The sequence below is a fragment of the Haplochromis burtoni genome, unplaced genomic scaffold (assembly GCF_018398535.1).
Source record: "Haplochromis burtoni strain Fernald_Lab_line unplaced genomic scaffold, NCSU_Asbu1 Contig_144, whole genome shotgun sequence".
Taxonomy (NCBI): domain Eukaryota; kingdom Metazoa; phylum Chordata; class Actinopteri; order Cichliformes; family Cichlidae; genus Haplochromis; species Haplochromis burtoni.
Genome location: NW_024582505.1, coordinates 360,867 through 427,438, shown reverse-complemented (window position 1 = coordinate 427,438; position 66,572 = coordinate 360,867). Strand labels below are relative to the sequence as shown.

Genomic DNA, 66,572 nt, shown 5'->3' with positions numbered 1-66,572 from the left:
TGTGTGTGTGTGTGTGTGTGTGTGTGTGTGTGTGTGTGTGTGTGTGTGTTTGCGTCTAAAGCATGTGAGTCAGTGTCCATCTCTCCATGGCAGCATTCCAGTAAAACTGAGCCAGTGAGGGGTCTCTGTCTCACATCCCTCTTCAATCAAACACAAACACACACGTCCGGCCAGCCTGGCCCACGCTATCTTCCCCTGCCTCCCTGTGCCAGATGCACACACCCTGTGCTCTCCCTCCTCTTTCTCCTCTGCTTGCTTTTCCTCCTTCTCCTCCCCTCCAGTTCAGCACCCCTGTGCATCACATTGTCTCCCGGCTCTTCATCTTTCCCCACTTCCTGTGTCCTGCTCCTTGTGCCCCTTACACCCCCTCCTCCTTCCTACCCCGCTTCTCTCTCTCTCCTCGCGACGTGACTTTTTGCACAGACAGTGGGGCCGCTGCCAGTAAACTAGGGCAGAACTGGCTGAAGATGTGCACTCACTTGGTGTGGTGTCCATGAGCACTGAGACATAGTGAATACATCCAGACACCTCAACACAGACATAGATATGTGGTTAGCACCAAATTATATTTGGCACCTTCACTTCTGCCTTTTCAAGGACAGATGGATGATGCAAAGGTAAACATTTCTTGAAGAGACTTTGCACTCATTTACTTGTATGCAATTACTTTTTCATTACTTTAGATTAGCCATGGTTGCTTTAGCAGATTTGCAAAGATAAGACAAAAAAAACTAGCAGCTCCTCAAAGCTGGCAGCTGGTTTGCTGACCTTAGAATAAGACTAGAATGTGAAAGTTTACAACTGACCGTGTTTTGTTTTGCGTGCAAAGCTGAAATATAAAAATTTAATCATCAGGTCAAGAAGTGGCTCACACTTGATCCAGCTTGAAAAATGTTGTAGTTTGTAATGTAGTTTGTAAAATGTTGTTTTCAGTATGGATTAAGCCAACAAAACATATCCTGTTAATCATTGAGGGCACAGGTTTTTTTTAAAACCTTTAAATGTGTTGAGGTGGGTGTTTCCCCCAGTTTCCAGTCTCTTTATTCTAAGCTCAGCAAACCAGCTGCCAGCTGTACAGCCTCAGATACTGCACAGACCCACAAATGACTTCCTCATCTAACTGTCGGCAAGAGCGCAAATATGCATTTTTCTCAAAAAAAAAAGAAAGAAAGAAAAAGAGTGAAAAAAAGTTTTTTAAAAATGTAGATGATTTAACAGATGGAACAAGACCTCCCTCAGTAATTTGATAAGAATGAAAACTTTGTGAATTGCAATGACCAGAACTCAGACCAGCTAAAATCCTATGGGAGCTCAACAACACACCAAATTAAGCAATATTGTTTAGAAGAAATGTGTTTATTCCCATCTGTAGAGCTCCAGAGGCTTGTATAGTCTGTAAATATTCTTTTGGCTCACGGGCCAACCTTGCTTTATCACTTTATGTTTGTTTTTTTTAATGCATGACTAATTTAAATCAATAGAGCCTCACTGGACAACAACAACATGTTTTGAGTATTTACTATAACTCCTATATTTAGGTGTCTTACAAGAAATGCAGTTATTTTTAATTCTATTCGGTGACTTTTTTTTCCACTTTAAACCACCAACAACTGATAGGAGCATTGTGCTCATGACTCAGCTGACAAACACTTTTTTATGTGATCATGGGAATGAAAGAAAATTCAGATTGCCCTGAAGAGAGCAACAGGGAGAACGAGGCGGGGAGACGAGCTGCAGCTGGTACAGGAAGTGAGGAGGATGATGCCAGTGGAGGGCATGAGAGCAGTCCACAGAGCAGTCTCACTGGAGACCTCTTAGTCCACACACACTCACTATGTGAATAAAGAAAGTCTGGTTGCCCAGACATGTTGTTGTGTGTTTGCAAGTGTTATCGGGAGATTGAGGATGGAGAAACAAGACGTCGAGCCATCCCTCCCTCTGTGTTTATACTCAGTCTAAACAGCAGACCAGCCACTGAGGCTAATGGGGTTCTAATCTACAGCTGGATGACACACACATGTCATCCTCTGCATTTCTCAGACAGACGAGTAACCCCTCCGTGCCACATGTGCATTTACACATACTCTCACTCTTACCTTAATGTACTTTTTATACATTTTACTGGATGCAATGACCCCAGCGTGGAGAAGTGATATGTTTTTCTGGTCTGCTTTTTTTAAATAAGTTATTTACATTCCATTCATTTGGCAGATGCTTTTTCCAGAGTAACTTACATTTTTCACCCACACAGAAAACAATTTGGGGTTTGTGTCTTCCTTGAGGCTATTACCAACATATGGGCAGGAAGAGCAAAAGATTAAACCAGCAAAGTTGCAATTAATAGCAAGCCCAACTGAGCTCCTTCGAGAGCTGCAGTATTCCCCTTAGACCTTTTTGTTAACTGGAAATCAGTGTGACACTTGGAGATAAGATGTTCACACATAGATGAGCAGATACACACAGAGCCAAACTGAAATAACACTTCTGCTATCTTCTCACCTTTCTGCCATCTACGCCCATTTACTCAAGCGCGCGCACACACACACACCGCACACACACATACACAAAGTGAAAGTGATGAGGCACTTGATAATTTATTACCCTTGTCAAACTGAATGGAATAGTAATGGACTGCTTTTAAGTGTGTAACTCCATGCTGAGAAGGTAATGGACACTCTGTTCTTAACAGGTCAGTGAATTTCTCTGTTCTGTGACACAAGGAAATACTCACACACTCACACACACAAACACACACTCACACACACAAACACACACATGCTGGGCCCCAGAGCGTGTCACCATACACAATAGCGTCATAGTTCCAGAAACAGATCCGGTATTCTCACCTTCACACTTTGTGTGATACACAGAGCACATCTTACTGCCAACGCTTTCACATTTAAGTAATTCTCAATAAATCAAAGGTCAAAGCCTGTACAGGCAAACACGTAGAGCCTATATGTGCCTCTTACAGCAACACTCACGCTTTCTAGTTCACCTTGAACTGCAGTTGTTTGCATGCCAGCTCATTAGTTTGTTAAATTTGTTTCCCTTCAGGCCTGCATTATAAAGGCTCTTTCTGCCTTTTCCACTAATAGATAAGGATCTCATTATTGCCTTCAGTGTTTGGGTTGCCTTTATTTATATGCATGTATATGTGTATCACCCAGCCAGGCTGGCCGTCAGCCTCTCTCCCCCAAGGCCAGACAACTTTGTCCTGGCTTGTCTACCCGATGGACCGCTCTGTGCTAGATGTGCAAAATTTATGATGTAAAGTTCCTGTTTAGTTTAATGTGTGTGCTTCTCGCTGTAGCTTCCAGCATCTGTGAATGACTAATGCATGAGCCTCTTGTACCAGTTTATATTTTCAGTGGGCTGGTATGAAACACAAAGTTTCAGAAACACTGATCTCATTCTCAAGATCCGCTAATAGATGATATGAGGTCCAGATGCACAAATTTTATGTATGGTTTAAACATCTTTTTGTGTGTGTGTGTGTGTGTGTAGTTTGTGCTCGCTGCATGTATGTACAGCAGCACAGAGCAATGCATTGTGAGCTGAAAGAAACAGGATGGGTGGATTTGTCAAGGCAGGTGCCCACATGTTAGTCAATCTGCAGGCAGGAAATTGCACTGGCATAGACACACAAATACACACATTGCCCACAATATACACCCAATTTGTCACCCAGGCCCCCACGGCAGCTAAAGCAATACTTCCTTCTTGTACTTCTCTTGACCTTGCACTGCTTCGAACACTGTCTTCAGTTCTCTAGAAAATTGATTTCATCTTGTGATGTAAACACCTTAGAAAGAGACCAAGTTTTTAACTACTGCCACCGTAGAAGTGACAGTAGGGACAGAGTGACGACACTTCAAATTTCCCTTTATTTCCTAAGATTATGATTATTATCATGATTCAACTTTAAAAATCTGGCCTTTTAAACACAGCAAATACTTATTTACTTTTAATAAAGAAAGTTTAAAAGCATTCTCTTTGCTGTCACAGCACAGCAATAAAGATCAAAAGGATAGTAACTGACTAGCTGGTCAGCTTAATGGAGCATTTAGCAACTGAAGAGCCAGATATTTCTATCAGGGCTAAAAAGGCAATAGGAACTATAGTAGTCATTTTTTTATTCTTTGGCTTAGAATGAGTTCTTTTATTTGTGTTGTTTTACTCAGCTTTCCTCATTTTTATTGTTTTCTGCTATGTTTTTATCTTTTGTGATTATTTTAGACATACGTCACTTTGGTCAAGAGCTGTTGTTTCTAAATGTGCTACATAAATAAATTGGACTCAACTAAATGTGCAAGCAGATAACACCAAGTTGTGTGACAAATTTTTAAAAGAAAATGGACATCAAGTGTCTCACTAAGGCATCAGGTCACATCCTGTCACCAGAACACCTTCAGTGCACTTTAGCGTTTTGCAGGAACAAACGTTGTTCTTCCAAAACACATTGCCTCATTTGGTGTTTTGATGACGGTGCTGGAGATTGCTGTAACACAATGGTTCACATGTTGAAAGATTTCAGGATTTCATCATAGGATGAAGAGGTCAACTAGAACAATTTTGCACTTTGACACTTCTCTCTCAGCTGGGTTCAAAATGCCCTCCGCAGTTAAACAAATCCCTCAGATGACCAACACAGTCAAGAGTTGTCCTTGGCACTGTTTTTCTAGTCACAACAGTAGTGGTCAAAGTTTTTCCTTTAATTTGTCACCCATCCATACTATCATAACAAGCTCACGTTAACAACTTCCTATGTACTTTTTGTGTTACCCTGTCCTGAGACTGAATTGCCATCCTGAATTATGTTTTGTCGACAGCAGACAGACACAGTTATCAGCTGGCTATCATTAACAATATGTCCCTGAGGTTTATTGGTTATAGTGTGAGTACTGGAAGTATTACTAGTAACACCGATAGCATCAGAGATGCTAAATTGGTTTTTAGGGATGGTGGTTCAAAAGACCAATGGCCACAGTTAAATTTTTTCAAAACAAACTTTGAAACTTTGAAACAACACGCGCTAACATGCATTTCATCCGAGCATCCCACTAGTCTACAGTGCGGTTTGGTGTAACCTAAAACATATTATTGTTCTTGGGAAATCATAGCAGAGTTTTATGAGTGTTTGTCTTCACACGATTCATCGTCTACCACAGCAGGTGAACTATGGGTATCGGGGCAAACTAATAATTCTGACACATTACTCTGTATGCATACTTGGCCATTCAGCTCAGCTGCATTATATCTTGGTGCTTTTCAGCTTGTCAAAAGCAGAACCAGCCATAACAGCAGAGTATCACCAGGGAGTAGGGTTGGGAAACAAATTCACAGAAAGGAGGAGAGGGAGAAAGTGTACCATATGTGGGTGAGAAACATGTTCTCATGCAGGCTGTTTTTCTTTTGTTTCAGCTGCACAGCCCCACCTTAAATGAGGACAGGGAGCAGGGGAGCGCACTGGACAGAGAGGGAGCGGGGAGAGGTAGATGGGAATTCATTGAAGAATTGGGCATAATGTGCTCTGGGCAGTCCCCGACCCAGCTGTTTTCCATTCAGTGGGAGTCTTAAGCGGTGAAATGTAGCAAGGGTGGGATAGACGGACAAAGAAAGAAGTGAAAAAGAGGATGAGGAGGAGAGAGACAATAAAATACGATGTGAGACACTTCATATCAAGGTCATGATGGGGGCTATTTAAGTGATCTGTTTGTCTCCTTTTTTTCCTTTTTCCCGATGTTGTCGTATTTTTCTCACAAACCTAATTGGAGCATATTTCAGAGTTCGGATCTTGAGTTTGAAATTCCTAGCCCTTGAACGAACGGTTTTCTTTTTTATGTAATATGGGAAAACAATGTACTGCCTTACAATTCCTTCATCCACTTCATGTAATAATGAGAAAGGCAGCAGCGCAAAAAGAGACCGGGGGAGCATTTGTTTTAGTTATTACAGCAGACTAAAGCTTCCTAAGTCAGACGTGTATATATGGTGATAATAAATGCCACTTCAGCAGCGGTTTAAAAGTTATAAGCTACTGCAAAAGTACAATTACCAACACAAACACAGCATTCCCAGTGATAAACTAAAAGCATCAACTAACCACAATAAAATTATAAAATGCGAAGCAGTTAAATAGCCTTTTTAACCTGAGAGTGAATTCAAAAACTGTGGACACATTTCTGAGGTCAAGTAAGAGTCAGACATAACTATTGTGCAAACCTTTGTAACTAAACATGTAAAGAACATACTAAACAAAAGCTCAAGCTCCGCTCCTGATAAACATTAAGCACTGTTTTCATACCATCCTACTCAAGCACATAAATGTCTCACTTGTTTACTCTGCCATTCATATTTGAAGCCCTCTGCATATAGAAGTCACGGGGAGTTACTGGCAGGACTTTCATAATCAGTATCTGGCCATCCTGTTCTGAGTAAAACAAATATCATAGGTCTTTAAAAAAATTCTATTCTACACTTATAGAAAGGGCATCGTATATACACGATAAATAAATATTTAAACCCATTTGCTAGTTCTCTGGTTTGTTTCAAGTTTGCCAGAATCACTTTACAGTTAATAGGTACTTTATATTGCTGGTACATTCTTTATTTGAACACACATAAAAAAAAATCAGAGAAAGATGTCAATCTTAAACTCATTACTTATTATATGGACAACAACCAACTGAACTATCTTGCTTTGGTTTGATTGCTGGCTCCACTGAGGTGTGACTGACAAAAGAGAATGCCTGTCTGATTGTGGGCTCAAAGGACAGGAGCTATTGAATGAAAATTTAATTTGAAAGAGGAAAAAAGCAGATGTCAGTGAAGCAAGAAATAATCCTATCTCATTTCAGTTTTTTGGTTTCTGAGTGATTGCATATTGCTATAAAAGCGGGACTGAAACTTTTGTTGACCTTTTGACAGCTCCAGAGCAAACTTTAGATGCAAAAATGTGTCATAATGTTGGAAACCGTATTAGGAGTCCCCAAGCAAATTCCTGGAATTTAAGAGAAGCTGCAGAAGTGTATGCACCTAATTTAAACATAAGTCATTTCTCTGTAATGGTATAGATACTTACTCTCTGGAGCACAACTACAGTTATGATTAAGTCCCTTAATGTGCCCACAGCAGACAGTCCCTGACTGTTTAAATGACTCAGCAGTCAATACCTTTGCCCTTCTCATGTCTCACCTACTGAAGAATGTTTGTGAGAAGGTTACGCAAACTTCCACTGGAAACCTACTGATCATCCACCTTATCTATTTATGTTTTTCCACAATTATCCCAGATCAGGGTGAAAAAGGTCTAGCACTTCTTCCAGTGTACATTTCCCCCCCAAGGAGGGCAAACATCCATAACATTTCCATCACTTAGACGACACAGAAGGACTGACAATCTCTCACATTTTTTATTAACGTCTGCGAAAGTTTCATTGACTATGTTTTGTGGGAGTAAACCAAAGCAAACTTAAGGAGAAGGTGTAAACTCTACACAGACTAGCGTAGAGTTTACAGCCCCTGAGCTTCTGGTAGTTTCTCTGACAGTGGGCACTGAAAGCTCAAAGGGATGGTGGGGTTTCCAGAGCCTGGCACCCAGTTTCTGTCACCCACTGAGGGAAACCAAACACCACAGACCTTTGCCATTTAATATGCAGTGTCTCCGAATGGAAGAGTGGCAAGAGACCAGAGTGGCTGTAGGCCCCCTGCCATGAATATCCTGGTTTCTCAGAGTGAGCAGTGGGTACCAACTGCCCTTCAACTTTAGACCTAGTGCACCTATCTTCTTTCTCATGGACACATATAGCTTTCTGACTATGTGTGTCCACACAGAGGAATTTTTGCCAACATAACTATGTTTCAATTTTAGGCTGAAAGCACAAACTCTATCATTGCTTTGAATGAGGCTATCACACTTATTTATCAAGCACGCTAGCACAGGGCCAGACTGAACCAAGCTCAAATTCTGCCGTTCCTCATTATCACAGCTGCTTCATTAGCCAACGTGCATGCAAACACTGCTAAATATATACTATTCATTAAAATAAGTTTTAGAATTATTCTGCATAAAGGTATAACCTGCTATACATACATTTTTGGCCACAGATAGGTTTTTGAAAAGTCCTAATTTATCACACAGGTTGAACTTCCTGGAAAATATTTCCTGTCTTACTAGTATCTAAGGCAACAAGCCATCACACCGTGTAGTTTTTTGTTTTGTTTTTTTGTATGCAGGGTTGTTCTATTTACACAATTACACTCGAATAAAGCGGTTTAGATAATCTGGTTAAACTGCCGGCAGTCTTTATGACCTGTCTTTTGTTCTGAAAGTTTGTGCCTCATACGACCTACATGTAACAGGGCCATTTGATGACACATCTAAATAATTCACTGAGGAGTTTCAATGCATATTAACAGCTAATAGTTGGGAAATGTCTGGGGAGGGGGAAGCTGTTAAGTTAGACATTCTGTTAATATTTTTGCTAAACGTGGATACAATGACCGTAACTGATTAAACAGTACGTGGATTGTAATGTGAGGGGATTACCATGAGAGAAAAATGTTCCTGTTCCACGTTTGTGTAGCAGAATTGTGCGAGACTTGTGATAAATGTCATGCTGTTCCTTTTGTTTTCACCCACTGTTCAAGCAGCATAGAGCGGATGATGTCTGTCATTACACCTGGTGAATATGATCTCTCAGGAAGCACCTCCAGCTCATGAATGTTGATTTAATGCACCTGAGAGAAGAAATGCTAATTTGTTTAATGTCAAGAAGTAATTTGTGGCAAGTTGCTTGAATTATATAAAACATCTGGAAGGCACTATGATTTCTTATGTGCTGGTGATAATAAGGTGATTTTTCACACAGTGGAAAAGGATGTGTGTGTGTGTGTGTGTGTGTGTGTGTGTGTGTGTGTGTGTGTGTGTGTGTGTGTGTGTGTGTGCCTGCCTGGCTGGCTTTGCTCCTGCTGACAGAGTAATGGATCTGTTCATTGTTGCATGTGGACTGTGTGTGATGTATGAGATTCATTTGAAATTCTCTGTCTTAAATGAGGCACTCACATGTCTCCATGTGGGAGAATACAGACCTGAAGGCCAGCGTGTTGTAGGAAAATGAACAGAAGTCGTTCATTTTTGCGGTCATCATTGCTGTGAAATGTTCTCCGCTGTGGTCTTATGTCCCATTCTTTCTTTTAATGTAAAACTCATTTCATGCAAAATAAATTTTCCAAAAACACAAATCATTGCAGTGGTCTACAACAAGTTTTGTTATGAGAGATTTTGCACTGCAGTAATCAAGGGTAATTAAATTAATAAAAATATAAATGTAATCATTTACTGGACTATTTGATTTGGATGTGCAAATTAATTAAATTACTTGACAAACGTCCGTGTAAATCCGTTATGCAATTCATTTTATTGCCAAGTTGATTTCGAGTATAGTAACAAACAAACAAGAAAAGACATTTTTCACATTGGCTTTTAAAAAAAATAAAAGCCTTATCAACATTTTATCGAGACACCATAATCAAATAAAATGATAAAAACCCACAATAAGAATTTACACAAAAGAAATTACCTATAAAACTTTTGACATGCAATAAATACATTCATTTCACTAAAGCAAAGTAAGATCAATATAGACACTGAAATATGCAGAATGCACAAAGAGAAAATACTGTTTTGGTTTAAGTGTATTGCTTTTACTTGTCATTTTGGTATAAAAGGTAAAACCATGTAACAAAAACACCGGACGCTGCTGATGCTTCTGGCACGCCTGGTTCATGCCTGCTGAAATATGATCCTGTCGTCTACTAAAAAAAAAAAAAAAAAAAAAAAATCTAATTTCCATTGTAAATTTGTGATGCATGTATTCTGCCATGCATTTTTCCATTTATTCACAGCTACAATTGTCTACGTGGCAGCCTGTGTTCCTGCATAACATATTTGTCCCTGAACCACAGTCGGGCACAACCACCTCAAAATGTCAAAGTGGTCTTCATTAGATCATAATCCATCATTTCTACACTTCTCCTTACCGATTTTCCAAAACCAAAATAGATGCTTGTGCCTTTGTGTACGTAAGTGTGTGTGAGGACCCTGAGGCTCTGTAACATTTTGGCACAGGTTTCAGCGTGTGACGGGTGAAAGCCGTCAGTGGAATCGCCTTTCTTTAAAAATGGGTTTTTCTACAAGAAGCGACACTCCAAACGGAGCAGAGCAAGCTAATTAAATCTGACCTAATCTGGAGCAGCAGTCTGCCATCCAGCTGTGTGTTTATGTGTGCGTGAGCAGGAGTGTGTTAGAGAGATATACAATCGAATATTCTCCCCCGGCTGACTTTCACTGCACCAAATTCCTGCTTGTTTTGTCCTAGCTCTCTGTTTGTCTTCAGATTTAAACTTCTGGAGCAGAAGTTGTGCACTGTAAACTAAGCAATTAAAGCCAAGGTCCACTCAGTGGACTTTGTATGTGTTCAAGGTAGAGAGAGAAAAAGAGATCCAAACAAAACAGATGCAGGAGGATATGGACAGACAGAAGCCCCTTCACTATTTCGCTACAAAGAGCCTACTGTAGGTCATGTGCTGATTTGGTGATAATTGCTAGGCCTGGAAAGAGGGTGTCATTTCTGATGTCACACTGACATGAACGTTAAAATTAAAAACCTGAAATTGACCTGCAGTGATAAAAAAAAGAAAAAAGAAAAATAAACATGTCCTCATAAGATTAAATTGGAAGCGGGTGGAAAAAGAGTGGTGAGCAGACACACACAACGCTGCCAGCTTTCCTTTGTTATTTACTGAAGGTTAAGACTATCAAGCACAAGCTATTTTTCTCTCTGTTTCTGCTTCTTTTCCTCTCAACCCTCTCTCTGTTTGTTCTCTCCATCTCAGCGCATGACTTGGCTGGTGCAGCTGAGGCCCGACTCAATTGTGCAATTTCATACATGTTTACTTTACTGGCATCTTTCTGAGCATATTTTCCCTGAACATTTCCTCTCACATTATTCTGCATTTCCTCTACAACAATAAGATGTCTTTAATCTCTCCTTTGTAAGCCATTCCTTGGCTTGAAGATCACAATACAATAATGATGTCAAATACAGGGTTTTTTTGGGTCCGTCATCTGTTGTATTTTAACACATGCCACAAAGTTCATTTTGGAAATTGATCAGGGCTTAAAGAAAAAGAAAGTAGCTCTTCACATAAACATTTAGACAACTGTCTTCTTCAGCATGAAAAACAGCTGGAAGTAAGTGGATCATGGGAGAGGAGGGGAGGCAGCGGGTGCTGTGGGTCAGCGGTTTGTGTTAAGTGTAAGAAGAGAGAAGGCACAGAGAGAGGTGAAGAGGGAAGCTGTGCTTTGAGGGTACGAGGGCGGTGAACGAGTGTGGCCGAGCTCTGCACTGGAGGGAGGAAGAAAAGGAAGCAAAGTGCCAGAGGAAAGGCAATTGTGGGACTTCTAGGGGATCATAAGAGCAATAAAAAATCACAATACAATGATTTTTCCAGAAAAGTGCAGTTCAGAGAAATAAATCTAAAGCAGCTGCTTGTAATAAAGAGCCTCGAAAGTGTCAGATATCTCCCTTGTACTTCACCCTGCTACACTGTGGGAAAGGCATTCAGACATGTAGATGGGCAGGTGCATTAAGTAGCCACATCAGAAACCTCCCCATGCTACAGTCGTACAATTTATTGCAGGATAACTTCATACTTTTTATACCAAAGGCACGTTTGAACTGACTGACTTCAGAGTCAGTTTTCCCATTCAAAGGACAAGCTTAGGCTTGAATATCAATATCTGACTCTAGCTTATATTTAAACATAAGTGCTCATAAATAGAAAAATATGTACTGTACACAGGACGATAGTAACTTGTGCTCACGTTCTCACGATTACCCACACTGATAATGACTTTCCTAACAAGGTAAAGATGGTTACAAGCTAAGCTCACCGATGCAAACCTCAACGTTTGTTGCTGAGTTTAGTTTTGTGCATCTGCGATGTCTATCGAAAGCTTCAGTCTTTTTTGGCACACCTTGCAAAATATAATAAATGTCAAACAGTGGTATGATTTCAGACTGTGATGCCGACAAGCGGCACAGAGGTGACCTTGGCCTCCTGCGACTGGAAGAAAGCTTAAAGGCATGCTTTGCATTTTTTAACGTTAAAGCCAAATCCTTTTTTGGTCCACGAGATGCTACTGCAGATCATCCAGAGCCCTTTTAACTTCTATAATGTTAGTGTTACAAAAAGTTACAGGACTGGGATGGTTGCCATAAAAAAAGAAAGAAATTAAAAAAGGGGAAATGACATGACAAGTAAAGTACAAAAACAACCCACACCTAATTTTTTGTGGCTTTTGTTAGTGCATTCATTTATATTTGCATTCACTCATTTGATTCTAAAAATTCATTTAACTAATAAACTCTTTAGATGCCTAATTATGTTACGCTCCAAACATCTTCATCAAAACCACTGTGGTGGCAATAAGAGTTTTGCTGGGCTTACTTGTCATATAAATAACATTAACAAAGGCAAAGGGCATAAAACCCATGGGGTGGGTGGCTACATCAGTAAATTGAAACAAGGCTCTTCTAATTAGACTAAGTGAAACAACCACAGAGCAAAGGAAACACTGCCAAGTTTTTCAATTAGGCTCTACAATACACTCACTGGGGTCTTCCTATTATTTAGTCTTGCCTCAAATTTAAAAAAAAATGTTCAAAATATGGATATATAGCAAATAGAGGGGAAATTTATTTTAAAAAACCACGAGGATGCCAAAAGTATTGAGTCCACAATATCCTCAAATTCTAACAAAGCATCTAAATGTCTCACCATGCAGCCCTTGAAAGCCTTCAATGCAACATCACCGTGATACTGAGCAGGGATTTATTCCCAAAAAGCAACAAGGGGAAGGAAAAGAGAAGATACAGACTACTTGTTTTCTGAATGGAGAGTTTCAGAAGTGTGGACAGGCTTTCATATTAGGACAATGGCTCGCATCCACCCTGCTGTGCTCTCCCTGCTCCTCTCCCTCCCCGTTCTCCGTCTTTCTATCTGCTTCTGAGTAGAAACACACGGCACATCCTGCTCAGCACAACACACCAGCCAAAAGTTCACTTCCTGCTCCTCAGCTCTTCTCCTTCACACCAACCCTATTCCCAGGACATGCATTACCAGGCCTTCATGCGCTTAAATAGCACAGGGACACACAAACAGACAAGCAACTGCTTCCCCTTTCTAAAGACGTGAAACGCTCCCCTCCAGTAACATTCGCACATAAATGAAATTAAGCAGATTTCAAACAGTGCGCTTCCTACAGAAATGCTCGGGCATTATCTTGGTCTTCCCTCTTATACAGATTTGGTGTGACAGTGGAAGCGGTATGTTATTTTAACTAGTGAAGGGGAGTGTGGAAATTCTCACGACTGCCTCTGCCTGTTTTTTAGGTTTTGAACACATACACACACGTTTGTAGATGAAGCCTCTACTGGTTTTATTTTTATTTTTTCTGCTATGTTCTTTTCCTTTTTTTCTTTTTTTGCAGAGCACCAAACAAAACAAGCTGGCTTCCTGTGTGCTTGTGTGCATGAGCGACCTCCGTCTGACTCTTGTCAAAAGTTCACTAACCTCTGAGGAAAAGGGGGCCAAACAATACGAGGCTAGCTTTCATAGTCAACCAGCAAAGCCACTGCGTGTCTGTTTAAGGAAGTACAGATGATGCATCATGTCTTTCACAGAGAGAGCAAGAGAGGGAGAGAGACACAGAGAGAGAGGGAGATATTTCACAACACAAAGCTTGTCAGCTCAACTTTACTGTAATATATTGATCTCGCTGCCTTCATACTTACTAAACTGTGGTTCAGATATCGACAAGCACTTAAGGTACAAGCATAAATGGCTTTGCCTTATGTTACAACAATGGAACTGGTCAGACATAAATGTCATTGAAGAAGACAAAATAGAAAAAATGTATACCACGTACTATAACAAAAATGTTAATACCACCTTATCTCTCCACAACAAAACTGTAACAACAAATGGATAAACAAAGAATTAACCACAGGTTTAACACAGGACAACGGTCCTGTTAATAAAAAAAAAATACTAAGGTGAGTGTGGGTGAGTGTGTGCATGTATGTGTGTTGATACTGTTGATCTATAGTTTACAAAAGATTAGCATCCCCACGCTGGGTTCAGTCCTGAGGTAAGCACCAATTTCACGTGCGCTGCTTTCAGTTCAAATTAAAATGAAGAAAAGTGACAAGAAACAACATGTTTGATATGATCATATGCTACAGAAAATAAGCCCTTAAATTATCGTTACATTTAAAAAGAAAAAGGAAAAGTAAGTAAGGCACACTGTATGATTTTTTTTTTTAGCCTTTATGATTCACTACGTCTATCACAGTGTATTTATGGCTTTAATCTTCACATTCACCCTCTGAGGTTGGCATCGGCACTATAGTGGTCAAACATTTCTAATCTGAATTGAGGACTAGTAAAAGTGGACAAAGACCCAAAAAAAGAAGAAAAAAAATGCAACTTCTTTTTTTTTTTTGGAATAAAGATTTACAAACAAAAATGTGCCTTCAACCCACAATCTTTAAGTGCTCTTTTGTTTTCAGGCTGCTCAGCCAACACACAAATCAGTCATTCATTGTTTCCGCATTTAATACCAGCAGGGCCGAGAGGCAAGGCCAGGACACATTTGCTAGGCTGGGATCTAATGTTAATAAGTGGATCAGAGGGGTACAATGGCAGGCATGAAATGGGACATCACGCCAGCGAGCAGTGTGAATTGTCCAGGAGAAAGTGAGATTTCACAGGGATTACTGAAGCACAGCAGCTGGGAGTGCTACTCACCCGCTGGCTTCCAAGGAAGACCCACAAACCCCTTCTTATGTTCATATCACTGACAGATTAGCAGCTTGCTGTGTGTGAAGGGGGAGCGTATATGCATCCGGTGTTTGGAGTGCTTCTAAGGCAAAGGGCTGAGTAGAGCACTCACTTTGGCCTGTCAACAGTAGCGGGGCTCCCAGACAACAGACTACAGGGGAGGGAGGTCAAATGAGAGGCCGGACGGTGGAACAGAGAAGCATCCAACAAAGCCTCTGACTACTGCTGCTCCACGATTAATCATCAGACCGCAATGAATGGTTTAACTGCTGATGACAGTAAATGACAGATTTCTGTGTCATTAAGCCCATCCTTACCCCTGCCTCTATGCTCAACTGTATCCATAATTGTAATAATTGCACAATGTCAGCGGCAACACCCATGCTTCATGTACACCATAAGATGAAGCTCCACTGGCCGTGAACGGGGATTAGTGTGTCATCAGTTGGGTATGTGCAATCATGTCCCAGTTATGAGATCACAGGGCTGTGCTTGCTGCATCTCAATAACAACTGAGCGCAAAGGGGTGGTTGTCGAACTGCACAGGAAGTTTCGGCTCATAAGTGGTTGAAAGCTGGGCATAAGGTGGATTCAACTGCTGTCATATAGTACAAGCCCTTTATCCACACAAATATGCAGAGTGGTGTTACTTTAAAATAAATGGTGATTGGGGAATATATTGCCCTGGTGACTATCAAAATGCTCTTATCATTCAGTCATTTCCCAAGATGGTGAGAAGCTGGAGAGCGAGATACATAAATTGTCCAGTACCCCAAAAACAGGAAATTAAAAAATGAAATAATAGAAAAAAAACAGACGAAATGTACTCCCATTCCTTTAAAGTCCAGGTGAGTGGCCTTATTCATATTATAAAAGTTCTGGACAAACCCTGAAATTTGTCCTTATGTGCTTTTTCTTTCTTTCTTTCTTTTTTTTTTTTTTTACAAAGTTGAATAGTACACAGGTTTAGGGTCAGGGATAGTTTTTGTTTTCTTTGGATTCCACCATAATAAAAAATAAATAAAACAATTTTCATTTTGGTTTTCAATTTTTCACTTTGGCTCAATGGCTGTAATCATAGAAAAAAAAGTTTCTTTGCATACACTGTACATAAATACTGTACTTTTTTTTTTTAAAAGTGAGTGTCCCTTGGTCACGTAATAGCACAAAACTCCTTTATGAAGGAGGTCTTTAGGATACATTAGATGCATAGAAAGGCACTTACAGTCTACACATTTTGGTGTGCATTAGCAGACCAATTGTTTATGGCCTGAGTCTGAGGTGCAGAGATATTGAGTTGAGGTGAATGGAATAAGGATACTGCAAATTGTGTGTGCACACAGACTTATCGGTGATATCACATGTCTTAACTTGGTGAGTAGCGGTCGATGGTTCGGGCGTCAGAGAGGGCCTGTGGGGGCAGTGATTGGCCCAGGATGTCCATCTTGTCGTGGGTGAGGCCCAGGTGTTCAGAGGCCAGTTTGGAGAGTGGATACAGGCTCTCCATGACCTTTGCATCAGCCACCAGTTGCTGCTGCGCTTGGATGAGAAGCTCACTAGCCTTCTCTTGTTTGAGTCCAAGATGCTCTGCTGTGTATTTACTCAGAGGATAAATGCCCTCTGCAAAGTCCAGCTTCAGTTTCCCATCTGTGGTCAGGCTCCCTGCAGTCCCTCCACTGCTGTGCATCTTCATGTGGCTGATGAGATTGCGCTGCTGAGCGAACTTTCCCCCACACACCTGACATTCATAGGGCTTCTCACCAGAGTGAATGCGCATGTGTTCAGTGAGGCGGTACTGCCGGGTGAAGCGCATGCCACAGGAGTCACAGGCAAAAGGTTTGAGGCCGAGGTGGCTACGCATGTGGCGGGTCATGGTACCGCGCTGTGTAAATTTCTTGCCACAAATACTGCAGGGGTAAGGCCGTGTCAGCCAGTGGGTCTTCTCATGTTGGCGCAAAGTGGCTGGATCTTTGTAAGACTTGTCACAGGTGGAACAGCGGTAGGGTCGAATCATCTCCCCGATGCTCGCTGGATTCAGCTGGCTCGACTTGGTCTCCAGGTGTGACAAACTGTTCAGAGTATTGCTGCTGTTGAGGCTTCCATAACCGTTTGTGTTACTGCTCATGTTTTTGCTGCTGCTGTTATTGCCGTTTCCTATGTCCCCGCCTGAGTTGCCGTACAGCTCCTCTTCCGTGTGTGTCTCCACATGTGCATTGAGCTGCTCTGAGCTTGGGAAGCCTTTGTCACAGGGAATGCACACATACAGATTGTCCCCGAAGCTCTCCGGCTCGTACGGCATGTGGAACCTCCCCATTGGTCCAGTCGGGGATGGGCGACCCTCACTGCTGCCTGTCTCTTCTGTGCCTGACCCGCTCTTGTCATCTGCTCCTTCACTCTCCTCCCCAGTCTTGTGATGGTTATGATGCTGATCTCCATTTTCACCCCCTTCCTCTTCATCTTCATCCTCATCTTCATCTTCAGCTGTGTATGACAGCGGTTCGTGTTTTACCCAGCGGTAGATGTTGCCCATTTCTCTGCCTGCCTCTCCGCCTTCCGTGGGGGTGTCCGGACTTGGGGGGCATGGGTAGCGGTCTGTCCCCTGGGAACCTGAGCGATGCAGGTGGGGAAGGTGCGGGGCTATCGGTTGGTTGAGAGGTGGAAAAGGTGGCGGAGTGAGGGAGCCTCCCTGGTCAGTTGATTCCATTTTTTCTGAGGGGAAAGCTCTGCCATTCGTCCCATGGATAGGACTTGTGCGGTCACTCAGAGTCCCATCTCGCTCCTCGTCATTATGAGTGTTCCCCAGATGGGTCTGAGAAGGTGTGAGCTGAGACTGAGAGGTGGGGCTTTTCTTAGAGAGATCAAGGCCGAAGCTGGGTGAGCAGTTCCTGTCGGATAGGGCTGCACGCCCAAGCTGAGAAGGCAGAGGTGACTGCAGAGAGGGGAACACCTGAGAGCCCTGGGTGGAGGTGGGAGCATACAACTCTCCTGTATGAACAGCTAGTCGATGTGGAACAAGCTCCTCTGGTGGTAGTGCCCGGGGTCCGTGGCTGTTCAAAATTCCGCCTGGAGGACAGGATTGAATGACAGGAGTAGAAACCCTATACCTGCCACCACTCCCTAAACCCATGCTATTTGGCCCCATCTTTGAGTAGGGTAGAAATGCTGGACTTGGGCGGGGAGGGTACTTGCCATTTCTTCTTAGCTTCTTTTTGCACAAAGCCACTAAGTCAAGCAGTTGAAGGTAGCTGGCTGCTGCCAAGACAGCCCCTAGATTTGGTTCATTTGGAGAAGTGGGGTCTCCATCACTAAGGCGGCCTGTGTAGATGTAGTCCAGAATTACCCTGAAGACCCCTGGACTCACCATCTCGTGATCGAGGTTGATGAGATTGTCATGGACCACCAAAGACTTCAAGTAGAGGCTGCTGGCAGCCAGAATGTTCTTGTGAGCTCTGAAGAGGGCGTTCTGCACCACGATGATAACATCACACAGGAAGCCCTTGGTGCGTTGGCTGTTGAGTTGCAGGAGGAGATCCCTAGCATGACTTGGAACTTCCATGGCATCCAGCATTGTTTTCAGTCCACCACCTGCAACAACAGATATCTGTAAAACGTCATGCAGCAGTCATCATTTCAAGTCACAATAAGCCAATTAATGTGCAATTTTCTGCATACTAAAACTATTATTGATGCATTTCATAATCACAATCTATCAAAAGTTACAATAAACACATTACATTAAATCAGAGTATATTTTCAGAAGTTTGAGTGCCAAAAGCTTTAACAGCAAACGGGCTAGTAATGTAAACCATTAAAAAAAAGACCTTGCATATGGATGCACTTATTAAGATGAATTAACCGCTGTCAGATTTTCTTTTAAAACATAAACAATACTTAAATACGTCTTAATGGAAGCTCACAGTTACGCTTTTATTATTCGCTTATTATTTGCGTAACAGCTATTTAAGCAGATTGACCAGCTTTGACAGTAAAGTGCAGAACTTATGTGTGGAAAGTGCACGGAAAGGCCACTCGGTAGAAGTGAACTTTTGCAAAAGGTGAGCAGTTGCAGTGGTTTTCTCATTATAAGAAATTCAAGTCTTTGCATTCACTTCCTCTGCAGCAAGCAAAAAAAGAGAAAGAGCTCAAGACAGAGAACCACAAATATATATTTTGTAATTGCTGGCTTCCTGATAAAGTATTCCAGAAGTGCTGCACACAGTTTTAAACAAAGCTTAGGGACAAATGTTTTGCTAATATGACGAAGAGCAGGTATAAACCTGTGGGGGAAGGACACATCCAAAAAAAGATCGAGATTTCAGCTCCCCTTCTTGCCCAGTCATATAAGGAACACTGAGCGCACGGGATGTAAATCAACATTAGGTGTTTCAATACGCTACGTTGAGGTAGGTTTCAAAGATCCAGTGTGCACCTACACACACGCGCACAAACACGCACATGTACACGCTCAAATCCTGACAGTAATTGTTCCACCAATCTTAAAACAAACTATATTGGCTGCACGAATGAAATCCCACGTATTGTTCAATCAGTGGCATCTGAGCCTAGTTTACTTACAAGATTAAACGTCTCAAACTGTCCCTAAAGGCTCAGTCTCACTGATGGGAAACAAGCAGCTAAATAAATATCATGTCATCCATCTGATCGCTGTCTTCCTGACACCAGCTCATTCACTTCTTGTTTATTTCATTAAGTGTACACACTCAGCATAAGAATGGAGAAGTATGAGTTAAAAAAAAAAAACCTGACAAATGAGTTACTGAGGAATTATGACAATTCCCGAGCAAAATGTGTCAATTTTTTCCTCCAAAAATCTTCCACAGCTAAGACTGAGCATTTTTAAAATGTTGATTGTTCAGCATTAGAGCTGCGAAATCAGACAGAAATGTCATCACTCACAAAATGGAAAATGACAAGTCACAGTCAAGTCCAGCAAGTGACCATCTGATAAGCATCATGCGATAAATATCAAAGGAAATTTCTGTTTTTAACAACAAATGCCATTTTAAAAAAATAATTCATTTTGAATTTTTTTAAAAGGTCCTGTCGTCATTTCCACACGTACAGCTGAACTATTGTATGATCGGAAGTATATCTTTTAAAAAGACAGTTCTAGTAAGGGTAGTACGTGGGCTCACACTCCATCCTGTTTCCAGCTGACATGTGAAGTGCATCCACTGCCGGCTTCTCTTCTTTTCGGCTTTCAGCGGACATAATTTACTAGAAATTTTCATGACATCAAACGAGTTTAAGATCTAAGTAAATGTGAAGAATTGACCGAGTAATTTCCATAACTTGCTGAGCTGTTGCAGTCTTCATCGCACTGAGCTGAGTACTTGTTACTCTGAACCGTATGTTAACAGACTGTGTACATTCTCTCCTGTATGTGGTTTGTAGTGCACATTTAAGCATTAGAATTTCATCAGAAAGCCTGGCAGAAAACTAAGCCTTCTTTATATCCTGACTTCTGATTAAATACTTCTTCACAGTACATAAAAATCTTTTTCTTAATTGACATATTACAACATCTATGTGCACCTGCAATGTCCTGTGGATACAGCCTAACAATTTTTTTTAGTAATGTTTTGTGATAACAACAGGCACAGTGTTTGTGAGTTTACTATCAAGACAACAAAGACCTCTATGCTTTTGCTCTTTGAGTTGTTTGACAGGCTACAACTTGCCCTTTAAATAAACTCTCGACTTACTATAGCCCCTGACAAAAAGTGAAACATTACAGTAAAAGATGTAATACAAAACGCTTGATCTTGAGGCCATGTGTAAGCTGGCTGCATCCTGGTTAGGAAGCTATCGATGATTGCAATATTTAGTCAGAGAACACATCTTAAAGAGAACCTGCTACATGCCGTGAACTTGAAAACACATTTTAAGCCTATAATAAGCCACAAAAACTGCTTGTTTTGTTATGTTAAACATGCGCTGTAATGTTATTCTTCAAGACTGCACATACAGTGCAGTTTCCTGAGGGAAGCTTACAGCTCCCTCGTAGATTGATAGCTTTCTTCTAAAAGACCCCTGAACAGGCTAGAAAATCTCTTATGATTGTTATGTAGTTTATGGCAATGACATTCACCTTTTTGCATTAGATTAATAGTCATTGTTTCTAAGTTTTGTCTGTTTTGTCACTTTTGTGGTTTGGGGTGAAGCAAGACTAAACTTCCTACCTCTGCATACAGCCTCAGTCATATAAACACGCCACACATCTGCTTAAAACGTTGTGCTGATGTTTTATTTTCTTTCTTTTCAATTTGGGACCCATATTCCTATAGCCTTGTTTATTTTAGAATAAATACAAAGTCAGTGTAAATTTTTCGCAAAGACTTTTACCGTACTTTTTTACAACTTCAGCCCACCTAATTTATTTTGTCATTTTTGTGACTCAATGGAGGCGAACTGTTTTAGAGTTTGAAGTTTGGAAAAAAAGATGAATAGACTGGGTGTTTGCAGTGATGATTAGTGATTATATTTGACAGTTTGGGTTTTTTTTCGTCACATCAGTAAACAGGATGGGCAGTTAATCATTTTCCTGTTTGATTTCTATATTTCTATAATCCTAAAAATCATCACAAATTTAGAAATAGACTACTGATAAAGACATGAGGGTGACATCTTCTTCATGTAGATTGTAACTGAGTTAACAATGAGATAACGAGATGGTCATATTAACCATGACATTATAATAATCCAAACTTCTATGCTAGTATTACGGAGGTAACCTGTTTGCTTGTTTTTTAAATGATATACTAAAGTTTTCAAAGCAAGTCGTTCCTTTTTTTAATTTCCTTTTTTCCCCTAAGCAATTATCAAAGACAATATGTATGATAATAATTTCTGCAGCTTGCTTGGATGCAGTTATTATTATTGTTTTCCTGTGCGATTATTAAGGATTAAATTCTTAACTTCGGTGTTGGCTTTGATTTCACTGTTAAAATATACATGTACATACACATCGGAATACTACATGTCGTAAAACAAAAAGTCGTGTCCCGCCTTCGTGAGTCGCCGAGAGGACCCGACCTCTCGGTTTCTAACGTTTTAATTTGCCCTTCACACACTGAGCAGTAAACCGAGTCACGAGTGAATGCATCTCCTCTGCGCTGCAGCGCCTCATCTACCCTCTGCTTCTCCTTATCTCCGCCGAAGAAGAAGAAGAAGAAAAAGAAATGAAATCATCTCCAGAAACAGGCCGATTTCACCTCATTGCGCTACTAGGTGTATCACACAGCTGTTTCTTATAGCAACTCTTTTTTCCCTTTTCAGACCTGTCAGCAGCATTGAGAGAGCATCTCTTTCCGGGCAGCTGTGTAAAGTCTCCACTTGTACAAAGGAAACCAGAAATTTATACACTGCAAATCACCCCCCACAAAAAAAAAAAAAAATTCATATAACGCTCTCCTGCGCTTGTGTCCTCACCTAAGCTCCGCACTGCTGTTGTTACACATAAAGACAGATCCCCAGTGAGGACTTTGCTTAAGGATTTTGTTGCAGCATCCCTGACAAATTTATAAGACATTTATTTTACTAAATACAGCTTTTTAAAAATGTATTTATATTTTTAATTCTGAGTTTTTAAAGTTTTTAAAGTTTTTTTCAAATACACTATCAATCAATATAAAACACGTTAAAATCTCATTTTACAGAGGGATTTTTTTCTTGTTTTGTACTCGAAGCATGTCAGATTATTTTTATTTGAAAACCGCCGGTTACTTCGGCGTGATCTTGAAGAAATATACAAATTACCAGCTTCCTCTTTACGTGACAATTTTTTATAACGTAAGGAACAAGGTATTAAACAATTCTATGTTTCAACCAATGCGAATTAAATGCGCTATTAAGAACATGTGCAATGTTCCGTGTCCGAATTAAAACAGGATTTAAAAAACAGAGAAAGACGCCATATGTTGTAAAACAAGTTCCACTAATATCTCATCGACTCCAGGAAGTTTCCTTCTGAAAGCACGCACAGAGTTCAGTCATTAATAATAGAAATGTCATCCTTCCCCTCTTCTTGCCTCTGTACATATCAGCTCTTACCTGCATGCCCGATGTCTTCTGCCATCCGATCTAAGTCTCCCTTAATGATCATCTCAGCAGTCTCTAGGAGTCATATCTGACGTTTCAGCTTTGAACTGCCAGCCTCCAAAAAACCATGCCAGTTTTCCGAGCTCGTCTGCCAGCTCTTTTTTTTATGATTATTAATTGATATGAATTTCTTTTCACTCCTTAGGTCCGTCCTCCCACCCACTTTCCTCCCTCTCCCTCTGTCTCTCTGTCTCTCTGTCCCTCCTCTCCCCTCTTTCTCGTCCCCTCCTATAAAAAAAAAAAATACGTGCTTAGTACAGCATCATTTTCCTCCCTTTTTTTCAAGTAATTTCCTTAGCTATTTTTGAGTTGGAGCAATAACGCGCACAGGGATGATAATGGACCCTCTATGCGCCCTAAGTGTTTTAGCGCCCCGTGTGATGTCAGTCTATAATAAAACTAAAAGGTAAAATCGAGGGCAGGAACTTCATGTGACCCCGACTTGAACTTCTCAACACATCGTCTTAAAGAGACAGGCAGCAATTGTATACATATGTGTGTGTTATACCTATGATCCTTAGGTAGCCCACCTTAATTTTAGACAGAAGCGTAATGACGGAAATAGCTTGGACAGCGAATCAATAACATGTCAGGAGCTTAAAGCAGTCAGACTTCTTCCATAACGACGCTGATTTTATTTTTATTTTTTTCTTCAAAACTCAGCTCAAAATTCAATCAAGTTCAATCACAAATCACTGAGGGAATAAATGTGTTGATATTGTATAATTGAAGCCGTTTCATTGAATAAATCAAAAAAACGGTTAAAATAAAAGTGTCCGTGTCCTTTTCTCCAGACTTCCCCTGACAAAAACCTGCCACAATACGAGCCTTAAAGAAAACAATTAGCCTCCGTTACAGGGAAAGTTAAAGCAGGTTAGATAAACTTTGGGCACCTTAAAATTCTCTCTCGCGCGCGCGTGCGCTCTCCCTCACCCGCTCAGGTAAAACACCTGTTGCGCAGTTAAAGCCCTCGATCATGACCCGGATTGGTGACTGAACCAAACACCAGTACGAGTTTGGGATACAAAGGGAAACTAGCAACTCGATGACACGAGGGCCTTTTCTTGGCTACTTAAAAATAATCAAGCTCTTCCTCTGATGTCATATTTTTAAGATAAGTAATGAAGTCAAAGTTGTGCGCCCTCGCAGGTAGTGCCATGATGACGGTTTTTAGATAAACATAAATTGTATTTCCCTTTTCTGAAGAAGTCCTTTGCAGCTGCTCTATAAAGTATTTAAATTAATTACGTGAAACTTTATCTAATATCTATTACAGTTTCCTATTCTGTGCCAGCACAACGTTTTTTCACCCCGTTTCCAGTTTAGTTGAATAGCTTGCATGTTGTTTGCCAAATATCAACAGAAAACCTAAGTCTGAAATATTGCATATCAAATGAGCGGTGGTGCTATAATCCAGATGTTACCGTCTCTGTCAGTACGGGTTACATCAATCTGCTCAAAAGGAAAAGACCTGGGGAAGCATACAGTAATTGGATCAACTCATCTCTGTAATTCAATAAAACTGCTCATTCTGACACGTCTGCCTGTGTGCCATCCCCGCCTTTCTACCCGTTTCTCAATCTTACCTCGGACTCATGTCTGGTGCTCTGGCCGTATGTCTTCTCCCCTTTTCGGCATTCCCTCAATAAGATCTCCGCAGTTCCCTCAGTGTCCAGCTCTCTCTCAAAAACTTCTCTTCCGCGTAAATTTGCAGCCCCCTCTCTCCCGGTCTCCCCCTCTTTCACCTTCTTCCACACACTGAATTTCTCACGTGTTAACAAGACTGTCTGACACTTCAGACTGTGTTGAGGTCCGTTCGGACCAAACCTGCCGGCTGAGACTTTACGCGCACAGCGACACCCAATGGCAGTGAGTCCCAAAGGCCTTATCGAGAGTGGGACGCGGGTTGCAGTGATGTTGGGGGGATGAAAAAGTCGGTAAGCGCTGGCCTCTAATTTGTGAACGCCATATGACAAGCGTACAGTAACTTATAAACCAGTTATATTGATAAGATAAGATCAGCCACGTCGTTCGCCAGAATGTCAACGAGTGACGGCTGCATATTAAGGGTAAGCACAGGGAGAGTGCCATAGTCATTGCTCATTTTCACGATAAAATGCGTTGTTATGTAAGAATCATTCAGAAGTACAAACACCCCCCAGCAGCTTCCAGTTAAAAATTACAACAAAAAGCTTTAGGTACTTTTACTTCTAACAACTATATTACATTGTATGATTATCTTGTTGAGTCATTAACACGTTAAAAGGTCTTTAATGATGTAATGACTCGCATTTGAGTCGATTTTAAGTGCTTTATATGCTGCATAGCAGAGTATTTATATGTGTGGTGTACTAATGCTTAATTTAAGAAGCCACTGCAGTTGCCAAATGTAGCTGACTACAAGTACAGTATGTCTCTCGGGAGAAGCGTAAAGTAGCAGTAAACGTTTAAGTAAACGCTGTACCTTAGTATCTTTTCACGCAGAGTAGTTGAGCTGAGCATTAGTGAACATTAGCAGTAGACTAATAAAAAGCCTTAGACTCCCTTTGTATCAGTTGCACTCTGAGCTGTTATTACAAATCAAACAAAACATGTGCACAAAAATGCTGTGTGTGTTTATGGCTCCTAATTAGTTTCAGTACCTTTGAAAAAGTACATTTTGATTCTGCTTGCAAACTATAACAAGCAGGAATCATCACCCTTAACTGCATTTGGATGGATTATGTTATTCAGGCCTCAAGCCTTTCTATAACCATCCAAAAGCTTCTTGTTTTTTTAAGACCGCAGACTGAAATTGATGAAACAAATTATTTTGCCATCATATTGAGAGAGACAGCCGATGTGATTCGGTGAAACACTTACCAAACTGAGGCCGATTCATGTTTGTTTTGATCACAGCAGCAGCATCTGACAATGTCATAAAGCACACAGGGCCTCTTCCTCTTTAAATTATCCAACCTCAAGGTGCTGGTCTTTCACTGAAATGCTCTGCTTCAAAACTTAGTGCCTGGTGAAGTTGGGGGAGGTATTGTCTCTGACTTCCATGTTCCCTTGATGAACTGATGATAACCTCACAGACAGAGAGAGACAGAGTTTTCTGTAGGTGGAGATAAATATCTTCTATCAAGGATATGACAGTGTTTCAATTCATAGTCCAAAATAGTTTCCACCAAAGGAAACGTTGTTGTGACGTCATTTTGTCAGGTAGGCTATATGTAGATTTAAAAATGAGTAGGGCTGGCAGCATTTTTATCCATTTAAATCCTAATAGTCTCAATATTTACACGATAACTGTCTCTGATTTTTATTAATTCCAATTATTTGTTGGCAGAAAGCATTTAAGATGACAGATTAGACATATGCAGGCTTTACATTTGCCTAGAAAATTTCAGTTGCTATATGATTTTTTTTATTATGACACATCTGTAAAGAACAATGAATAAAGAACAACAATCTAATTGATGCCTTCAAATGTAAACTATTTTTTAAAATGCTCTAATTACAAGGCTAGAATAGGTAAAATCTAAGAGTGAATAACAGCCGTTTAACAATCAGCAAACTGTGATGCTGCCTGTTAAAAAAAAGTCTCCGGTTTTGCAAAATTGATATAAAAAGAGACACAACCTTTTAATCTTAGCAGCATTAAGCAGCCTATCATTCACTATGTGCAATACTCAAAACTAGTCATTTAAGGACAGGGGAGGGTGGGAAGAGTAACTATAAATATGCAGTAAATATGTAAATGTAGTAGTTTCATAACCAATAAATAATACAAGAACTTGAATAGTTCCAACAATATGCATTCAATCAACCTTTGACAGGTTTTATTCAAGCCAAACTAGAAGTCTGTCTTCAAAGCCCAGGGTCTGACCAGTTTACTGATGCATCATAACCAATTAATATCATTTTTTTAATATCACATGTTTCTGAGAGCGCTATAACAACACTTAAGGAAGAGAGCATGATCGCGTTTGTTGCTTGCAAACATATTGATACGCTGTCTAATAGTGAGCACCCCAGAACAGCTTGGACAGATGAGATTAAAGGCAAATACAGTGGTTTTGATATGAACAACAGTGGCATGTGCTCAGTCTCTAAGGAAAGAGTCATCACATGACAGCGCAGTCATGATTTCATTTGTAGCTAGGGACTTGTGTTGCTTGTCATCCTCTGTCTTTCCCTCTATGTTTTATGCCTCTTTGTTGCTGACTGTCCAATAAAAGCAAATATGCCATAAATAAACCATTTTTCCCAAATATAAAACTACATAAAAGTTTCTTAATTTCAGTTGTTTTGTGTGTCTCTAGGTACAACTATTGTCTTCCCAGACAGGCGTTATCTCTTTAATCAATCAGCCTCCTGAGGCTTGTGCTGGACATTAAACTTCAGCCTGTCAAAACACAATTTAACATGCCGTAATCTGGAGCACAGCAAACCTGAATGGCTGAACTTTTAATGAACTGAAAAGGCCTCCAAATTGCTGGTTGTAAGCAATGATTCAATTAAAGTTGCAAGCGCAAAGGCCCAGACACAGCCCAGGGAGCACATCCCAAAGCCTGTGCCTGACTACTTTCCCAAAGACCAACACTTGGTCAGGAACCAGAGCTGGAGATAAGGCAGGCTGAACAGCTAAATCCCTTAACATTTTGCTGTCACTCTCTAAATCACACACCTTTCCCACAGTTTCTCCAAGTGTGAGCATTGCAAGTTGTACATGTGACATATCTCACCAAAGATTGGTGGATATGGAAACACAGTGAGGCGTTGAATAGTCTGAACGACTGCAGCCAACTTCTTCAGACATCTTCGATCAGATATGTTGCAGGGTCATCGTGTCTCTAAGGCCCAGTCCACCTTGTTTCAATTAAGACTTTGAGTGACGAATATTGCAATTACCTTATTATTGCTCCATTTCTGTCTGCCAGCACAGACAAAGCAGGTCTGGACAATAGACAGGACAGTCTTAAAGTAATTTTAACACTTTGAAACAGACTATCTGAGTGTAATCTTCCACACTTTTCTCAACTACTAACATCAGGTCTTTTGCGCGCTCTCTTTTCTGTCTTTCATTCTCATCAATCATCTCTCCGTCCGTCCTTACTTTCTTTCCTTCCTTCCTTCCAGTGGACATGGCCACACATATCTCCAGATGCTGGCTGTGGCCACCTCACCATACCAGACGCACACCCCTCCAGCTTCAGATTCCCTTCACCACCAAAAATTGAATGGTAGGCTCAACATTTACACACAGACCTCTCTTAATTCATTGTAATGAGCAGTTGCACGACAGCTTTAGTACATAGGCGTGCAAGGCATGTCATCTGAATAAGCAGAGTTGTTGTGTGCGTTTGGCCTCTATTCTGGGTTGCCCATCTGATGGTGATGCACAATTATCTTGCCATGATTAGTGCCAGATAAGAAATACTTGAAAGGCAAGAGTGGTGTGGGGGGATGAATAAATGCAAGATAGTTTCTGGGTTGAGAACACTCACACGGCATAGCATATTTTATTCTCTAAACATTTTCGACTATTTGACCTTCACAGTTTGTTAATGTATCCAGTCAATTAATATAAATTAAATTAAAATATACAAAAATATTGGAGCCACTTAAAATAATAATAATAATAATAAACAAAATTTATTTAGCATTTTAGGGAACTGGATTTTTCACCTATTCTTACAATCATTGAGATAAGAGCATTAAATAAATAGTATTAATTCTGTATGGTAAACAGACTTCATTTAAACCTTAATAATGGAAGCAAGGCAGCTTACATGTTGAAATCTTTTTTGATTGTACATATTAGATATTGCAGTGAAATTGTGTTTTAAAGGTGCAAGGAGACATTCTTTGGGCTACCATAGAGGTAAAAGCACAATTTCAAAATGTTCATTTAAGGTCTACTTCTGAGCTTTAACCTGAGCTCTGTGATTCTCCCTCAGCTGAGGGAGTTTATCCTGTTGTTTATGTAATTATAATTCAAATTTCCATTTTCTTAAACTTGAAGAATCGAGAAAAATCATGTGAAACAAACATAATACTGACACTGATATGGCATCCATCCAGTGCTCACTCTCCGTTTAGCTGCGGTTGGGTTTCCACCGCCTCCTCAGAGATGCATATGTATCTAGCACTTTAGCAGTTAAATGCTCTATTATCACCAGATAGTTGCCAACTTTTTCTACAGTTTGAGGCTGAGCAGGCATGCAGTTGGTTTTTTCTCTTTTTTTTAATGAACATTTGCCTTCAGGACAGTAAAGTTGTGGCAAAAAAGAAAAATCCACATCATGAGCTGAAAGATGCTAAAATGCTCTTTAAAGCAGATTAACTGCATTTAGGTTGTACTTTTCTGCCCGCGTATGACTGCCAGACAGTTATGTGATCCGGTGTTAAAGGGAGATTGAAATGGGAACATATTTTTTTGACTGATACTGAAACTGAGTAAGTAGTGCAACACATATCTGGCCTCCTCCTGAACTGCAGTGTGGGTATCAGTAACTATGTTAAAATCTGTGTATCTGTGTGTGCGCACATGTGTGTAGGCCAATCCAACGGGCGCCTGTGCAGCACATGGCTGTCCGATGCATGGTCTCTGCTCCCTGGTCTCTCCTCATTAGCCTCACACAATGCAAACATTCCCCTTCCCTCCCACTCCGCCACCCCTCCTCTCTCGCTTTCTCTCTCTACCTTCTACTCACAGTGCACACAGGGGGAAGAGCAAACCTTTTGTTTTCTGTGTCCAACCTGTGCACAGCTCCAGCCCTCCTCCTTTTTTCTCCTTCTCCCCTCCACTGACTAAATCTCTTTTCCGGCTTGATACTGCCGAAAACCATATGGTGTGTGACATCATCAGGGCAGGAAGCAGGGAGAAGGGGATGATAGAGCTGGGGAGAGATTGGCTTGCCAGGTCTCTGTGCAGTGATATCAGCAGAAAAGCACTCTTGGAGGCCCGTTGGGGGGTGAAAACAGAGCAGGTTGGAATTTATTCTTTTCTTTTTTTAAAGATTTCACTCCCACCTGGATAATCAGAGGGTGAAGGAAGGCAAGTAGAGAGGCAGTGTGCACCTTAAAGGGAATATTGATGACATTTGTTAACATCTGAGGTCATGGATTGTTGGCCTTGTGAGCCTATTATAAATTGGTGTGCAGGTGTTGCTGCAGCACTTTTGTTAAAAAATGCCCCAAACAATCTGGATCAGAGGGATTTCAGATTGTTGCAAACTAGGTTTGGACCATATTTAGATGCTTTGGACTCATCCTGTTATCCTTAAAACTTCTGCAGATCATCTGTCTACCTCTTCCTTTTCGTCGCTGGCAGTCCCAATCTGCTCACCAGGCTTTATGTCTGTCAACCCCCTTCCTCCTCCTTTTGTTCTCTGGGTGAACTCTCCGGCTTTGTTGTGAGATCCTGGTCTCCATACCATCACTCCAGACCCATCCAGCTCTCTATCAACACACACACATAGATACACATAAACACTCAGTTAGACACTCACACAGTCAGCATCTTTGTCTTTCACACACAAACACACATGCACTAAAATACCCTTTCCCTTCTGATTAATGGAAGAGCTGGGGAGTGTGCCAGGCGAGAGGATGGGAAAGGAAAGGAATGGAACGGAACGGAACGGAAAGGAAAGGAAAGGAGAGGAGAGGAGAGGAGAGGAGAGGAGAGGAGAGGAGAGGAGAGGAGGGGCTGCTGCTGCAGCTGTGGTTTTGGAGTCAGTCTCAGCACCCCCTTGCTGCCCCCTCTCCATCTCCTCTCTGGCTCCTCCGGGGACACGAGCCTTGGCCAAGCCCCAGGAACCAGGGAGTCAGGACCAGGCTAAGAGGGAGAAAAAGGGGAACAACAGAGGGAAGGAAGGATAACACAAAAGAAAGAGAAAAACAGAGCTGACCTAATATGCAAGTATTGTCAGGCAGCACCTACAAAAACAGGGGAGCATGTGAGATGTTCATCAAACGTTTATGAAAATGTTACAAAAAGCATAATTTTTCCAAAACATTTAATAAAGTGTGTTTTTTAATTTAATACTGGTGCTGTCATTTGGTTTTACAATGCATCAAAAACATACTCAGCTCTGAGTTGGCACAATATTAATATTACTTAAAAGCCGGATAATCTTTTTTTGTTTTTTGAAAACATATTAACATTTTACTGGAATGTTTTTTTAATCGTTTTTAGGCATCTGCATTGTGTTTTTGATCAACAAAAGCATGCGTGAAAACTCATTTATATTTCATATGTAAGTGAGCTTCAATTTATTTATTTTTTGTGCTTAATACTTTATAAAAATTAGAACACCTGTGATATGCTTCAGCTTCTCTGCAAGCTGCATTTGGACAAGGGGTTAGGAAAATCGATGGATGGAAAATATTTAAGCAAAAATAAAATCATTAGTCAAATTTAAATATTCAGATGTGCGAGCGATAATACACATAATAACAATAACTTTATACTAAATCTCACTATTACTCAAGCAAATAAGCTCCATAGCACGTAGGCAGCATTGTTTCTAAAGAGTGCCTTAGAAATTTGTGCCAAAATAATTTTTGCCAATATCTACTTGATTGCAGAACATTTTTCCCCTGTAAACACGCAAAGGCAGCTAATGACTGCCTCATATCCCACTTTTAAAATTTTGCTGTAAGTAAAGTTTAATTTGCAGTAAACCATATGTACTGTGTGCTGCTCAGAGTGTACATAGTGCCATATGTATACACAGGTCATCTAAAGATGCTTGCCAATTACTGTACACGTATGATAAACCTAAGGTTACTAATCAAATATATCTGTGCGCAGAGTGTGTCAGCAACACTCTCTGCTCCATTAAAACTTAAATAGGCCTACTTGAGGCAAATTATTGCAGTCATATTGTTCATTCTCAGAACTGTAACTCCAATGAGTTTGGCAAAGAAATAAAATAAAACAAGTACAGTTTCTCATTTTTTTAATAAGCATTTTTGCTTGGACCAGATCCAGTGAGGTTGGCCTGAGGATGGCATGAGAAATGGCAAACTTTACAGGATGAGCCTATGAGAAAAACCACGAGTTGAACACTTTTGGTCTACACTTGGCTAGCTTGCTGCTCCTTTGTACTGTATAAACTAAATTTAGCATTAAGTGCAGAAGTGGAAAGTTTTCTGTCAACAGAAGAGATGGTGTGACTTGTTGATGGGTGGGGCAGATAGAGTTTATTTACAGAACGCTCATCTTTTGTATCTGAGATAAGCTCATCAACTCCGAGCTTTATTAACATATGACTTGACCCAAGCCTGACTCTTGCTTGGGTCTGCTTGTGTGTGATTGCACCCCAAATGTAATCTGCTCACCCACTCCGCAACGCAGTCCCGGCTTAGTGTGCGTTTGAGGCCTACCTTCTCTTTCTCTCGTTCCCCCCACTAGTCAGTGTTTTATGGGCTGTGTGCTGCGGTGCGGTGACCTCGCTCTCACCCCGGTGCCACCCAGCCGGTGCAGGATTCAGGCGCGCATGGCCCCTGCCAAAACCCCATAGCGCCACATCTGCAATCCATAAACGCCAGCCACTCTCGCTCTCCTTACTCCCTCGCCCACACCGCCTCAGACTCTCACACTCCTCCATTTCACTCTCTCTCTCACTGGCTCTCTCACCCACTAATGTTTTATTTTAATTTCCAAATTCTATGCATCCCCCCCTTTTTTTTTTTTTAACATTCCTTTGACTGCTTCCTCCCACCACTTCTGGCTTTATTCAGGCAGAACATCAACTAGTTCTTCCCTTATCTCTCACTCCCTCGCTGCCCCTTTTCTCTCCTTCCGTTTCTTTATCCACATCCAACGGAAAAATCTCTCACCCATTATATCTTCTGTGAGAGCCAACTGAGTGTGGTGGCAGTGAACTGGGAACCACAAGACATTCCTGATCCAAACAGCACTAAGTCACCAGCATTCAAGTCTTCAGAGGGTGGCCTTTGCCAAACACACACTTCACTTATGGGCTGGATTCAGTCTTACCACGTCGCAGTTGGTCCCCAAACAGCTAAATGTTTATCTGTTTCAAATTGATAGTGTCAGGGAAAAATGTAGTGCACGCATCTAAATACAGTTCCATTTTTGTATGTGTTAGTGTAAGAGCGTTCTCCATCATCGGGGTATTGAAGTCCCCCTCCCCTTTAGCGGCAGAGCATACTCTCTGCCTCTCAGCCTGAACAAGATGTGTTCACCACATCACTGTTGCTGTGCCCCTGTAGGAATCCATAGTGAGGTACTAAATATATGAAGTGTTACCTCAAAACTGTCCAGTGCTCCCACCTTCCCTGGCTCCAAAAATAGTAGGGACATTTGTCTTTCTTGCATTGTCTTTTTTTCAATTTATGTAATTTTTTTTCCACTGTTCTCAAACAAAAATGCTCAGGGTGAACTTTTTTGCCTCCCTCCATCTTCTTTTCTTGGATCATGTTCTCCACTTCATCCAAAAGACTTCACCTTCAGGTTTCCCAGACACACTGGCATGCCTTTATGGTGCAATCCCAACAGAGTCCACGGATGAATCATGTTGCTGCAGGCATGCAGGGGCTCAGTTTTTACGATAAATATTGCAATTCATAAATCAGCGTTCTCCGAAGAAAGAAAGTACGGCGCAGGGGAGGACGCAAAAGTGTAGAGCATTTCAGCTTTAGTTTCAAATTAACAGGGGTTATGATCTGTGTGTATGTGTGTTGACTAGAACTGAAAAGAAGGCTACAGGTCAGGGCAAGACCACCATGAAGAGCCAAACTGCCAGTGTGTGTGTGTGTGTGGGGGGCTAAACATTGCTGGTAGGAGGCAAAGTTTTATCAGTGCTTTTATTTTTGAGTGCTCATACAATGTCATGCACTCGATTCGTAAATTACATCAGGGAATTATCATGTACAGGAAAGTGTAGCAAGAGTGAATTTTGCAGAGATCAATTTGTATTCAACCTTTTGGCTTCTCACTCATGTAATGGTGGCAATTCGTCTTCTATTTTGCACCATTGTTGTTTCACTCTGTGCTAAAATTCAAGTCATTTATTAGTTCTTCAGCCTATATTTTTTAAGTAAACTATACTGAGGCATGTGTATGATAAAAGATAACATAAATAATGCTCAAAGCTGTGATTTTTCCAAATCTTAAACATTAAGCGATTACAGAAAAGAACTTTTCCTTAAAAGTGCGACTTGGGAGTTCTCTTTCCATGATTAAAGTTCCTCACGTATCTCGGTCATTATCAATACATAATTTCGTCCTAGCTTTCTACATTTTAATGTGCGTAGGCATTAAGCCACACATGCATGACTTCAAAGAGTTGCCCATGTAATGAGCTCGATACATGCCTAATGTTAAATTACTGAACTCACCCAGTCGTCGTGGTACCAGCTCTCAGATTTGTTTAATCATAAAGCACTCAGTGCAACTCAACTATTTGTTTAGAGGCAGTGACTCAAATCTTTTTTACCCATTTAGGAAAAAAGAAAAAGTGAGATGCTCTACAAACGCGTAGGAAGCTTTATTAATACTTATCCATTCCTGCCATCTAGTGGTCAAAACAAACTCTGCAGCATGTTTGAGGCTTGGATGCAAAATGGAACAAGAAAGCTTAACTTTGGATCAAAATAGATTTATTTAATACGCATTCCACTTTTTTAAAGTGTCCTGAAACCACTTGGATGTTTCTGTTATTACATGGCTTGTCATTCTGTCCCTCCACTATTCCATATCCAAGTCTTCCATTTCCACAGTGCCTTCTCTCTTCACCCAAGTTAAAGGCGCGGGCACATAGGGGTCATACGTCCACCGAGGATACACTCTCTTGTACAAATTCATCAGCACAGTGTCTTGAGAGCGTAGCTGATTGTCAAACACGCATTTCATGTGACCGTGTGTTCCTGAAAAATAAGAAATGGCAGTGAGAATCCACAGCAAATAGGGCACAGAGACACAGGGTTTTATTCTTAAATTTTCTCACCTAAGGCCTCCTTGATGTGACCTCTCCGACCCCATTTTGTTCGCAGCTCCACTGGCTTGAACCACATGATATCATCTGTAAAAGAAAGTCAAGAAAATTTTAATGAAAAAATTAGGAATTATGTCTGCAGTGACAGTAATAACAGTATGAGAACGTCCTCTCACCCCTGTTAAAGAACATGTAACGAACAACAGCAGAGCGCCTGTTAATTTTGAATGGGTGTCCACTCAGAACAATCCTCTTCAGCACAACACGCTGAGGGTCACAACTGAGCAGACTGCCTGTAGCCACAAGGTCCTGGATGCCTAGAAAGACACAGTAAGAAGAACATGTGCTCAAAGGCCAGTACAGAATTTGCTTAAGTGGATAATTAATCAAAACCACCAACAGGATGAATGGTCTAAAGTTTAACTTGAAGGCAGCCAGGCCACTAATTCAATTTACTCGTGTTGAAGTAAACAGGACTTTCCATCTCACCATCATTCCTTTGCTTAAAAAGCAGGACTCCTGAAGGGGGGAAGGTGATGGGGGCATACAGTGACACTACAATGGGGGCATCTGGTCTGAGGAAGCGCTCCATCTTATGCTTGTCAGCTAGAAAAAAAGGTGGAGGGAAAAAAAAAAGATTTTATTATTAATAATAATAATAATAATAATATATCCAACAGATATCTTGTTTCCAGAAGTAGCTTTTAAGATCATTATACTAATAAAGTAACTTGATTAACAGTTCTTGTTTTGTAAAGAACCAAAAGTCGACCTTACATGGTGGAAAGACATTTTTCAGTTTCTGACTTTTTCAGCTTAAGATCGACACATCTTAATTAAAATGTCAATAATAATAATAATAATAATAATAATAATAATAATAATAATGATAATGATAATAATAATGAAAAGGTTATTTTAATAATAAAGGTTAAGTTTCTGTTTTTTACTGGATGATACCTTTTTATACATTTTTTTTTCAAAAGAACACAGCTAAGCATTATAACAACAAATATTACAGTAATAGCACTCCCGTAATACAAATGCATAGAGGTGGTTCTGTTTAAGGACACCGTCTCAACATCATATAAAAATAAAAATTAAAAAAATCAAGTGGTACAATGAACCCACTGAGTTCCAGGTGACCCATCATAACTAATTTCGTGGAATAATAGATACTAGATTAGCACCAGGTGTGTTTCAATATTACAAGATTTACTTGTAATATGAACCAGATGTTAAAACACTGCATTTAGTCTGCATGTTGGCTGGTTATGATATCTGATTTTTTTTTTTGTTGTTGTTGTTGTTTTTAAAACCGATTTTTGCCCTCAACTGCAGTAAGTTACAGGAACTTCTCTCAGTGAAACAAGTGAAAATAAAGTGCTCTGCTTTTGCAAAGAGGCAAAACGACCTGCTGTACATCCACCTTTACCTGACATATTTTACCTTGGCAAACAGAAGCAGGTACAACATATTTATATAACAAAGCAAATGTCAGGTTCTTGTATAATTTTCAAGTGTTTATAAACTCACCAGATAACAGGATATCCTTTTCTCTCATCTCCATAATTTTTGTCATAATTGGTCGGATCTTTTGCTCATACCGAGGCTGCTAGCTTGCGGCTAGCTCTAAACTCTGGATAGTTTTCGCTTTAACCACGTTACTTTGTTAGCTTATTTAAAATGCCCATGTTCAGCTCGGTGAGGGCGATTTAACTGTTTGATTTGGTTTGTTGTTACAAACATTATGGCGGTTTGTGACTTAGTTTGGCAAGCTTTATCTCTTCTTGATAGCTATAGCCAAACAATAAACGATATGTTAGTTAGACTGATCAGTCAGTTACCGGTCAGTCAAGAATGCAGGAAGTTGGACGTTACAAGCCCTTAGCCCTGAATTGATACATCTCTGGCAATGCGTTTGATTTAAGTTTGTTTATGTAGGATCACTGCTGCCGTTTGTTCTGATGAATGTACTGGATGAATTCAGCAGGTTTTCTACCTGATGTGTGTTGAGAGAAGATGGGAGAGGCTCGGAATCTCCGAAATCCACAATGGAACACAAGCTCCTCTTTAGATTTGATCGGTTCTGTGTTACTGGGGTGTCTCTGCACCAAAACATGCATGACTGACATCTATGCACAGAAGAAAAAAAACATGAGGTCAGCAAAAATTATTCTGTGTAGCTGGTGCAGCTTTTCTTACGAAAAGGAAACATTTTCAGATGTGAATACCTTCTGTTCATGGGGTAAGAGAGACACGAGAACCAGAGGTTTGCCTGACTGGACACTCTCCATCACAGAAAAAGGCACATCAATGATGTGCAGGGTCACATACCAGCCATCCTGAAACGTGGAGGACAACAGAGTGAGTGAAGCCAAAAATCATGGTTAAACATGAGAGCATTTACAGCTGAAGACAACTACTGTTGTCTACTTTACCATGGCTCCATCCTCCTCAGCTGCAGCCTCAGCCAATATGCGGCGGCGAGTGCGTTCAAAGCTCTGGAACTGGAATATACGCGAATAGTCGAGGGGCAAGTTTTCCATGGGGTCCCAAGGTGACGAGCGGAAACTTTTTAACCCCCTGTAACGCTGGAACCTGTGAGAACAGGACGGCAACCCAAACAAACAGGAAACAATAAATATTCCATCCCAAAAGGAAATGTAAAAGAAACAAAAAGCATAAAAGAAACGCTACTGACCTGATTCTAGCTGGAGTGTCGAGGGGCGTGTCCACCTCATCGGGGAACATTTCATTGGCTCGAGCGTCACGGTAGCGTTTTAGGCCTTCTTCTTCGGCAGCTTCATCCATATGTTCATCATAGCGCTGATCTGCACCCGCTCGCTCTGTGGAGCACACCTCTTCCTCCTCCTCCTCCTCCTCCTCTTCTGAATCACAGCATGAACCTGGGTCCTGGGCAGAGAGGACACAGGACAAATTTAGTACAAGAGGTTTGAACAAAGAATGCAAGCTGCTCTCTGACCATAAACACAACAATCATTGTACTCATTTTTAGTGATCAGTGAAGAAGCTTTGATGCTTTGGCATTTACTAACAGCAAATGCAGTGACAGAGATAACACTATTGGTTAATTCAAGGAAGGAAGGAAGGTCATGGGCCACAAGGGGAATACAGCTAGCCTCACAGTAGTTTTAGTTTGGTTGGCCTTGACTTTAAGACATCTGTCTCTGACATTTTTGCCACCCAAACAAAATTTTATATGGAATTTTCTGTGCCAAGGCCAAATTTCAGCATTATATAGTAGATATAACTCAGATAACAAACAAACTATATTTTCAAATTACAAGACCACTGAAAACATTTTTAAATAACCTTTTACCAGCTGTGAGTCTGGCTCCCTCTTTTTAAAACCCTGAGCTTCTAATCCTAATATACTGAGTTAAATAGGTGTCCTGGGTAGGCATGGGCGATATATTGAATATACTTCATGTATCAAAAGTTTTTCCACGTACGATGGTTAAAATGGGTCTATCGGAACCACTGAGTATGAACTGTCCTGGCAATATTAAGCTTTTCAGAGGTTTTTTTGGAGCGACTGCATGACTAATCCTCCCTCCAAAGCAGAAGGTTTTCTGCACGGCACACTGCGCTGAGCATGCGTGTTTATATTCTACCTTATAAGAAAAAAATATGGTGACAGCCGGAGTTTCAGACGAGGAAGTGAATGAGACTGTAACTGAAGACGAGTCGGACAAGCTAGTTCCAAAGAGAAACATTTACTGGCAGTGGTTTGGTTTTCAAAAGGAGCATGTCAAACAAAATGCCATAATTTGCAAAACATGGCATAAAACCATTGCCACAAAAGGTTGCAGCACCACAAATTTATTCCACCACCTGAGAAGTCATCCATTGCAAAATGAAGAATGTTTTAAAGTCCGCATGTCAACATCTCCCCACACACCACAGAAAACTCTAAATAAACCAGCCATGAAGCAGATGACACTGGCGTCTTCGTTTGCCAAAGTGATCCCATACGACAAAAAAAAAGGTCTGTGTTGACCACAGACAGTGACTGTATGAATGATATATACGGTTGAATATAACATTTGTTTTTGGAGGCTAGTTAAACATATCGTGGTATATATCATATATCATGATATAGCCAAAAAACAAAATCGCCCAGCCTTACTCCTGGATAACATTCTCTTGCTGTAATGTACAATATTGTTGTCCTACTATTACAAAACACTTACTTTGTTAGTTGCTGCCAGTATTAACAATAACCAGACACAAATGGCAGGAAAACAAATGACATCAAAACGATCCTAATTATAGAAAATATTTATGTAACATAACCAACAACTCCACAATAAACAAACAGCACTGAGGGGCCTTGTATGTGTGAATGGGATAAGCAATTGCCCGAATTCAAACTATGGGAATCCCTGCTTTGCATACATTTGAATTCAGTGTGTTACGTAACGACACTCTCCAGTGCAAGACATCCACTCTTAAAACAATATCTAGAAATTGAGCATCCAAGGGCAACATATTTGGATAAGGAAATGAATCATCAAAGAAGACATGCTTTGCTGTGCTCCCTTGGCTGGCAAATTACAGGAGAAGCCAGACGCAAGAGCGGAAAGCTCTCAGCATGCGGCTGATACACAACCTTTCCAACATCCTTGCTGCAATAGTAATAATAATCATTATCATTTGAAGTACCCTTTCCACTATTGTTACCTTCGTCTAGATACGTATGCCTGTGCGCTAACCTTGACATCAAATAACAATCACAGATCGTAATGAACCTGTTGCATAAGGAAAGTTTCCCTGACTTCTTTTCAAGCGGAGTGGGAAATAAATAAATGGCCAACCCCTCCCTTCGTCCAGACAGGAAGTTCTGTTCACAAGACAGGAAGACAGGAGGCTTCTCTTGGGATTCCTGCTCCAAACACTATTGTTGTGGTGAGCAGCCTGGCACTACACGCCAGAGTCAGACACTGAGAAAATAAACAGTGCCTCTCAGCAGTGAGGTGCACTGCCTGTGGGTCACGTATGCACCGCTTCAGCCCCGGAACCGCCAACACTTTATTGCTTCTTCACAAATTACCATCCTCATCATCCTCCACAGGACTGCACCGCCTGACCTTAGCTACACTGTTGCTATGACAACACGACCCCGCGCAACAAAATAACCATAAAAGGTATGTTCTGGCTGAACTTCTGGTCAAACTACTAAATGAGAAATGAAAGAAAAATTCCAAATATAACAACATTTGTACAATCACTGACACACAAACCCTCTACATCATCCATACTAGAATGAAAAACCTGTCGTAATCAAGTCATCTGAATCCTGTAGTGAGTCTCTGGTATTTTCCATGGAAAGCGTTGTTATCTAAGTAATTGGTAACTTACTGTACCTTGTTTTGCAGTAAAATGCTGTTAAACGTTTTATTAAATATGATACTACGGACTAAGGGCTTCTCTGAATTATTCAATTTTAGCATGTAAGCACGCTTTATTATTCTTACCACAGTGGTAAATTATCCAGCTTTAATTTTTGGTGGTGCGCCCACACGTAGGCAGACTCGTGTGTTGTTCTTTTTTTAGTCTGAGCCTACTCAGGCCTCATGGCTTGAAACAGAGCAATTCTTCAATCATGGCGTGTCCACCCCAAGTTAGGAACCTGCCCCATTGAGAGCAAGTATCTTTAAATCTTGCTCACAAGTCAGGGAAGAATTGAGCAAGAGGTTGAAAGAGGATTAGTGCAGTATCTGCACTGAAACAGACTGCTGTTACAAAGAGAGCTAAGCAGGAAGGCAAAGCTGTAGTTACTGAAACAGTAAGAACAGGGATACAGGCACGGGAAATTAGTTTCCTCCAAAGGGGGTCTCAGCCTTAAAGGTAGGGTGAAAAGCAGAGTCACTCACTTTCGTGCTGCTTCTCCCCTCCATTGAAAAGAGCTAGCTGACATGGTGAGGGCATGAGCCTAGGATATCTCCTGCATGCTTCCTAGGTGAGTTGAATGTCCAACCCAGGAAGAGACCAAGGTAGACTGAGGACAAGCTGGACAGACTACATCTTGGCTGGCTTGGGAACGCCTCGTTAACAAACCAGTAGACCTCAAGACCTAGCTAGACAGACGAGCTGGCTAAACAAAGAGATGTCTGAGCATCTCTGCTTAGATTATATCCTGACCTGACCTGAGCTTTATTTAAAAAAAATATATACTATTTATGTCCATTTCAATTAATGCCCACTTTTCAGTGTATCGCATTTTACAAAGCTAGGCTGTCGTATCATTATAAACTTTATACCCGTATTTTTTGTGAAAAGTTTTAAAAGAGGAAAATTTAAACTGATCTTTGCATTTTATTTATCTTCTGCTTCACTGTGTCATTAAAGACTTATGTCAAAATTACTTTAAATGTGTACCTGAGAGTCAATCTCCCCATCCTCTTTATCCATGGCTTCATCCATCATGTCATCATCATCATCGTTGTCACTACTTTCTTCATCCATGTCGCCATTCTCCTCCTCACCTTCATCAACAATCCACGTGGCCTGATAGTCTGATGTTCCTTTAGGGACCTTCATTACACGTTTTTTCTTCCTGGCTTCTAAAGAGAGAAACATCAAAAAACAACTTTGAATCCTGTGTTTTCCTGGCACGATAAACTGCATACTCTTGCATCAAGAAAAGCACATTACTCATTTCTATTTACTAGAAATGACTGAATTGCTTCAGCTATGTGTAACCATCCAAATTTTTACTGTACATCAATAACATTATAGCAAAGTCTTTGTTTAACTGGTTTGTTGTGTCTATTAAAACTGTCAATTAAGTTACATATATTTACATCAGTCAGACAGTTTCCCACTACTTGAAAGTATAAAGTGATATAGTTGTAACTTCAAATCAAGTGTGACTGTTCTAACACAAGATCTGTCATTTTGTATCTTAGTCATCATCATTTTCTGAGAGCATTATCTATAAATTCTGTTTCTTCACCTTCAGCTTCCAGCAGTTCTGATTCTGTTGGCCATGTCTGCTCCCCGTCCATGGGATCCACCTCAGCCTCTGCCTGCAGACTCTCCCTGTTGGATGGGTCCGCTTTCATGAGCACCCTCACAGGGGCCTCATTTTCCTGTGGGAAACGCAAATGAGCAGGTTAATGTGACCCATATCAACTAAACTAGATGCACTAACACTCCAAAACAGTTAAAGGTGTTAAAGTTTCACTTCGCATTTAAACCAACTGACCACCATTCATTATATTCACTTTGAATTAGTTTTAATGGTTAAAAGCAGCGTGGGGAAAATGCAGAGTTTTAGCAGGGGTACATTCCAATTGTTATGCAACAGTAATATTACATTGATAAAAACAGATGCTGACAGTTGTAATGGATTACCTAACTTAAACAGGTTTCCATGCTTCAAGTTTGGAGCTATGCTTTGTATAGTGTGGAAAATGCATGCCTGAGTCCACAAGTGAGAAACAAATATCCATAATACAACTTATCAAAAAAGTCCAAAGCTAGGTAAAGCTCCCCCAAAAATTTTAATTTTGGTGATGCAGTAGAGCAATAAATGAAGTCATTTATATAATTTATTGTTTAATAAAGTATACGCTATCAAGTCTGCATGTACATTTGCAAAGTTAAAGTATTAAAAAAAAGCAGCAACAACTACCTGCATGTCAACATCTCCTCCTTTGCTCGGCTTCAGTGGTCTGGACACTGTTAAGTTCAGAGGAAGAGGGTCTACTGGGGCATCAATCTGGCTGAGCTGAAAATCACCATGACCACTGATGTGTACCAGTCTGTCAACCCGCAGAGGGCGGCCACGGACATACCCGGACACACAGAGTGTGCCCAGGCCAGTGGCTCCACTTGTACTATCAACAGGGTTGTTGGGTGTAAAAGTGACATGTTGAGCAATGAGATGTGACCGTTTGGAGCGGAAACCCAACTTTCTCTGTCTCTGAGTCCCCAGGTGTCTGAGAAGTAGTGTGGCATCTTGTTCGGAGTCCAGCGGGAAGAGACGAGCATCAGGAAAACGGGCCTCTGTGATCTTTGACAAAGCTCTTCTGGACTCAACCCTCTTCTTCACAGGGAGCTCAGACACACCCTGACACACCAGTGCTATGTAGGTTGAATATGGGAGAGAGACAAGGGCTTAGTAGAGGCACATCAGAAACGAAGTCAATTAAATTAAAAAAGAAAAAAGAAAGAAAGATTTATAATTACCATAGCTGGGGAGACCCTGAGCAAAGACGCAAGAGAGACAATAGTCTCCATAGGTGTCCCAGCCTTCAGTAGAATCCAACACAAATACAAGGCTATCTGCAATCTTTGTGACATCCAGTAGGGAGTGCATGTCAGCTATAAAAAGAGATTACAGAAGTGTTAAAGACACACACACACACACACAAAACAGAGTACATTTTTAAAATATTTGTTTTAGAATGTCATTTACTGAACACAACATCAATTTTACAACACAAAATATAAATAGATAAAAAAAATCGTATCTAAAGTACAGTAACATATCTGACTTAACTTCTTATTCTTCTATGGTATTCTACAGTATGTCACAAGTGTGTCAGCATTACCAGGGATGTTTACTTATTCTATGAACAAAATTCTCAAACTGTAATGTCTCTTACATTTGATAAACTAAAATTACATCAATAGATATCACAGAAGCAACACTACTTGTGCTTCTGGCTCACTTTTTTTTTTCCCCAAAGGAAATCTCTTTTCTAATGCTTACCTGTACTCTGACTTAGAAAGGTGAACCTCTGTTTAAAACGAGGCAGAATCAGCCCAAAACTGTCACTGACACCACTGATGCACCGGTCGTGATGTACAATGCCCCCAGCGCCTTCTCCACGAAGCAGCTTAGTGATGGCTCCAGCATCGGCTTGAGCATGTAGGGACACCACAACAACCAAATGAGGAGGACCATCCCTGCTGCCAAGACGTCGCTTTTCTGTCAGGACCTGGGAAGAGAGAAAGAAACTCAAGCAACTCCAGATTCGTTACATTAAGAATTTAAGAACAGCGATCCATCATGTGATATTTTAAATTACCATGTCTTTCTTATTCTTGCGCAGCTGGTTGGCTTTGTGCCTTCTGTCCATCTTCTTTTGCTCCTTCCTCTGTTTTTTGGTAAGGACTGTCACTGACACTCTGCCTGTGAGACATTGCAACACAAGTTATTTATTAATTTATACAATGTGTATAGTATTCTTTTAATATAGGCCTTACTACAACCCACAACCTTGCTGCTTAGAAAGAACTTCTATTCTAACACACATATGGATCATGCTCCACTCTGCTGCACAATGTTAAAGCAGCTGAAGTCTAAGATGTCAGTAAATCTCGGCAAATACAAGAACAGTGTGTGAACATCGGCCGTTTGATTTTTACAATATCTTTGCTGCTTTAAAACATATGCTGGCAAGACAACCAATCAAAAACACCTGCAGAATGAAGTTCAAGTCAACACAACAGCGCAGCTGTTGCAGCAGACAAAGCTTCCCCGCCCCCAGAGGGTCATGCTGATATAAATAAAGTAAGCAAAAGACCACACATTAGACAACTGGACTAAATTTTATATGCACAGTTCTGATTTGTTTCATAGTCAATGAATTCAGTAGAAATGGCACTATACTTTGTTGGAAATTTTCTTTTTTACAGCTATGTGTCAAACCTTATATAACAAGAGATAAAGCAGACTCTATAGACAAGAAACAGTCATTTTTGTTCCAAGAGTTTTCTGGTTTTCATTTGTATCCCACTTGTAGTTGAAACTGATATGCTGGTTTCACCAGGAGCCCCCAGAAAATTGCTGTTGTCCCCGCTGGCTAAAGTCTGCAGACAAGACTGTAGTGCTATACTCTGATAATCCAATAAAAAGATTACTTACATTAAACAGTCCACTTAAATTCTTGTTTAGCTTTTAAAGCCAATTGCCTACTGTCAATTATGCATTACTGCAGATGTAACTGATAAAACATATTACAATACAGACTGTACAATGACTGACATTTACCATTTAGTATTAGTACACATGTGCATCAGTGAATGAATAATAATGAATTTCATATTGAAGACAAATTATGAACAAATCCATACTCATAATAATCATAAATATCAATTAACTGAAATAATTTTTCATTATGTTGTTCTGTTTATGTTAAACTATTTTTACTAACCAACTTTGATACCACTGCAATACATACAAGCATCAATGAGACGAACATTCCTTTGTTGTTTTTAACTACCACACTGCCTTATATGTGAATATATTTTTCCAGTTTGAGACTGGGGTTTATTTATACCTGATATATTGATGAATGACACATCACTGCTAAGGTCTGACAGCATATATGATGTTGAATAACAGCACAAGCCGGTTGGATGATTATCCATCAGCCATAATACATAATACATTTATTCTCACACATTAGTGGAGCGCCCTCTGTTGGAATCCAGTTTAACTGCAGTGCAGACACTTCAGTCATTTAAATCAACATTCCTGGCTTTTATTGAGCAGTGGGGGTTATTGTGTGTACTCTTTAGGGCACGATTGCGTCATCTGGCTGTATGTTAATCACGTGTGCTCAAATATTTTTTTATTAAAGTGTCCACGTTACTTTGTATCTCAGACATTCCAATAAATGTAAAATGCCGACAAATTCACTAATCCACAAAATTTAGGTTTGTTTACAGATATAAGACTTTTGCCTGAATATATTTGTTTAAGCTACAAGGTGTCCAAATGTGTTTGTGTACTGCTTTACGCTGAATGAAATGAAATTAACATTAAATTATAGCATAAACTATCATTGCTGTACTGCTTGACATGTAGTGTTACTATCTGACGATCATTCAAATCAGGTGTAAAACGTGTACAAGTCGGAATGTGAGCTTGAATTTAAATAGAACAAAAATGTTTTTAATGATAAACTTTCTCGGTGTAATACAGAGTGTTAAGTCCTCTGATTTTCCAGTAACTGGATATCTGGAAGACCCCCGGACCACGTTTAAATAGCTGAAGCTCATTGGCAATCTCCAGTTAAACACCAAACGAGGCTCGCAAGCGAATACAGACTTTCACTAAATAGCTTTAAAAGAAAAGTGCTACGATATAAGATACTGTACTGAAAGGATTGAGCACTTAAAGCCCAACACGTGTACTTGCAGAAGCAACCGCTACATGCTAACAACACACATGTAAGCCCCAGGTTTAACGCTGTGCAGCTGGACGCGACTTGCCTTTGTTTTCCCTTTCAATTTCTCCTTTCGTCCGGTGCTTGCCATGTTTGTGTCCTTTATTTTTTTGTTTGTATATGCCGGGTCTGTGGCCCTGTTGTTTTTCCCCATCAGCAGCCATTTCCACCATGTGGGTATGTCAGCTAATTTACTTCCGCACTTGCAGCAACGTCACGATAGGGACGTGTCTTCCGGAAAGCTTTTCTTCAAAATAAAAGCTTGGATAAGCATAATTTGAACTTGCTTTGATAGTCTTGATGAAGAGGTGTAAATGAGGTCAAAAGGAGCTGCGGCACAGAGGCTCTGAGCACCTTCTTGTGTGCAGTGGTGATGGACAGGTTGATATATGAGGTCAGGCAGGAGTTTCTGTGGACTGCAGTGTTTACAGATGATGTTGTGATCTCTTGTGAGAGTAGTGAGGAAGAGAAAGAAAGCCTAAGAGGTGGAGGTATGCTCTGAAGAGAAGTGGAGTGAAAAGTAGAAGCAAGACAGAGTACATGTGGAATGAGGAATGAGGGGGAGACGGGTGTAACAGTGAAAGTGCAAGAAATAGATGTTATGAAGGTGGATAAATTTAATTATCTGGGATCAACCACCAAAAGCAACAGATGGTCCACAAAGAGTGGTGAAAAAGTGAGTGCAGGCAGTGTCAGGGGTGATTTGTGACAGAAGGATGGCAGCAAAAGAGGGAAAGTTTACAAGATGGTATTGAGATCTGCTATGATGTATGGTCTGGAGAGAGTGGGACTAACAAAAAGACAGGAGGCCAAGCTGGAAGTGGCAGAGCTGAAGATATTAAGATTTTTAACGAGAGTGAGCAGGATGGAGTGGCAAGGATTAGAAATGAGCATATGAATCTTTCCTTTTTAAGAAAGCTGGGCTGGATCATGTCCCTTAGCTATTGTGCTATAGCCTCAGGCTTGCAGGGGATTTCCTATGATACAATGAGCATTCCTTCTCTATTTCCTTCTTGTCACACCCACTACATTTACATGTCAAATGCATGTCATTAACTCCAGTTGTAGCATGTGGCTGCTCCTCCTTGAGCTTGGTTCTGCCAAATGTCTCTTCCTGTTAAAAGGGAGTTTTTCCTCCCCACTGTAGTCATGTGGCTGCTCATGGCCACAGTGTGATTATGTGATTGCTGTTAGATACAGACCCTCTGTTGCATTGTACAATCTACCGAAATTACCTTGAGATCACTTGTTTTCTGTTAACTTGCGTTTGTGATAGATAAACTGCTACAACCCATCTTACATGTCTGTGTTAACATTCCCCCTGGGTGGCTTTGTGTATCCATTCATTTATTGTATTTTTCTGTTAGTTTTCATGTTCTTATTATTTAAGAAAACAAAACAAAAGCAACAAAAGGTGATGTGGAGCAATGAGTTGTTGCTTACAGACAGTTAACAATGGTGCCCCTATTAGGAAAGAAGTATTCCACTTCTGAATGGATGAACAAATAGATAAATTTAATATACAGTAAACTGCATACAATGCTTCCCTTACTCACAAGGGGTCGCCACAGCGGGTAGCTGCTTTGCATATTTGAGTTGCCGGAGTTTAACGCCGGATGCCCTTCCTGACGCAACTCCCAAGAGAGTTGTGTCTCCTCACGGAATCGAAACAGCTTTCCCTTGTTAGGCAAATGTGTAATTAAGCCAAAGATGTTTTACTGCCTCATGAATATACAGTACTACTGTGAAATACAGCTACTATCCACCTTTGGGCTCTCTAACAGTCTGTCTCAGTTCTATAATGTTCTTGTATTTCCTCATCATCGATAACCAAGTCCTTTCATTTAAAATACATATTACATTTATAAAGTCCCCTCCCCTACTCACATCTTATGCCAGAAATGTCAAAAGTGAAATTATTAAAAGTAACTTCGATAAAAATATGAACGTGATCGCAGGTCCAGTGTTCTTTAATGATGTTCCAGTGTCTCCGCCTCTGGATGTACATGGGTCAGGGAGAGTTTACAGCAAATTCAACAGGCAGGGCGGAACTGCTGTTTGCACTGAGGAGCACAGACAGCCTGGCACATACACACGTCTAAACGGCTGCGGTTAGTCTGCCAGTGTGAGAGGTTAAATCCCGAGGTTTTTTTCCCCCAACGATAAGGCGGACATTATCGCGGCTTGTTTAATGCGGTTCTGGAGGTGTTTGAACTTCCCTCACATTTCCCCCGACGCATTTCCACGAAGGGAGGCGGCAGCGGATCGCTCGGCAGCCATCTTTGGACCTGTCTGGGAGTGGGATCTCTGGCACCCCAGTTACTTGAAGGGTGGGGATTTTAACCTGTAACAATTCACAAATGTGCGCGTTATAATCGACTGACAGCGTGAAGAACCACAAGGATTTGGCGCACGAAGTTGCCTCACTGGCGATGAAACTGAGGGGATACTTTTCAAATCCCAAACTGTTTTGAATTAGCGACATTCTCCACAGCGCTGAAGCCTGGCCTGTCAAAAGAGGGTGAGTTTCAGCTAACTGGCTAAGCTAACTTAGCAAACATAACAAACGTTAGCCAGCTAATTTAGCTTTTTCTGATAAGCGAGTTCTTACAGGTCGCTTAATTCCACATTATCCATGTTTATGTTCAGCTGTTCACGTCGTAAACACGACGCCAATTATGCTTGGGCTGTTTCGCCATATGACACGTAACTTGGCTAACGTTAAGTTTGGTGTGTGTAGATGACATCACACTCCCAAGCTGCTGTCTTTTTACATTTCCGTCTTTTTGATGTGATTTTTTTTTAACACGACGCTTAAAACCGCTGTGGGAAAGTGTTAACTTTTAATGAATCCCAACCAAATAATCTGTGAAATTCCGGTTGTTTTGAAACTCTAGGAGGAGGAGACAGGTAAAAACGCAGCAGGTAATGCTGCGCTGCTGTTTGCCTCACCAATCTTAGTTTGGGCAAACGTTGGATATTTTAAAGGTTTTCAGATCTATCGCCCTCATTCCTCTTGGGTAACTGGTGCCTAGTTACCAACTAACTTAATATACTTGAAGGCATAAAGATACACTGGCTACAATGTTACAGTGCCGTTTCTGTTTGTTTTTGGGTGAAACAGACGTAAACCCTGTGCTATGTTGTGCCATAGATTGGCGTGCCAAACGGAGGTGTCTTAAATGACCTCCATTACGCTTACATTTGTTTAATGGATTCTTCAAAGTAATGAAAACTACCTGTATTTTTTTTTTTTAGTTACTTCTAGGACATGGAAAGAAAAAATGTTTTACTTTATTAAATTGCGGCGCACTTAAGAAGGCGTGCCATTGCTGCAATACCAAGATAGACAGATAATCACTAGTGAAAATGCTCAGCAAGGCCCATTCCTACCTCCCTATAGCTGCACGAACAGGAAATGCTGAGAAATGCAGCGCAGTGAGGGCATACATTGAGAATTCCAGCCCTCCAGTTCTGTTGTCCTGTCCTGCTGCATTCTTGTGCATGCATTTGTGCAAGTTGGAACACCAGGGTATTTATATTGTTGTTGATCTTGTTGTTTGTGTTTGTTGTTTTCTTCTTTTGTTTAATGAAAGTATCAGTTATCATCATTCTCTTTTGTGCTCACATGTTCACAAGTTGAAAATGCTATCATGAGATGTGACAACAAAGCTCATTCATGAGAAACAATGTAGTGAAGAACAATGGCAATAAAGAGCCACAGTCCCACATGGTAATGGGGCTTTATTTCAGAGCTGTGGCTACAACTGTGTAGTATAGTGAGTTGTTCAGTGTTGTTGTGAGACAAAAGATGTCTGCTTGGAACTGGGGGCTGTTTCTCCCAGGCTGGGAAAGAAGTCTTGTGACTCTAGCGTCAGCCTTGCATCTGTTTGCAACTGATCATCTGAGCCGAATGGACTCAGTAAACTTTTCTCGGTGATCTTTTACGGTCTACATTAGTATTACAGTAGTGAAGCTGTTTCAAAGTAATAATGGAAAGTAACGTATTGAGCGTGGTGTTGCGGGCTTAGTAATAATCTTTTATTAATTTCTGTATTTTTAAAAGGCAGAGACATCATGATAACCTGAAATTTAGTAGTTGATATCAATATCAGTAGAATTGCACGAGTCTCAATACCCAATTTGATGTACTTGGACATAAAATACCTTTAATCGCACAAAAGTCATTTTAAATCACTGTCATGGTGGTTTAAAACATTTAAAATGTTAACATTTTATTGATAGTTAGCCACTGCAAACATTTAGGTGCATGAGTGATTTCACAATGGCAGTGCCAGGTGTCTCCAAAAAGAAAAGGTTAGTGTATTTCAGGATAATAACACAAAGTAGTTCCACACGCTACTCATACTGCCTTTTTATATCAATGAGTAGAGCCTGCGCTATAGTGGCCGCTATAGTCGTAGCCATCTTCCATGTGTAGTTTTTCCTGGGCTCATGGGCATCCTCCTCCTCCTCCTTCATCATGTAAAGATAGACTGGAACACTTGTAGGCGTTTTTGCCCCCATCACTTCCAGAAGAGTCAATACATACTCTGCCAGTGACTTTTGGCTGCTCCATTATTTCCTAAGGGTCGCCACAGCAGATGGATCGGTATGTTTGTTTTGGCACAGATTTTACACTACATTCCCTTCCTGACACAACCTCTCCATTTATCTTTGCTTGGCACTAGGCTTATACTAGCTTGTGACTCCTTAAACTAAGTTTAGTGTCTCCACTCAGTCTCAAACCGGGTATCTATTGCGTATAAGGTGAATGTGTTACTACACGATGGAGCAGTTATTGTGATGTACTGAAAAAAACGAACTAACAAAATGACTGTTGTTGGGTTTTTTTTTTTTCATAATTTTGGTATTGGCTTTGCTGACAATGAAGAGCTAACCATGTTAACCCCTCTTTGCAAGCTCCTTTGACTACGATGACCTGGATGACTGAGAACCTTCACAGACATGTTAACCCCCATAACCCCAGTGAAATTATATTGAGCTTTTGATATATTATGTTAATCCACACACCCCACTGTGATTATTTTTTGGTTATTTTGATCTATTTATTTATTTGTTTAATTTGTTTACACTCACGAGAAGGCGGCGCACTTGACTGCTTCCAGTAAGACACCACTTATGAAAAGGCACGCTGCTTTTCAGATGTCATTTTCCCACATGGTGTGAATCACAAACAAGTAATTTATTTTAATTCTAATGAGTGTTTCTGTTGTGGATATTCCAAAGTCAGGGCAAAGGAAAACTAAGCCGTTACTGTGGTATGACACCACTTTGAATAAGTGGTTTCAAACAATACTTTTAATAAACTAATAAATATAACCTTTGAATAAACTTTTTTTTTTTTGCTGAACAAACCCTTTGATCACTTTTAGGAAGATGCATGTACGCTGTTTGCTGCGTTTGAGAATGTTTTCCATGTACCTGCAGGTTTAACCAGTCATCCCGTCACTGGAATACTGAGTTTTCCTTCAGTCATTAACACTGTGAAGGTGCTCAATTTCTCTTCCACGTTCAGGCTGGAGATGGGCAGCTCTCAGGCACGTCTTTGTATCCTCCTCACATCTTTTTGTGTACACACCAGTCACTGAAGGTGTGAGGCCAGTTTTGTTGGCCTGATTTCATTGCTGTGGTTACTATGGAAACAGGAGACTTATCTCTTGCTACCTCAGGATTTCTGACATCATGGTTAAGTTCATGCTTTGTTTAGCCTTCTCATGCCTACATTATTAGGCATGTCTGTTGCTCATCCGAACAACTAAGAGCTTTCTCACTTATATAGCCTTCTAATATGATATAATCAGTGTTAAGTATTATTAGTAATTTAGCATTTAAGTGAATCTTACTTCATAACATCCAGCTTTCCTTTTCTTGTAGTGTGCTGTGCTTCACAGTCCATACAGTGTTGCTGTAGCTTTCTAATTTAGAATAGCAATGCATGTGTACATCTCTGCTAGTGTGTTTACTCTTGTTTTTTTTCTTGTACTTTCAGTTCTGAACACGTATGAAACCACTGTCCTGCAGATGAGTCATCAGTGGGGGCTTTCACGTCGCTGTCGCAGACCCAGATAGTTCCTGGCGGCAGCGGCATTGCCCCCAACCCCTAATTATGCCCAATAACAGTCGGGCGGGGAACCTCAAGGACCCCGAAATTGCTGAACTCTTCTTCAAGGAGGACCCAGAAAAGCTCTTTACGGATCTTCATGAAATTGGACATGGCAGCTTTGGTGCTGTATATTTTGTGAGTATTTAACAACACATGCATACAGACATACCCACAAATCAATTAGATGCGTGTAATGGATTTAGAAGGTTTTAATACAGATATTATGCCTAAACTTTGCTTATGTTAGTCAGCTTGGAGAGAACTGATTACCATAATGTTGTTCCCATGTTGCCCCAACATGTCTGCTTGTAGCTGTTGTGCATGTGACTTAATACCGATTGGCTCAGGTATCATGATATCACAATGGGGCTTTTTAATGTTGATTCAAAGCACATAGATATAATTTAATCTTTACAGTTTCATAATGCAAAGTTAATTAAGCTATATGGAAGTAGGACCTTTATTATATTGCCTTATTTATCTCGTCGTAGCTTAAATCACAAAAATCTTGACAATCAGTTTTATGTAATGTGTTTATTATTCAGGCACGGGATGTGCAGACAAATGATGTGGTGGCCATCAAGAAGATGTCATATAGTGGGAAGCAATCCAGTGAGGTATGATGACCTCAAATGTTCTATATTAGGTTAATAAACTGTTTATTCATGAATAACAGTCTTGCTGTAACAGTCCTTTTGTTGTTTTACTGTTGTCCCAGAAATGGCAAGACATAATCAAAGAAGTGAAATTCCTGCAACGAATACAACACCCAAACACCATAGAGTACAAAGGATGCTACCTACGAGAGCACACTGCATGGGTGAGGTTCTACAACATTGTGTTAATGATGATGATCTTGATGTAAGACTAATATTTATTAATTATTTAAGGGCCAAATATAAATTCACACAAAGCACTTCTGATTTCCTTACAGCTGGTAATGGAGTATTGCCTTGGCTCTGCTTCCGATTTGTTAGAAGGTGAGTGGAAAACCCTGGAAGAAATTACATTCCTGTATTTGCCATTTTTATCCCCATCACCTTTTTTCTTGATTTACATCACTTATTATACATCTTCTTCAGTTCACAAGAAACCTCTGCAGGAAGTTGAAATAGCTGCAATTACACATGGTGCTCTTCAAGGTTTGGCTTATCTTCACTCCCAAACTATGATTCACCGGTGAGTGTTTCAAGCACAGATTGCTTTAGCCCTCATGCACTGTGTCTTCTACGTCTTGCTATAACCATTTCCTCTCATGTGTTTGACAGAGATATCAAGGCAGGAAACATCTTGCTGACAGAGCCAGGGCAGGTAAAACTAGCAGATTTTGGCTCTGCTTCCATCGCCTGTCCTGCGAACTCCTTCGTTGGGACTCCATATTGGTAAATTTCAAAACATCTTACTATAATAATTTATCTATATATGTCTGTATATACCCTGTCTCCTTCTTAACAGATGGGCAATCTGTTTACAAGAACATTGTCACATATTAAACATAATTAACATCTATATGTGAAAAAACCTTCTAAATCCCCATTCTTTTCACTAAATATGGAAAGAAATGCTGCCAGACTAATGTTATTGCTACTTTCACACTGCGAGCAGCCAAGTTACCAGTCAGGTGCCCATTTGCAGCTTCACATCCCTGCCTTCCACTGGAATATGAAGTTAGCATTGTGAATGTGATGCCTTCTTTGTTTTTTGTTATTTTTTTCAGGATGGCCCCAGAAGTAATTTTAGCCATGGATGAAGGTGAATATGATGGAAAGGTGGATATTTGGTCTATGGGTATAACCTGCATTGAATTAGGTATGTCCTAGCTCCTTTGCTGTTGCATTGTTAGAATTCACACATCTGCTTTTATACTTCAGTTAACTGCTCACAGTCAGCAGCAGTGTTTCTCACACCATTAGGTTCATTCAATTACTGATGTGGCTTTTTCTTCTTTCACCCTCACTTTCCTTGTATGCATTTCTTAATGTAACCTGTTTCTTGGTTCATAGCTGAGAGGAAGCCGCCACTCTTTAACATGAATGCAATGAGTGCCTTATACCATATAGCACAGAATGACAGCCCCACACTGCAGTCGAGTGAATGGTGAGTTTAGAATTGGATCCATATTTTGTTTTTCAAATTGAATAATGTCTATTTATTATTTATGTTGTTCTTCTACATTCTAAACTTTGTTCATATATGATCTCCCAACTGTAGGACGGATTATTTCCGAAACTTTGTAGATTCTTGCCTTCAGAAATTACCCCAGGATAGGCCAAACTCTGAGGAGCTTCTAAAGGTAATCAACCAAAAATGATTGTGACCGATTTGTTATTGTGATGAATCCTTATAGACAAATTCATGAATTTAACGCAAAATGGCTTTTCTGTTGCTCGTCCAGCATGCATTTGTCCAGCGTGAGCGACCTGAATCGGTTTTAATAGACTTGATAAGCCGGACAAAGGATGCAGTACGGGAGCTAGACAATCTGCAGTATCGCAAGATGAAGAAGATCTTGTTTCAGGAAGTCCACAATGGCCCAACAACACAAGATGAAGAGGAGGTCTGTTTGAAATTGTGTTAACCCCTCCTTGCTTGCCTCTCTGCCTTTCATAGTATTGTGTCCTCTGACACAAGATGTGTTGTAATCTTGTTACTTTCTACTTTCTTTTACTTTTAGGAGCCAGAACCAAGTGTGAGTAGGACCGGTACAGTGAACAGTGTAGGGAGCAACCAATCCATCCCCAGTATGTCAATCAGTGCCAGTTCGCAGAGCAGCTCTGTTAATAGTTTAACAGATGCAGGCGATGACAAAAGTGAGGCAGACATCGAAGGGGACCACACAGTAATGTCCAACAGCTCTGTCATACATGTCAAACAAGTAAGACATCTTTCTTTCACTTTTCATTGAGTAAAGTGTTATTAGTATTATTCTCACTGGAGTATTGTTTAGATTGGTTCTAAATAGCCTGCAATGTCTGTATTGTTGTGCACCTTTTAGGGAGAAGAGACGTGTAACCAAGATTTACAGACTCACAACCAGCCAACTGAGCAGCAGTCCCCTCCTCCACACACGCCACGGCCAAGAAGAAACCGTGAACACTTTGCCACAATACGCACAGCTTCAGTGGTAATGATGCTGTCATTTCATTTGTACATCATTGCTAACGAACTGTTTAATATCTCAGATAACCATGCATATACCTGCTGGGTGTTTCTGTGATTGTAAAAAGGCAAAAATATTTTCACCCAGTGTCCTCGTGATTATTAGAAGCGTTTACCTTAAGGCAAGCAATATATTTTTTCATGTAATCATCAGAAGTGTTTTGAACAAGCTTGCAATTAAATCTATTCACAATACTTGTGTGCCTTATAAACTTCATGTCTAAAGATAAGTATTTTGTCTTGTGTTTGCTAGCTCACTCGCCAGATTAAGGAGCATGAGCAAGATTCTGAGTTAAGAGAGCAGATATTAGGCTACAAGCGCATGAGGCGACAGCATCAAAAACAGCTGATGGCTCTGGAAAACAAGCTGAAGACTGAAATGGACGAGAACAGACTCCGTCTGGACAAGGAACTGGAGAATCAGAGGAATAGCTTCGCCCAAGAGATGGAGAAACTGATCAAGAAACACCAAGCGTCAATGGAGAAAGATGTATGCTTTCAGCTTCTAAGTGTTCATTAAGTGTGTTGTCAGTGTTATCATTCACTCACTGTTATTGTGCATAGAAAAAACTGATTATATTTGTTTCTTTATCAGGCAAAAACCTTTAGCAATGATGAAAAGAAGTTCCAGCAACACATCCAGAGTCAACAGAAAAAAGAGCTCAACAGCTTTCTTGAAAACCAGAAACGGGAATACAAACTTCGCAAGGAGCAACTTAAAGAGGCAGGCAGATTGGTGTTACAGACACAGAAATACATACAGATTTCTTTTTTCTTTTTAAACTAGCAGTTAGTAAACATTAATCAGTATAAATTAAGTGCTGGTAGTGACCTTCAGTCTGTTATTACTTTAGGAATTGAATGAAAACCAGTCAACTCCCAAGAAAGAAAAGCAGGAGTGGTTGTCCAAACAGAAGGAGAACTTCCAAAACTATCAAGCAGAAGAAGAGGCCAATTTACAGCGCAGACAGAGGCAGTATCTGGAGCTAGAGTGCCGCAGGTTCAAAAGGAGGATTTTGACTACTCGCCACAGAATTGAAAAGGATCTATTGCGAGAGGTCTGTACCTTTCTCTACCACTATACTGTTGAACTGTATGTTACAAATATTAAGTAATCCACAAACTAAAAATGGTCTGTTGTTCTGGAAGTAATCTTATCTTGTAAATGTTATTTATCTCCATTTGGACATCATTAGGAGCTAAGTAAGCGTCAAACCCAGAAGGACTTGGAACATGCTATGCTTCTCCGGCACCACGAGTCCATGCAAGAGTTGGAGTTCCGCCAGCTAAACAACATCCAAAAGACGAGGGCTGAGCTGACCCGACTACAGCACCAGACGGAGCTTACCAATCAGCAGGAGTACAACAAGCGAAGGGAGAGAGAACTTAGACGCAAACATGCTATGGAGGTTCGCCAGCAACCCAAAAGTCTCAAGGTCAGGAGAAGTTTCTGAACATGGGTGTATATTAAATATTCAGACGCTGATTTTAGTAAAAGTGCTTGTCTAGGCACTATTTGAATTATACTTCATCATGCTTGGGTCAGGACTAGCTGGAAAAAAAGATGCACAGATTTAGGAATAAAATGTCAGCCTCAGAATTAGGAGTGCCCAGCTTTATACCTCTTGATATTTTACTGTTTTAATGAAAAAAAACAGCAACAAACTGAATAGACCGTAACCCAGAATTACTTTAATGTAATGCTTTGTTTTCTGGTTGTACTTCCTCACTTCTAAGCATGCTAGCTATTATCTGGAGATAATAGTTGGGAAGTATAGTGCATATAGTATTTACTCCTTTCTCTACAATCTAGTCCAAAGAGCTACAGATCAAGAAGCAGTTCCAGGACACTTGCAAGATCCAGACTAGGCAGTATAAAGCACTGAGGAACCATCTGCTGGAGACGACACCAAAGTCGGAGCACAAAGCTGTCCTTAAACGGCTGAAGCAAGAGCAGCACCGCAAACTTGCCATTTTGGCCGAGCAGTATGACCACTCTATCAATGAAATGCTTTCTACTCAGGCGGTGAGTCTGGTAAAAGTGTAAGACTGTTAGTCTCTTACCTGTAATGGATATGGCCACATCAGTAATAGTTGAGTATATGTTTTACTGCTTGGACCCTGAATGTGATCTTCTCGCTGGTCTTAGCTTCGTCTGGATGAGACTCAGGAGGCTCAGTACCAAGCCCTACGAATGCAGCTACAGCAAGAGCTGGAGCTTCTCAACGCCTACCAGAGCAAGATCAAGATGCAGACAGATGCCCAGCATGAGCGTGAAAAGAAAGATCTGGAGCAGAGGGTGTCACTCCGAAGGGCCCTGCTGGAAACAAAGGTTCTCCGCCATAAATTATGTTCATGTTAAGATTTACATTTATATTTTCTTAAGCTATTAAGTCTATTAAGTCTCAGAGTTTGGATGTAAAGGGGCAAAATGCTCCTACCTTCAGTTAATCCAGTTTGTTTTACATGCAATGTGGGTGAAGTGCTGATAGGATTTACATGAGGTCAGTGGCCTTCTCATCGTTATAATGATAAAGAGTTAATTCGTCCTGCCATACGAGCTGCAACATGATTAAAATGAGAGAAAGGGAAAACAATAATGTCCACTGTGTACATGTTTACTATTTACCTTTAAGCAGGTTAAAAAAGGGGGGGAAACTATGGCATAGTAGAGAGCGTCCTGGGATTTTAAGAGTCCTGAACATTACTTTAGTTGCCATGTTTGTAAGCCATAACAATATTGCGAACAGTTTAATATGAATTTCATTTTTTTCCCTCCTTTTCTGCTATAGATTGAGGAAGAAATGCAGTCCTTGCAGAATGAATGCTCAGCGCGAATCCAGAGCGTGCTGGAACGCCAAGCCAGAGAAGTTGAGGCTTTTGACTCTGAGAGTATGCGCCTAGGCTTTAGCAACATGGTGCTATCAAACATCTCTCCAGAGGCCATGGGCAATAACTTTCCCGGGGCTCAAGTAAGTTGGTGTCAACATCAGCAGCAGCACCCATCTGGAAGCTCTCAAGGTGCACACTGGGGCAGCAGCAGCTCAGGTGCAGGGTTCAGTCACCAAGGCAGTTACCATCGATATCACTCCAGTCCAGGAGGGGCATCTATGCAACATGGCTGGGGACAGGGCATACAGGGAGGAGGGGATTCGACACCATGGGGCCACCCATCAGCTGGAGTTCTGGGCACACGCACTAGTGGTATTCAGAACAGCCCCCAGGGGATGGGAAGGACACCCTCGGGAGGGCACAGTGAGCAGGGAATGAGCAGGAGCACCAGTGTGACCTCTCAAATATCTAACGGGTCCCACCTCTCCTACACATAGATCCCTCATCAGCCATGGAATCAAGAATCCAAGTGCGGGGAATCTAAAAACACATCAAGGCAGAGCTCTATTGCTCCGTCTTTCTCAGACACTACCCCACCATTTACCATTTCTCCCATGTACAGATGTGGATGTGTGATGAAATAAATGTTGCTCAGGTCAAAAGGGCTGGAAAAAGCACAGCCCGCCCTCACGGCAGTTTATCGGCACACATACAGATCCTTAAAATTTATGTTGCATAAGCAGTTTGAGTGTCAATATGTTACTTTCATTTGTGTTTAGTTACAGTTCTCTCCTAAGGAGGATTTAAAAGAATAAAATAAAGAAACAAAAAAACATAAGTTTGTGCTACTCACAGCCATTGCTCTCATTTTGCACATGAAACACTGTTAAAAGCCTTTGACATGTGTTAATTTTGTCCTTTTTTTAAATGTATCAAACAATCACAGAACTGATTTTATTCAGGACCTCCCTTCTTCACTCTCCCCATTCGTATTCAGTAATACACTGGGCAATTGTTTGATGGTGGTTATGAACGCAGCAGAGTGAGTGAAGATGCTTGTGATGCCAGCCTGCTGTAATGGTCGTCATGATGACTTCGATTCCTCTTATCTTAGTTAGTTTTCTTTCCTCTACCAAAACGAAACATTACAGATTCAGAGCCAAATAATCTAGTCTTAACTGTTTCACACATGCTACAACTATCCTACAGTGCCTTTTTAACCTATGATAACTGAAATTAGTCTCAGATCTTTATAGTTTAAATTTCCTTCTTCCATTTCTTATCAGTGTTAGCTTCTTTTGTTTAGCCTATTTTAGCAGGTTTTCAGACATTTTCCTCAGATTCTCATATTCAGTACAGTTTAAGTCCTATGTATGTCGAGAAACAGAACATTGCTGGTGCATATCTGCAACCAGTTCTCATGCCTTCACATGGTACTTGAGGGGGAAACCCTTGCGTTACAGAGAATGTCACTGTACATGTTCTCAGAAGGAATTGTGACTTATTGGCCTTCATAAAGAATCCTAATAGACATCTGTTTATTTTTATTAGTGCCTTTTAAAACTGCTGCCTTGTTCAAAGCACTTTATACAACTAAATGTGTGTGAGATTTAATAGTTGACTTCTTTTCGCAAAGCACCTGGTGAGTGATCATTGGTACGCATATTATTAAGTTTAGGAGTCAGACTTAGATGTGCTGTGATCCATTTTCTTTTTTTCTTTAGAGCAATTTCCCAAGTACAGAGTACAACTACACCCAATACAATTGTAACTAAGGAGATTGCCAGTCAGTGAAGCTATGGCTGTTGTTGCTCTCAGTTGTGTTTATGTTAAATTCAGAGTGAAGAGAATATGTGAGGATGGTGCTTTTTTTTGTGTGTGTGTGCGTATGTTTTGGCTAGAGTTTCTATGAACTGAAGCGAGTAAACTGGAGAGTTTATTATGGCAGGCAGGAAGTTAGAGTTAATTGTCATGACCATAACAGCAGGCTTGGCACAACTAAATATGAAAACACTGGGCCCAAGTAAGCAACACTAATAATTTAAAAGGTGCTAAGTTAATAATGTTACACCAAGTCATTGAACCCCAAGACTTGGGTGACTGAATTGAGCACATGCTTGCATTTTGACGTTGTAGCATGTAAAACTTAGTCAGTGCACAGTTTAAAAAAAAAAAAAAAAAACACAAGCCAAGTGCGAAATACATGTGGCAAAAACACTTCCTTTCCTCCTCTGAATTATATTCATGTCTGCATTCTTTCTCTCTCTTCAGTTTGTAGTTAATGAACTATCGCTGGAGAAGTATGTTCCCATTTTACCTTTTAACAGCCTCTCCATTCAAGTGAGACTTGGCATTTTGACACTGAGAATATAAAACACTTTAAAGATAATTCTCTGGAGTTGGCAAAAGTGACTGCTCCTCCTCACAAAGCTGGAATTTATGTGTGTGTATGCGTGTGTATGGGTTTTTTTTTTGTTTTTGTTTTTTGTTTTTTAATTACAGGAATTTTAAATGTAAACCCACATTTTAAGAAAATGATTTCTAAAAACTGACAGACTACAGTGACATGTGTAAACCTTTCACGCTCAGAGTTTAGGTGTTAAGTTGTGTGGACATATCTCAATGTTACGCTTGGTTTGTGTACACTGACAAATTGCCTTTACTATCATCTTTAAATACCACTCGTTTAGTCACCATCTCTGAGTATTACCACTGCGGAGTTAGTTCTCTGTCGCTGCACACATTCGACCATTTGTCTCCATTCCACTCTGATTCAGAGCCGCCCTTTCTGGCTGGCTCTTTCTGAATGTTGTTTGTTGCTCTATTCCTATCATATTTGAGGACACACAAAAATGCTGGGATATTTTTCTTTCTAGGTGGGATTTTAACTTTCATTATGTATATATTCTGCCTAGAAAGTATGCATTGTATCAAGTTACATATGGTTTGAACCCAAAACTTTTTTTTTTCTGTTATGCCAACTGATTAGTTCCAGCTACTGTAACAAAACAGGTTGTAGTCATCATTTTTTTCTTTTGAGTTATTCATGTTGTAAAGAAGATGAGAATGTATTTATCTTTATTGGATTGTTACTATGTTCATAGGCCACGGCCAAGAGTTTGAATGTTAGGTCGATCAGACCTCACATAGATGCCAACTTTGTTTATGCGGACACATTTTTGTTCACTTTTGTGTCATAGTTTTGTGTGAGGGAACCTGGATTTTGTTATCAGTCGAAAGACTTCTCCACCAGCCTGGATTAGATTTTGTTTTGTTTTATTTGTTTGACTTTAACTTTCAGATATTTCTCCTACTGACTGAAAGCATGTAGGATACTGAATGAGAATCAGCGACAGAAAATAGCGATCCTTTTTATGGTCCAACACTGTGCCATACCTTAGTTGCCAAGCCCAGATACCACTGCATTTGTTTCATCTCCATGGTTGTAACCTATCATTGGGCTGACCACATGTAATGTATGAAACAAAACAACAAGGTTCTGGTGTAGTGGCCAAAGTAAAAAGGCTTGAAAAGATGATGGGGTGACAGGCAAATTCTGAAAAAGATATTGCATTTCTTTGAAGATGTCAGTATTGTTTGCCACATTACCACTACAACTTATAACCTATAATAAAATGTATAGATGGTGGAACTTGTTATTGAATGTCAGAGAGATTATGAAGATACTACATAAGATATGGTAAAGTACAAAAAGTGGATTTAAATTGTGTACAAATATTGAGCAGAATTAAAAAAAATAGGATCAAATTTACTATATTGTTTGTATTGTATTTACTATTGTGTGGGCAGAGGGATATTGAACAGAAATCAGCTGTAATAAAGTAATTTTAGTATGGCTTACTTTGTGGTTGTGTATTTTTTTTTTTATGTATTTTGCTTCAATGATCACATTAAACACATTTATTTAAAAAAAAAAAGAGGCATGATTAAGTGGAAATGAATAAGGCTGAGTCCATGAACAGAAACTGTTTAAAAGTACCCAGGTTGGAACCCTATTGACTGTCTTAATTGAACCAAAGATTCAACAAGGTGCTGGAAACATTCCTCAGAGATTTTGGTCTTGATAGCATCACAATGTTGCCTCTGATTTGTCGACTACACACATCCGTATTGCAAGTCTCCTGTTCCGTCACATTGCAAAGGTGCCCTGATCGTGTTTGGCTGGAGGTCATATGAGTACAGTAATCCCTTTGTCATGGTCATTGATCTAGATTTTTGATATGGAACATTATCTTGCTAGCAGAAGCTATTAGAAAATGGATTCACTTGCTATAAAGAGATGGACATGGTCACCAATAATACTCATTGTTCCAAAGTGTGACAAGAAAACGTTTCTGACATCATTACACAACCTGCACCAACATATGATACAAGGCAGGATGGATACACAATGTCATGTTGTTTGTACCAAATTTTGTCCCTCACTGAATATGAACTCTTTCCTAGACCGTTCTTTGTGAACCCTAGACATGGTTGTGTGGCAGGAGACCATCAATTTCTGAAACAGACCAGCCTGTCTGCCACCTCACAGTGTTCAAAATCACCTTCCTTTCTTGTTCTGATCCTCAGTTTGACCTTTAGGCAAGCTTGACCAAGTTAACACGTCTGAGTAGTTACTGTGTGATTGGTTGATTAGAAATTTACCTTGAGCAGTTGAACAGGTGTAACTAATAAAGTGGCTGGTCAGTTGTTGTTTTTGTTTTTATTTTTAATCTATTGTTAAATTAATTGGCAAAACCTTTAAATTTAATTAAAGTACATTTTAAATTGGTAGAAGAAAATAATTTCGGGAATATTTTATGATTCTGTTTTATGTATGAAAAATATAAACCGAAAATTACAGCAGAATATGTCGTCCCCCCCCCCCAAATTAACAAAACATTGTTTCTACATATAGAAGCTACTGGTATTGATAATTTTATAATTGAATTACATTATCCAGAATAGAATATGTATTGTGAGAAAGATACGTAGTTTAATTTGGAGGCCTGACAGGACCTATCAGCGTCCGCGGACCACGGCTTAAATGAACCGATGTTGTAATTGGTTCTGAAAGCGGAACTGCGCTTGACGCGTAATGTGACGAGCATTGTAAACAAAACTATGGTAAATGTTTCCTTAGCCTAGAGAAGAAGGAATGCTGTCTCAGGAGTCTTTTCCTTGAGTAAGGTAAGAGGCCTAAAACACGAATTCCCCTATTTAGATACCGCTTTCTTGTTAACAGTATGGGTGTGTGCGGCAAATGAAACGTTAGCTAAAAGTCAGTGGCTCTAGTTTTTTCCTCTCTTGTAGCTAACATAACTCGATTTCTGCACCGAAACTTGCGTAAACAGCTCATTACTCTAACGTTATCGTTAAGGTAAAAGTCAAATACAATGGTTAGCTCAAGCACCCATGCACTCTCAATGCTCGAAAGTGTCTAGGTAGATGGCTAGCGGGACTGTTTATAGCTTGACATTAGATGCCACGCTAGCTAGCTACTTTCACTGTGTCTGTGTCACGCTGAACGATAATCGTGGACATTAAATAAAATATGGCTCTGCACAGGTTTTGTGCGGTCAATGGCGATGAGTTTGGCAAAACTAGCTTTCATTTCATTGTTCATAATTAATGATTTTTTTTTTACACGTATCTTTTCTAAAAGATGAAAGATTAGCGGCACCAGGTATTTAACATCAGTTAATGAGTTTCTGTTCTTGTCAATGACTCTCAAACATTGACTCAAATCTTTTCCACAACCAATTAATTAAACGTGAAACATGCACGGAAATTAAATGTATAGGGCAAAACACACAGGCTATACAATATTAATGAACCTGAAGGTCAATATTATTATTATTTTCTGGACCCCCGTGGCCTCCCTCTTCCCCCTGGCAAGACTGTGCTGGTAATGAAATAAATAAAATAAAGGTGAGCACGAGGTAGGAAAACTCCTTAGAATGAGTTGAAGAAAATAAATTGTCCTTTATTCCTGCATATACATTTTTTTACTTTTGTGTGTGTCATTTGTATTGTCTCACTTTGTATGTTCCTCAACTTTATCTGTTTTTGGTGTGCCACCCCAAATATTTTAGTGGCCCACATTTGGCCACCCTTATGAAAAAATTGTGGAGGTGCCCCTGCTTCAGTAATGTTGAGGCCTAAGCTCTGGAAAGGCCAATCATGACTCTGTGTTTTTGTTTTGTCCCCCCAATGCATTTCCACAGAAACTGGTGAAAAAGCAACCAGTTTCCAGATAAAAAGTTGAAAGACCTTCAAATTGTATTGTTTGGCATTTTCCATAGAATCAACTACAGAAATGGAAGCAAATTGTGTATTTAGTTGCTACTAATAACAAAGTGCCTAAAGATACAGTTTAAAATCACTTCTTTGCCAAGGTGTCACTTGTGCGTCGATAAAACACTAATTAATCCTGTAACTTGGGTGCTTGAATTATTTCTTGGTCAGCCTTAAGTGGTTAACAGAGAAACATTCCTATGAAAATGGTCAGGTACAATGACCGAATTTAAAAACTCGTGAAAAAGCAGCCACTGTCCAAACGAAAACATGGAAAGACCTTCAGAAAGGCTGAGGAACTACTGCTCAAGACAACTTTAAAAAGTTACCAAAAAGCCTGAGTACAAAATCTAATACCTTGAGGAGAGGCTCAAGACTTTTGGACTGCATGTTGTATGTGCTACAGACATAATTTGATTGTTATTTAGCAACAACATGGTGCCCACTACCTTCATAAAACTGAAGACATCACTTATTTATGACGCATGTGTCGTCCTCACAGAGCTCCAGGATGTTGTGTGAAATCCTGCTCACATCGCTATGGCTCCTGTTTGTTATCTTCTGGCTGGAGTTGATAAGCCTGTGGTTGTTCCTGTCCATGTTCTTCCAAGACCGTGCATTTTACCACTGGGGGGATGGGTAAGAGATTGTTCTATGGTGTCTTTTTTTTTTATTTATTTATTTATTTTTTAAATATTTTTATTTCCTGAGTGATTAAGTTGTATCTACATATCTCACAATATCTGAATTAAATGTAGTCATTCTTCATCTAAGTACCTGATTTATTCTACTGCTTTTCCCATTGAATTGGTTTAAGGCTGCGCCATCCTCTTGTCGCCTTATTAGCTAGGATCCATAGACAACTTCTGCTATTAATTTATTTAAAAAGTTGTCTCTGACAATGAGCGCTTCGTGTCAAGAGCAACTAACCTATCAGGACTATGTTGAATGCACTGCTTTGGAACAAACACTTGTTCAGAAATTCCTCAGTTTTCTATGCAAATAAAATACAGTTTCTTCTGCTGCATATGTTTTGATTCAACACACACCAATAACAGACCAATCTGGGAACAGTTAGATGTGTGCAAGATGGCACAGTTGTGCTGAGCAAATTCAATGCTCTTTCAAATTTGAGTTTTTCAAGGGCAGTTAAGTATGTGTCAGGGTGTTGTTACCAAGTCAGATTGATTTGTACTGTCACCCATAATTATAAACAAGTTTGACTTCACATGACTCATGTTTTGCTCACTGAAATGTCTTTGAACTAACTTGGACAAAGTTTGTGGAAAAAAGAGAGACTGTAGACTCACAAGGATTGAAAGTAAAGATGTCACAATTTTAAACTATGGCTGTAATTTGATCTTAACCCTCAAGCCCTGTTTTGAACTCCTTACCTGTCTGAGCTCCTCTCTGCCTATGCTCCAGGAAAAACCACGAGGTCTAGCTCAAAACTAATGCTGTCCATCCCACGGACTAACCTCAAATCCCGTGGTGATAGACCCTTCTCTGTGGCAGGTCCCAGACTTTGGAATAGTCTCCCCTTAAATATTAGATCTGCACAAACACTTGAGCAATTTAAATCTTTACTAAAGACACATTTCTATGCCCTGGCTTTTAACACACTATGACCCAAGCATTTTGGTCTTATTTGAATTAGTTTAGCTATTGTTTTAATTCTTTTACTGTCCTATTATTGCTTTTTTTATTGTTATTATTGTATTACATTGTTGCTTTTTAATACCATTTTTATATTGTTAAGCACTTTGTGCAGCATCGGCTGTTTGAAATTTGCTATATAAATAAATTTGACCTTGAACTAGTAGATGGGAAAAATATTTTAAAGCCATTCGCTTGTCATTGCAGGATGTTTGCAGATGATCCTGGACAGATGATCTACATGTTAAGCCGGTATGAATTATGTCTTGTGTGTGTGTGTGTGTGTGTGTGTGTGTGTGTGTGT

At 40.3% G+C, this 66,572-nt stretch overlaps 3 protein-coding genes across 6 annotated transcripts; 1 reads left to right on the top strand and 2 right to left on the bottom strand.

Moving 5' to 3' along the window:
* Positions 1 to 9,819: 9,819 nt before the first annotated feature.
* On the bottom strand, positions 9,820 to 24,837 carry hic1 (hypermethylated in cancer 1). 4 transcript variants are annotated; one of them, XM_005932011.3, is made up of 2 exons: positions 24,617 to 24,837; positions 9,820 to 18,510 (listed from the first exon to the last, which is right to left on the bottom strand). In XM_005932011.3, exon 2 carries the CDS (start codon positions 18,475 to 18,477, stop codon positions 16,276 to 16,278), a length of 2,202 nt encoding a protein of 733 aa, XP_005932073.1. In that variant the 5' UTR covers positions 18,478 to 18,510; positions 24,617 to 24,837; the 3' UTR covers positions 9,820 to 16,275. The 4 variants fall into 4 exon arrangements, with proteins under 4 accessions (XP_005932073.1, XP_005932072.1, XP_005932071.1 ...); XM_005932010.3 differs by having other exon boundaries at positions 9,820 to 18,494; positions 24,617 to 24,737; XM_005932009.3 differs by lacking the exon at positions 24,617 to 24,837 and adding an exon at positions 22,983 to 23,169.
* Positions 24,838 to 34,516: 9,679 nt separating this feature from the next.
* tsr1 (TSR1 ribosome maturation factor) lies at positions 34,517 to 46,411 on the bottom strand. The gene is made up of 15 exons (XM_005932006.3): positions 46,244 to 46,411; positions 44,053 to 44,156; positions 43,734 to 43,962; positions 43,208 to 43,342; positions 42,651 to 43,102; positions 41,970 to 42,105; positions 41,393 to 41,577; positions 37,692 to 37,903; positions 37,429 to 37,588; positions 37,222 to 37,332; positions 36,990 to 37,122; positions 35,477 to 35,593; positions 35,164 to 35,304; positions 35,000 to 35,074; positions 34,517 to 34,919 (listed from the first exon to the last, which is right to left on the bottom strand). The coding sequence occupies exons 1-15, from the start codon at positions 46,368 to 46,370 to the stop codon at positions 34,741 to 34,743; spliced, it is 2,496 nt and encodes an 831-aa protein (XP_005932068.1). The 5' UTR covers positions 46,371 to 46,411; the 3' UTR covers positions 34,517 to 34,740.
* Positions 46,412 to 48,231: 1,820 nt separating this feature from the next.
* Positions 48,232 to 62,176, top strand: taok1a (TAO kinase 1a). The gene is made up of 20 exons (XM_005932004.3): positions 48,232 to 48,718; positions 52,211 to 52,459; positions 52,870 to 52,941; positions 53,043 to 53,144; positions 53,259 to 53,304; positions 53,407 to 53,503; positions 53,593 to 53,706; positions 54,042 to 54,133; positions 54,328 to 54,421; positions 54,536 to 54,617; positions 54,720 to 54,881; positions 54,999 to 55,199; positions 55,320 to 55,448; positions 55,737 to 55,973; positions 56,079 to 56,207; positions 56,338 to 56,541; positions 56,680 to 56,919; positions 57,297 to 57,509; positions 57,633 to 57,815; positions 58,276 to 62,176. Exons 2-20 carry the CDS (start codon positions 52,328 to 52,330, stop codon positions 58,810 to 58,812), a joined length of 3,066 nt encoding a protein of 1,021 aa, XP_005932066.1. The 5' UTR covers positions 48,232 to 48,718; positions 52,211 to 52,327; the 3' UTR covers positions 58,813 to 62,176.
* Positions 62,177 to 66,572: the final 4,396 nt, after the last annotated feature.

Bases quoted from the DNA above. Each gene is read 5' to 3' on its own strand.
- hic1 (XM_005932008.3), bottom strand. From the start codon at position 23,034: ATGATCATTAAGGGAGACTTAGATCGGATGGCAGAAGACATCGGGCAT. The intron at 18,495-22,982 runs GTAAGAGCTGAT...CTGTTGTTGCAG, and splicing joins AGAAGACATCGGGCATGCAG to GTGGTGGACTGAAAACAATG.
- tsr1 (XM_005932006.3), bottom strand. From the start codon at position 46,370: ATGGTGGAAATGGCTGCTGATGGGGAAAAACAACAGGGCCACAGACCC. The intron at 43,963-44,052 runs GTAATTTAAAAT...CTCTCTTCCCAG, and splicing joins GCAAGAATAAGAAAGACATG to GTCCTGACAGAAAAGCGACG. The intron at 35,305-35,476 runs GTGAGATGGAAA...GTGTCTTTCTAG, and splicing joins TTTTAAGCAAAGGAATGATG to GCATCCAGGACCTTGTGGCT.
- taok1a (XM_005932004.3), top strand. From the start codon at position 52,328: ATGCCCAATAACAGTCGGGCGGGGAACCTCAAGGACCCCGAAATTGCT. The intron at 54,422-54,535 runs GTGAGTTTAGAA...TCCCAACTGTAG, and splicing joins ACACTGCAGTCGAGTGAATG to GACGGATTATTTCCGAAACT. The intron at 57,510-57,632 runs GTGAGTCTGGTA...CGCTGGTCTTAG, and splicing joins AAATGCTTTCTACTCAGGCG to CTTCGTCTGGATGAGACTCA.